The sequence below is a fragment of the Triturus cristatus genome, chromosome 6, assembly GCF_964204655.1.
Source record: "Triturus cristatus chromosome 6, aTriCri1.1, whole genome shotgun sequence".
Classification (NCBI taxonomy): domain Eukaryota; kingdom Metazoa; phylum Chordata; class Amphibia; order Caudata; family Salamandridae; genus Triturus; species Triturus cristatus.
The window spans coordinates 1,923,384,997-1,923,457,085 of record NC_140589.1 but is presented as its reverse complement, the minus strand read 5'-3'; the positions used below and the strand labels follow the sequence as shown (position 1 = coordinate 1,923,457,085).

Below are 72,089 nucleotides of genomic sequence, written 5' to 3'. Positions count from 1 at the left end.
TCTGTGTGTGCATAGATACATGTGTTGGTTTCCTTCTGCATGTGTCAATGTTGGCTTGTGTGTTTACTTGCACAAGTATGTGTGTGCATGTGTGTGTTCAATGTGCTTCCATCACAAGTGCAAATTCACCATGTTACACCCATTCCTGGGAGCAGCCCTCTTCCCAGAGGTCCCCGCCGTGTAGTATTTATATCACCCACAGCCAGGCGTCCATAAATTCCTCGATCTGATGTTCAGACCGTGCTGCTCAGTGCCCACCTCCCACAGCAGACATCCTAGCAGACACACATCACTGAGACGCATCAGCAGCTCTCGCCACACGCTCTGTGTGTCTAGGTGTCTCTATCAGTCATCGGCTGTGGTTGTTTATATAGGGGTGGCATCTTTATGTGTGGCAAGGGGGAGGCGAGCTTGTATCAGTGGTAGGGCACTCATTATATAAATAAACAAGGTTGGTATCGTACATGAGAATTGCAGTAGTAAGGCTTGCACAGTGGGGACGCAGATGGCATGCTGCAAATCCACCCTTCTCTGCCACCACCAACCTTTTGCCCTCAGAGCTCTTACAAGCCTTTTTTGTCATTTTCCTTCTTTTTAGATCTCGCCTCACCTGCTACGACATGTTACACAGTTGGCACACTAGACAGCTGTCACTCGTAACTGAGTTTAAAAAGTCGCTTTATATTGCAGTATGAGCATGGTCCCCTATAAACGCAATAAATGTGTATATTTACACCTCTCACTCGCCGCATGTACATGTGGCCTATTTATGCCAAGGTGTTTCCTCCATGTGTGCCTAGGAGTTAACGTGTAAAGGCAGCGGATGGGAAACGAGTGGTGCGTGCGCCACACCGAGACATATGTTTCCTATTATCGAGCACGCCTCTGTGCACGATAATTGCAAACAGATGTCGGGCCTGCGGGTAACCAACACCAATAGGCCGTGGGCAGAGCAATGCGCCCGCCTTCGGCCAATTGCGTGCTGTCTTTGTTAAAAAGACACACACAAAGGCCAATAGCGTGGGCCAAAACAAAAAGCACACGTGTGAGACCGGCCTCGTGGCGTGGACCCTCCCGACCAGTAAGCAACCCCTGCCATCACACCTGATCCCCCGGTATCATAGACTCCGACCACCCTGGCCCAATAAACCCGATGGCCGGCCGGGGCCCCAGCACAACCTAGACCCTACCGCGCATGCCCAGCCAAGAGAGAGAGGAAACCCCTAGCAAGACTGGGAGGCACCGTCTCTGTCCCACCTCTGATCTCCTCCCCGAGGAGGGTTTCGATCGGCCACCAGGACCCCGGTGAGCGGGCGCCTCGCATGCTGGGTGTCTGGAGTCCCTCCCAGACCAACCTGAACAGATCAAAGGGCCGAGCGGCAGGAAATCCCAACACACCGCTCCCAGGCACCAAGACCCCTCTCTGCGAGGACTCCGGACTTCAAAGAGGAGGGGGAGTATAACAAGGGGTGCTGAAGGGACAGGTGGGAGAAAAGACCTGGACCGACGAGAGCCCTGCTGACCTGGTCGTGGCTCGACTGACCCCTGAAACCAAGAACGCTACCTGTCCCACGGAACCATCTGAGCCCTGCTGACGCTGTCGCGGCTCCCTGAACTCTGAACCATCTGAGCCCTGCTGACGCTGTCGCGGCTCCCCCAACTCTGAACCATCTGAGCCCTGCTGACGCTGTCGCGGCTCCCCGAACTCTGATCCATCTGAGCCCTGCTGACGCCGTCGCGGCTCCCGAGAACCTGAAACCACCTGCGCCTGCTGAGAGACTCGCGGCGCTCCTATCCTGGAAGACCAACGGAGTTGCCGAGCAAACCCCATATCCTCCAGCTCAAGGACTAAGAGCAGTGCGAAGGATACTCCGCAGAGACACTGAACTTAAGACTGTCCCACTACCCCCATACCCCCAAACGAACCCGCCGACGTTGTGATAGTGATCCAACAGCTGTATCACGGATCATAAAGATCTCCAGAACTTATAGATAAAGTATACTGTCTTACTAAGAACTACTGTGTGGCGACCCTCTATCGAATAGTGTAAGCAGCGTGTACGATCCTAGGAACGAGCCCCTTCCAAGAAGGGCCTCCCCGCCAGTGCTCGGCCTAACTCTGGAAGAGGTGGGTCAAAGGGTGGTCAGGAACGTATTCCGAAGCCTCCCGGAGAACGCCCTTCCAACATTTGGTGGCAGACGACGGGATCCGAGCCGACACCTAGGGATCGTACAGTAAACGGCTGACGCACTACCAAACGGAGATGGAAGGAGAAACCGCCATGAGTGCCGCAGGAACCAACACAAGCCCGACATTCCGAGAGGATCAGTTGGAAGATTATACGCATCGAGAACTAAAACAGTTCTGCAAAGACCTTGGAATCGCTACCACCGGATTAAGCACCAAAGAAGATTTCCAGGAAGCGTTGAAGACCTGGGTCGAGGCGGGAGCTTACCTGCCCCAAACCGAAGGAGGCGCCCGGGAAAGAGAGCCGCCAAACGAACCACGAAGCATCCCGGTAAGGAGCAACGCGCCAGAGGGGGGGCCTATCCCCGGAAGAGCTAGCGACCCGAGAGAGAGAACTAGCCAAACTAAAAATAAAGGGAGAGCTAAAATTGGCTGAAAAAAAGTTAGCCGTAGAACAATTACGCCTACAAGGGGAACTCGAGGAAAAGAAACGCAAGCGAGAACACGAAGAAAGAAGACTTCAACTAGAACACGAACGCAGCCTAAAAGAGATCGAACTAAAGGCCAAGAGTGAGGAGTCCAGAACCACAGGAAACCAACCGACCTCCCCCGCAGTAGAACCAAAGGTCCACATCCCCAAGGATGTGGTGAAGGAATCCTACAAGAACGACATCCAGCAGTGGTTCAAGGCCTACGAAGTCGCCATGACCTTCCACCGAGTTCCACAGAAGGATTGGGGGGCTGGCTTGTGGTGCCGGTTCCTGAGCGAGGGGAGAGATACCCTGCTGGACCTGCCCTCCACAGTGCTGAATTCCTACAGCCACATGAAAGAGGCCCTATTAGCCCGATATGGACTCACCCCCGAGATGTACCAGCAACGGTTTTGAGACTGTAAAAAGATACCCAGTACCACGTGGGTGGAATACGTGAACTTTTACAGCAGGGCCTTGGACGGGTGGATCAAGGGCAGCAAGATCTCCACCTTTGAGGAACTGTTTGACCTGATAGCATGGGAACACTTGTCCGCAAATTGCTTTGTGAAGCTACGCCAGCACCTCCTGGACAGCAAGCTCACTGATCCTCGGAAACTGGCTGTTGAGGCTGACTGATGGGTGAACACCCGGGCCACCCGGGGCCCTGTGGGAGACTACGGCCACCCCAGTTAGGGATCTCCCAGCCAGAGGGGCGGAGGGAACCAAGGCAGACAAAGAGAATCCCAGGTGGGCCCCCAGCCTAGTCCCCCCAGGAACCAACCCCGGCACTTTCCAGCCCCACCTCCAGCCAGGCCGGGACTCCGAGTCAAGATCACCTGTTTCCGCTGCCAACAGACCGGACACTATGCCAGTGACCCCCAGTGTCCCATGTACCAACGACCCGCAGCGACAACCCCTCCAGCCCGTCAAATGGCTTCCGTGGCCCTAGGAGAGGAGATGGAAGACTCCGAGGAGTGGGAACTAGCAGCCATGGCCCTGGTTTCCCTGGGGGACCGAGAGATGGTTCCCGGAACCCCCCTACCCGCCAACACAAAAAAATACCGACAACAGGTGACGGTCAACAGTCACCGAGTCGAGGCTCTCCGCGACACCGGGGTGAGTGTCACGGCGGTCCACTGCCACATTGTCTCCGACGACCAGATCCTGCCCGACGCCTTCTGTCCAGTCATATTCTCTGACAACTCCGAGAGCCTCTGCCGGATGGCCCTGGTACCCTTCGAATGGGGGGGGAGTCACCGGTAAATTGAGAGTGGCCATCCGAACCTCCCAACCAGTAGACTGCCTCCTGGGCAACGACCTCGAGAGCTCCTTGTGGGGACAAGTGGAACGAAGAGTCCATCTGGAGATGATGGGCCTACCCGAATGGGTATGCGCCACCACGCGCTCCATGTCTGCCCGATCGCCTTCCCTCGAGGGAGTTGAGGCCTTATCCCTGAACCCAGTCGCCGTCCCCGAGGACCGGGACGCGCTTCCCGAGCCAGACGACCCTCTCCCGGAAGGAGAACCCGTTACCAATGACAGATCAGTGCATCCAGACCCAGAACAACTGACCGAGCTAGGGGACCTACCCGAGAGGGCCCATTGGCACTGCGAAGGGGGTCCCTCCCGAGAAGAATTCTGCAAGGAACAAGCCACCTGCCCTTCCCTCATTGGACCCCGACAGCAGGCCGAAGCCCAGGCCGCAGGTGACCAGTCCGGAACCCACTGGGTATATTGGGAAAACGGCCTCCTGTACAGCGAACAGAAGTCAGCCGAGCTGGGATCGGCCCGGGTACTGGTGGTACCCCTGCACTTCCGAGGTTTCCTCCTAGGCCTAGCCCATGATGTACCCCTGGCAGGACACTTAGGCCAAGACAAAACCTATCATCGCCTGGTTACCCACTTCTATTGGCCCAAAATGCGGGCTAATGTTGAGGCCCACTGCAAGGCCTGTCTCACGTGCCAAGCCAGCGGAAAAAGTGGTGGGAAGCGCAAGGCTCCATTACAACCCTTCCCCGTTGTTAGTACCCCCTTTGAGCGGGTGGGGATCGACATCGTGGGACCCCTGGACCCCAGGACCGCCCAGGGCCACGGGTTCATCCTCGTCCTGGTGGACCATGCCACCCGCTACCCAGAGGCCATTCCTCTCCACACCGTGACGGCCCCCGTCGTGGGCCGGGCCTTGATGGGAATCTTCTCCCGAGTAGGGTTCCCTCGCGAAGTCGTGAGTGATCGTGGCACGAACTTTATCTCAAGATACATGAGGTCCTTATGGCAACAATGTGGGGTGTCCTACAAATTCACCACCTACAAATTCACCACCCCATACCACCCCCAAGGCAATGGACTAGTCGAACGATTTAACCGGACTCTAAAGGGAATGATCATGGGCCTCGAAGAACCCCTTCGCCGGAAATGGGACGTCCTCCTCCCTTGCCTCCTGTTCGCCTACCGGGAAGTCCCCCAAAAACCCTGGGGTTCAGCCCATTCGAATTACTCTACGGACACCCCGTCCGGGGACCCCTGAGCCTAGTCAAAGAGGGCTGGGAGACGGTTCCCCGAGGAGCCCCTTCCGATGTATTCCGCTATATCCTGGCGCTCCGCAACCAGACGCGGAAGTTCCGGGAGCCCGAGAGATGAAGCGCTGGTATGACCAGAATGCCACGCTGGTCGAGTTTCAGCCGGGCCAACAGGTCTGGGTAATGGCCCCGGTGAAACCCTGTGACCTCCAAGACAAATGGACTGGACCCTTCAAAGTGGTCGAGCGGAAGAGTCAAGTCACGTATCTAGTTGACGTTCAGTCTCCTCGGAACCCCCTCCGGGTCCTCCACGTGAACCGCCTCAAACCCCACTTCGTGATGTCGTAAATTGGCTGCGATTAAATTATTGTTAGCGGAATCCATCTGGTATTTAGAGGCTATCCTGTACATTTTGTGGAATCCATTTTGTATTTCCGGCAGCCATTTTGTCTGCCATGTGCTTACCAAGAGCTGTTTCCTTCTTCACTGTTGTTTACCCTTGTGCTCTGTTTAAAGGACTGGTTATATTTAGACTCTGCTACTCTGCGCCTGCGCAGAAGAATCTAACTGTCCATACATCTGTTTTTAGTCTGTAACTATCAGGTTGTTTCTACCAGAGTCAGCAACTGCTAGCTCCTCCTTTACTGTTGACTGTGCATTTCTGTATGACCATCTATGTATGTAACTCTTCTCATGTATACTTGTACCTCCCTCTTTTTGAGCCCCTGTGTGGGTATAAAAGACCCATGGTTCTTCTACTCTGTGTGCTACATTCATTCAGCACCACAGGGTGCTGTTTGAATGTGGTTCCACTTCATGAAGGTTTATTAAACTTTGTATTTTCTATTCCAGTTTCTGTGCCAACTTCTTCTACTTGTCTGAGGACTTTGTGCAGAGAAGGGCGAACCCCTTGCACAGGTAGGCCTAGCTGAGGTCTCCTTACAACAAATTGGCGGCCCAACGTGGGGCTCATCGGTGACTCGGATGCCCAAAGGATTGGTCGCGACGAAGGATTGGAATCTCGCTCTGGACGCGATCGCTGCCCGATAAGACCCGTGTCTTGGCAACCACGGCGTTTTTCCTTTCCTTCTGATTTGACCATCCAGGTGGTGCCGGTCCTCTTCTGTTGATTCGCCGTGCAGTGACCATTTGGTCGATTTTAGAACTTGGCAGTTGGAACCTGGACACGAAGTGATTGGTAAGTGTCTGCGGCGCTTGCTGTTGGTTTTGATGCCTGGGATTGGTAAGGTAGTTTAGTAACGCTTACTGTGGCTTTTTGATTTGGAGAATTGGTGTTGGCCAACTTGTTTTGTTATCACATTTATATAAGTTGCAACCTATATAGGCAGGTAATGAGGAGAATTTTCTCTATCTGAATTGATTTGAACGGCACATCGTACTAAAGGTACCTTAAGTGCTACTTTGATTATAATACTGCATATTCTGCACTATTTTTGGCATGCCTGTTTTTAGCACATGTTGCTTTTGTAGTGGTACCAATTTGAGAGTAAGATGAAGCACAACCGCCCCCCGGAGGGGACGCCTAATAGGGATATGTATATTAAGTATGGTCTTTCTTCTATAATGTACAGCGCATTATGGAATAAATACACTCGTAAGGATCCCGAGTTGCGTTGGCCTATGTATGGGTCATTTGATTTACGAAAGATTGAGTATGTGGAACAATGTATGTTTAAGCGAAAGACTAGGCAAGAGATGTTTGATTGTGTACGAATGTGGGAGAAAAAGTGCGTGAATGAATGAATGTGTTGCTTTCTTGGATGTACCATTTCTTTTGTGTATAATTAGCCGGCTCCCCTAGAGGGGATACTTAACTAGGTTTAGGTATATAAAAGTATTTCTTCTTTGGTGACTAGTACCCCGAGGAACTAAATATGTACATAGAAAGGATCCTGGTCTGTGCACTTAGTAACATTCATAAGTGGTGAGATGCAGAGCGTTTTTCCTGGTGTTCTGCCAGCCAAATCTAGTGAATATGACTTGCAACTAGTATTTACAAATGGTTTGGTTTAAGTAAAGTCTGTGGGCTGTCTTTTGTTTCTGTCTTAAGTGTTGATCTGTGGGTTAAATGTGTGTTTAAATGTCGTGGTGTGGTAAATTGTGTTTTAGATGTTGCTAGCACTGGAAAAAGCGTGTGATTGAATGACTGTGAATATGTGAAAGAATTCTGAGAAGTGAAATTGTTAAGGAGTAAGTTTAATTTGGTCTCATCACCATCAATGCATCGTGAAAGGAAATTGAGAGGGGTTTAGCTAGAGAAAGAGCAACCCCTGTGATTTGATGACATCCTTAATGTACAAAAGTATTAATGAAAAGTAATTAGGGATCGGTTAAAAGTTTAGCTTGAGAAAATTGTGGGTATTTCGAATTTTCAAATTGTTCCTATGCAGCTTTGTGTTCTTGGTGGTTCAGTGAGCCAATGTGCTGGGTCCAGATGGTTGTAGGTTCTAATTTAAGCTGAACCTGCTAATCTGAGAATAGACAATAAAAATTATGACCCCCTGAAAAGAAATTGTATATCAAAATTAATTTTTCCATAGGGCAAATTATTGCAGTTTAGATCTTTGACAGCTTCAGGGCTGTGCGAGGCAGATTTTGACCTTGAAGCCTGTAAGGTGGGGGCTAGAAATAGGAGCGAGTAAACCAGGAGGTGAAATCACTGCTTAGAAAGCTTCTCTGACATGAAAATGTGTAATGCTTGCAGTAGGAGAGCCTTGGAAAGAGGTGGGGGCCAGGAGTGCTTGCAGTGGCTGGCTCTGCGCTGAGGGGCTATTTTTAGCTTCTCTGATATGACAGGGCAGCTGAGAAACGAAACACAAGAAGCCTTCCTTGGTTCTATTTTGTGCAAGACCAGTTAGAAAACGAAATAAGAAAAGGTGCAGTGCCCTTGGAAAATAATTTCCATGGAAGACTGTTTTTATTTTTTTAAATGTTGCATTAATCCTAGACAAAAAGTAAAATGATGCTCTTGCTTGAAATTTTAAGGGCTATATGCCTATATAAAAACGATTTTCCAATTAAGAATTAATTTTCACAGTGGAAATTGTGGCCCAAAGCTAACATGGAATATCAGTGAAGTAATTTTGCTTTTAGAAAGTTAAAATTAAGATGACCTATGTGTCAGCAGCGACACAGTCGGTTCAGCTGACAGCTGGTCATCATAAAGATGACTTACTGTCAGATGGGGGTGAGTAAAGCAAGGAAATCAGTTATTGATTTTCAGCCTGACAAATTAAGCAGGCCAGAATGTTCGACTCTGAGCTGTAGGTTCAGTAATTGCGCATCACTGCTCATTTATATATGCTATTGTAATTTGTCTATGCTTTCTGTGTTTGGTCTACTGATGGCTTGGCATACGTATTTTTACTTTATATATGTTTTGTTTTTGTGTCGTATTGACAATTCTATTTTAATACTAGTACAAGTTTTCCTATGAGGTAAGGAGATGGTCGTGACGACGTCTATCTTTGCGCAGCAGTTGGCTGGAACTTGTTCAAAATTACTAAATTCCACAGATATGATATTATCATTATCATGCTGTCAAAATGGCAGACAACACGTTATCAGTGTATGTCTAATTGGTATTGGAGATGAATAAAAAAAAGTTATGCGAGACTAAAATATGTGTCACCTGTGGTTAGCCATGACTGCCCTTCTCTTATAGACAGGCAGCCGTCGGTCATATGTTTCCAGATTGGATATTATGGAACCATTATGATTTGTAGCCCCTGCAAAAAGGTGACCTGAATTTTTCTAAATATCGCACTAGCTAAATCCTGTTCTGTTTCCTTGGAAGTGTATAAGTATGCCTTTGATTCCTTAAAGGAAATCAGGTTTCCTTTTTCATATTCTTTATATGGGGATAACAGGCCTTAAAAAACGAAATTGCGTGTTATATAATAAAATAGATAATTATAAAGACTTTTCTTTAGATACATTGTATTAGATATTAATGGGTAAACACATCATCTGAATACATTGGATTTTGCTGTATTACACCCACATCTTAACACTTGAAATGTCTGTTTTAAATAAGACTGCCACCATGATCATGTTGCAACCCTGAGAAGCGCCTTTACTGCTGATGAGCAAAACAGTTGTTGCTGTTGTTTTTTTAGGCCACAAATGGAACAGGAATGTTTACTTAGCTAAGACTTCCTCAGAGTGAAAACTCTGCATTTTAGAATGCTGTAAAGGGTTTCACCAAATGAGGTTCAGTATTTTGGGTAATGAGAAAATATCTGACAGGATTTCCTTTTCTTAAAGTTTTCTTTTTATAAGATCATTCTTGTGAATGGTGGCGCAAAAAGTTGTCATGTTTTCAAATTAAGCTTCTGTTCTTAGGGCTGTGAATGAATGCATTTAAATATGATAGGCAAAGGGATGCAGCTTGCTTTTCATATGTGGACTCATCAAAATGATTAGATTTATTAAAAAAATATATATATTTTTGATTATATTAAAAATGTTATTTAACATAGGTGCATTAAATTCATTTTTTTCTATTCATAATGCCTAATCATGATGCTGTGACCTCCTAGCATCCAAACTGAATTTAAGCCGTGCTATACAGCAATAGGGGGTCACTTACATGTGAAATGTCACTTTACCCAGGCGTACAAAACTTATTTTTATAAGGGTATACATTATATATTTCTGATGCCACATCTCTGGAATATGTAGAGGACATTCTGGGGATGACTATTATGCAAAAACATTGTAGGATATTCATTTTTAAGTGCCCTAAACATCAAAGTCGAAATTGAGTAAAATTCACTATTAAAATGAGGTTTCTCCAGTCAGAGCAGCTTTTAAACTGCCTTAGGATCCAGTAAATGCACATATTTAAGCATAGACTTAATAGCTGACATCTATACTGCTAGACAAGCACTCGGCACACTGCTTACAAATATACATATGTACACAAACTGGCAGAAGTTATTAAGCTTACCTTTGAATTGCTGATAGGCAGGATTACAGTGGGTTTGCTGTCGTGCTTTCAGTCTTCATGGTCACTTTGAATTTGTACGACTGCATGACAACCTTGTATACAAGATGGAACAGCTGCATAGGTTAAAGGCCGAACTCCTACATTTAGAAGCCTGGCAGGGCTCAGCGCAATATGTGTTTTAACATTTCGACCTTTGAAAGACGAAATGGCAGGGCAGGGAAAGAAAGAGGTTTTGCTTACCTTTTTTTTTTGGCAAAAGCAAGTTTTTGTGCACTCAATGACTATAGTATAATGGTATATGTGACCTCTCTTTAAAAGACAATGTCTCAGCCATATATATAGCACTAATGCTTTTAGGGCTGAATTCAGGAAGCAATGGGATTTCGTTTGAATTCATACGGCCTCATGTCACACTACTACATTTGCTAAGGGAATATGTTCTTTAGCTAGCTCAATGTGCTATTTAGCTCCTCAGTTTGTTTATGCCCAGTTGCTATACATTGGGGTTGACAGTGTTGACATAATGAAACCTATTATAGGTTTCCTACTGTCAAAAGTGGGGGAGGAGGCTAGCTCCTCTACAAATAAAGGGTAGGCAAATGTATGTGTTCTCTCTCTTTTTCCCTAAACTGTCTGTGAAATAGCCATGAGACATTTAATTGGCTATTCAGTAATACGGTTTTAAACATTATTAGCATTAATAAAATGAATAAATGTATTTTGCTATGTTACTACCCATCCTCTCTGATGGAATTATGAGAGGATGAGTAGTCTAGATTGCTGTTCCCTTATTTGATCTTTAAGGGGAACTAGCTGTGGGTGGTTTTTATTCTAAAATTCTCAGGTGATAACACCACTATTGTTTGATATTCTCATGCTACTTACAGTTTTTGCAAGGGCATTGCTAGTTTTTATTAGCTAGTCTGTGTAAATAAACTGACAGTCCTTACTAGAACTGATGTTGCATAGTTTGGATTGTGAAAAAGTAGAATGCAGGGAAGATGCCCATGTGATCCTTAGCAAACATTTTTGAGGAAAATATTGTTTTATAGGAGTCTGTTAGTCACAAGATGTTCCGCTGGAGAACATGTACCCATTATGTTGAAGTTTTTAGTTCTTTATGTAATAGGAATCCTTGTTAAATTAGCAGTGTTAGATTTTCCTGTTGCTCCTATAACATGAGAGCATGGTCCTAAGTATACAATGTAGGTGCTTTTATTAAGAAAAATCATTTTAGAAGTGTCTGCAGTCCTGTACAAGTAATGCAAAGTCTATGAGTAAAAGTGTATAACATTTCCTTTTTCTTGAGGGTCTTCAGATGATTAAGATTTGGAGTATGTCTGTATTGTTTTTCTCTTTTCCTCAGAATTTAATAAATGAACACAAACTTCCTTGACTGCTTGGGATTGGGTGACGTATTACTCTTGTCAGTTCACCAAAGAGTTCCTTTTATACTTGCCAATAGGTACAGGCTGGTGTTTTATTTACTCTCACATAGATGAAAGTGGTTCCAGGGTGCCTTGTTAATATATGGGGCGTCCCTAGACTAGGAAGTATTCTGAGACTATCCTCTCTGTTGATAGATTATTTCTGTGCCTTGTCTAAAGACCTTTTTTTCTGTCCACCAATAGATATTTGCTGCTTTACAACCATTGCCAGAGGGGGACGGACATCAGATCCAGCTTGAGGAGTCAGCACCAGTCCAGCTTGAAGTCAAAGTGAAGGTAACCAGGACCTCAGTGAAGGTAGAAGGCCGGAAGCACTGGGATGTGAAGTGTGTACCCCTGCCACTGTCTTGGGCGAAAGACGGGGTCACAAATCAGAAAGGAGAAATCGTGGATCAAGCTTTTGATGCCCAGCCGAGAGTCACAGACCGACCAGGAAGGCGAGACAGTTTTTGCTTGAGGTAACCCCCTTTGAAACAAAGGTTGCTTCAGAGATCCTAGCATCAGGCCTCTGAATCCTGGTCCCAAAGTGGCTGCAAGTATGCACCTTTGTTGGTCAAGAGATGCCTGAGCACACTGAATGCAATCTATGGCCCCAACGAAAGAGCAGTGTGCCAGCAGAGCAATACAGGAATTAGGGAAGGACTTGAGTTCAGGGTACAGGTGCTGTGTCTCTGGTGCCTGTTAGATTGAAATGAAGAAAACTGGTGCACTGCCTGAGACACTGGACAGGATCGCTGAGCGCATTTCCCATGGTAGGTGATTGCCCTATCCTGAAAGAAGAAACTTTTCCCTTGAAACTAGGCCATGATTCCTGAGTTGCGAGTTGTGCAGCTCCACCGTGGGAACAACAAGAGCCTGCCTGTGAGGCTCAAACGTACACAGGGAGAAGACTCCCCTCTGGCTGGTTGTACAGCGGCTTTAATTTCCCAAGGACTTCTTCTTTTTTGTTAGATATGTACCCCATTGATCGTCCCATTTTTGAGGAGGAGCAGCCCTTTGCAGCTCTTCATCTTAATTCTCATGGTCCTGTGTAGTCCTCCTGGTCCTCTGGATCCAGGATCATTTTTGTAATAATATGTCTGACTGCTTTCATAATTGTATTAGGAATAATGTTTATTCTATGAGAGAAAAGTTCATCTGAGCAGTAGAGAGATGATGCATTTCCTTAATAATAATAGATACTCTAGCCCTCATAAAGGAAACACTGGAAAAGTCTAGCGAAAATGTTTTTATTAGATATGTACTGTTGGCCAATTTGAAGTTGAGATTGATGATAACTGAAATGCATAGGAGCCTTGAACATGTTTTTACTGGATGGTTCTAGGATTTGCTTAGGACTAGAAAGCTAATAGTTCTGTTTCTGATAATAGTAATTACTCTCTCCTGCTATCTGTATGACCCAATTCTCTGTTCCCTTTGTACTCCTGCTTATACCTTATACATACCCGCTTAACAATATTTAGAATGAGAAATGCCCACCTAGCAATGAATTAGGATATTGATAAATTTATGAAAAATGAAGACATTTTTATTTTTTTACAAAATTAATGTGCATATTTTTTTGTTTTCCTACTGGATTATGGGAGATGTCTTCAGCTAACGCTAAAAGGGTCATCTGTCGTAAATTAGCTGCGATTAAATTAGCGTTAGCGGAATCCATCTGGTATTTAGAGGCTATCCTGTACATTTTGTGGAATCCATTTTGTATTTCCGGCAGCCATTTTGTCTGCCATGTGCTTACCAAGAGCTGTTTCCTTCTTCACTGTTGTTTACCCTTGTGCTCTGTTTAAAGGACTGGTTATACTTAGACTCTGCTACTCTGCGCCTGCGCAGAAGAATCTAACTGTCCATACATCTGTTTTTAGTCTGTAACTATCAGGTTGTTTCTACCAGAGTCAGCAACTGCTAGCTCCTCCTTTACTGTTGACTGTGCATTTCTGTATGACCATCTATGTATGTAACTCTTCTCATGTATACTTGTACCGCCCTCTTTTTGAGCCCCTGTGTGGGTATAAAAGACCCATGGTTCTTCTACTCTGTGTGCTACATTCATTCAGCACCACAGGGTGCTGTTTGAATGTGGTTCCACTTCATGAAGGTTTATTAAACTTTGTATTTTCTATTCCAGTTTCTGTGCCAACTTATTCTACTTGTCTGAGGACTCTGTGCAGAGAAGGGCGAACCCCTTGCACTGGTAGGCCTAGCTGAGGTCTCCTTACAACAGTGAGGACGGAGTTGAGTTTGCTCCTGGCCACCGACGATGGGTCAGAAGAAGACACAGAGCCCCTTCCGGACCCCCTATGTGCTAAGGGGAAGGATGGCTCCGTAGAGGGAGTGAGCCTGTCGTCCACCCTCACCCCCCAACAGTCCGACGACTGCCGCCAGCTATTGAGACAATTCACAGACCTCTTCTCCCTCACCCCGAGGGTCACCGACTGGTGTGTCCACGACGTAGACACCGGAGACAGCCCGCCGGTAAGACACCGAGCCTACCGAGTCCCTGACCGGGTCCAGACCTGCATCCAGACCGAAGTAGCCAAGATGTTAGCCCTAGGGGTGATTGAACCCTCCGACAGCCCATGGGCCATCCCTGTAGTACTGGTCCCGAAAGCAGCCGCCCCTGGTGTCGCCCCCGATCTAAGATTCTGTGTAGACTACCAGGGACTCAATGCGGTCACCCGAGCTGACGCTCACCCTATCCCCCGCACAGACGAGCTCATCGACCGCCTCGGGGCTGCTCGCTACCTCAGCACCTTCGACCTGACCTGCGGGTGCTGGCAAATTGCGCTCACCGAGGGAGCCAAGGAACGGTCCGCCTTCTCCACCCCGGATGGGCACTACCGCTTCAGAGTCATGCCTTTTGGAATGAAAAATGCCCCGGCCGCCTTCCAGCGGCTGGTGAACCGGGTCCTGGCCGGGCTAGAGGGGTTCAGCGCAGCGTACCTAGACGACATCGCAGTATTCAGCTCCCAATGGACCGAACACCTCCGGCAAGTACTGGTGGCCCTGCGCCAGGCCGGCCTAACCATCAAAGCCAGCAAGTGTCAAATTGGACAGGGATCAGTGATCTATCTGGGACACCAGGTGGGAAGCGGGCAGGTCACCCCCCTCCAGCCGAAAATCGACGCCATCTTGTCCTGGGAACCCCCTACGACCCAAACAGAAGTCTGGGCCTTCCTAGGCCTCACCGGCTACTACCGGAGGTTTATTAAAAACTATGGCAGCATCGCAGGCCCCCTCACAGAATTGACCTCCAAAAAGCACCCGAAGAAAGTACAGTGGACTCCCCCGTGCCAAGAAGCGTTCGACGCCTTGAAAACCGCTATATGTACTGCTCCGGTACTCAAAGCCCCCGACTACTCGCAGGAATTTGTGGTCCAGACAGACGCTTCGGAGCACGGCATCGGGGCAGTCCTCTCACAGTTCAATGACAAAGACATAGATCACCCCATAGCCTTCATCAGCCGAAGGTTACTACCTCGGGAGCAACGGTGGAGCACCATTGAAAGAGAAACCTTTGCCGTAGTCTGGGCCCTCAAGAAGCTACGGCCCTACTTGTTCGGAACCCACTTACGGGTTCAAACGGACCATCGACACTTACGGTGGCTGATGCAAATGAGGGGAGAAAACCCCAAGCTGCTACGATGGTCAATCTCCCTCCAGGGGATGGACTTCACTGTGGAACATAGCCCCGGGACTGACCACGCCAACGCTGACGGCCTGTCCCGATTCTTCCGCTTCAGCGAGGAGAACCCCCAAGTGGATGGGTAGTTCTCTCCGCCTTTCAGCTGGGGGGGGGGGGCACGTGTGAGACCGGCCTCGTGGCGTGGACCCTCCCGACCAGTAAGCAACCCCTGCCATCACATCTGATCCCCCAGTATCACAGACTCTGACCACCCTGGCCCAATTTCAATTTCAATTTATAATCTTTATTCGGTTCTTAAAAAGACACCATAAAAGCACAAATACAATATAAATATGTGCAAGTTAAAAAACACAGCAAATGATAATCAAGTTAAAAGAACAAAAATATAAATATTTAAAATTTCTGTACTCAAGTAGAGGGCCAGGGGATTTATAAAATTTTGAATGTTCAGATCACGTTTGGGGTCCAATATCTCTGGTATTCCTCAGTCTGGTTGCAATTCGAATAAAGTTTATCGTGCAAAACAGGGTATAAGCGTCCTCCGCTTCCTGTAAGAATCTCAGAGCCAATTTTGCATGTTTGAATTTTAGCTCTTTCAGGATTCCCACCAGGAACTTGCGTCTTGGCATTGTATAAAAAGGACACAGTAAAACAAAATGAAGGGTATCCTGCGGAGATCTAAGATCGCAGCCGCAGGTACCCTTCTCCTCTATTGTGTGGGTGAACCCAGATGGCACTGCAAGGATATGGTGTAACATGTTAAATCTGAAACGGGTCATGAGGTAGCGATCCTGCGCATTGTACATGACCCTCAGATAGGGTTCCATCCCTTGCTTCGCAGTGAGGTCGTTGTACAAATGATTAGTGGCTTTGTGCTTCTCCTTTTCAGCCCTTGACGTTTTCAAATATGTAAGAAAAAGTTTTTTAACCAGGGTCTTACTCTCCCGGGGCAGAGAGTGTGGGGCTAAAAAGTATTGTGGGCAGCCAATCTCTGTTAACGACTTCTTAACAAATTTCAGCCAGGGGATTTCATGTCCTTTGTCTCTTTTGAGGCAGTCCTCGATAATCTGTCTCGTAAGGGCCGCCTCAGGGTTGGTCCATACTTTCACCCATGCCAGGAGGGGTTTGGATTTGATTTTATCCTCTAAAAATGGTTCTCCTACCTCTTCATGTATGATGTGGGCCGAAACGCTCTGTGGGACTTTTAATATTCTTCGTAAGAATTTATTTTCTTCAGTCTGGAGCGGCTGTACTTTTTTGCCCAAAAAGCCCCACACTTCTGCCCCGTAGCTTACTTTCGCACAACAAATGGATCTGTATAAGGTCATAATTTGTTCGGGGGACCATTTCCCTAATCTTTGCCCATACCCCATGATTGCCCCAACTGCACTTGCCAGTTTGGTAGAGTGCTTCTCAGTCAGGGGTTTGAACGATAAGGCGTGATCAAATAGCACCCCCAAGTACGTAAAGGACTTGACCTGATCTATTTTGTGTGACCCGATGTTGTAGGAAAAAGTTCCTTTTGTGGATTTCCCCGATGACATAATGTAGGACTTTTCTAGATTTGTTGCCAGGTCCAGTTTCTCCATGAATTTGACAAACCCGTCAATTAATTTTTGCAGTCCCAATGGTGTTCTAGAGAGCAGGACCGCGTCATCGGCGTAGAGTAGTACGGGCACTGCTCGATGACCAATTTGGGGTGAGTCAACTTTGAGCTTGAGGAGGTCCTTTTCCAAAGCGTTGATATAAATAGAGAAAAGGAAGGGCGCAAGGATGCATCCCTGTCTGACTCCACTATTACAGGTGAAGGGATCGGTCTTATTGCCTTCCTGACTGTACCTTACACTTGCAGAGGTGTTCCGATGTAGGTTTTGTAGAGTGTCGACTAGGGATTGGTCCACACCTAGCTCCTTTAGCATGGCCCAGAGCTTTCTCCTGTTTACGCGGTCAAAGGCCGCAGAAAGGTCCATAAACCCCATGTGTATTGACCCCCTCCCGGCGATGGTATATTTTGCAATCAGGAGGTATAGATTTAGGCATTGATCGGTGGTAGATCTGCCTTTCCTGAAGCCGTATTGAATTTCTGAGAGGATTTGTTGCTCCTCTGCCCAATCTTGCAATCTCGATAGGATGACTCGCCCCAGGACCTTAGCTGACACATCAATGAGGGAAATAGGTCGATAGCATTGGGGGTCATCACGGTTGCCTTTTTTGTAAATGGGGACTATGGTCGCCGTTGACCAGGACTGGGGGAGGCCTGCCTCCCCTGCCTCATTTAACACCCTCATAAGTAACGGAGCCCATAGTTCGGGTCTACTTAGGAATAGATCTGGTGGAATTCCGTCCGGGCCCGCGGCTTTGTTTTTGCTGAGCCCGGTGATTCCTAATTCGACCTCCTTCAAGGTAAACTTTAGCTTTACAGGCCGGTGGGCCTCCGCTAACTCCTCCTGGGGTTCCTTGTTTGAATGGTTGTATAAGCCCTGGAAGTGTTTCTGCCATTGTTCCGGCAGAATGGTATTCATGATTTTGGGAGCCCCTTGGTCCTGGAAGAGGGGGGCATTAATCACTTTCCAAAAGGCAATAGAATCTTTTCTTTCTGCGGCGTCCCTTAAGTCTTCCCAGGCCTGATTTTGTATGCTTTGCTTGCGAGCCTTCAGAGCTTTTTTATATTCAGCTCTGTTCCGTGCCACCTTCATTTTGTCCCTTGGTTGGGCATGAAGGCTATCCTTCAGGTTTTTCAGCGCCTTTGTACAATTTGAATCAAACCAACGGGGGTTTAGGGGCATTTTGTTTTTAGCTCCTGGGGTGTGTAAGGAGTTATTTACAACCTGTGCGATTTCTTCAAATGCCTTCACCACCTCAGCTCCGGTTACACAGAGGTCGAGACATTTATCAATTGCTGCTGGGGCTTCGAATAATAGTTTTTTGTGAAAACTGTCCGCATCAATTTTGGCCCATTTAATTCTTCTGCCCTGGTCGACTACTCTTTCCGTAATGGGAGGTTTCTTTTGGGGTGGGAAAACGAAACCCTCCATTTTAATGATTACCGGATTGTGGTCACTGAAACTACTGGCCTCTATGATGATTGTACTGATGCTTCTTTTTAGATTGGGAGAGACTAGTGCAAAGTCAATGTAAGAGTGACAACCTCTTCCTTTAAATGTTGGAGTTAATTCTCCTTTCTCGTTGAGTATGGCAAGATCTAGGATTTGGATTAGGTTGTACCTTTTCATAAGTCTTTCTAAACCCCAGCCCTCATTTGAATGGGTGAAGTGAGGGCCTTTCATAATCGTGCATCTAGACCAGTCGTTGTTGAATGGCATTAGTTTCTCACAGAGGTGACAATTAAAATCTCCCATTAGTATTATATCCGTGATATTTGGTGTCATAGTTAAAGAGCTCAAACAGTTTTCTAATTCATTTATGGCTATTCCCTTCTCCGTTATAGCCGGTGCATTGTACCAGTTCATAAGCAGAAATGTTAGACTTGGTGAGGTGAACCTTAATACTTGGAGGTTGGTTGTGACCCATTTAGTGTTGGACCAGGTGCCCTTGATGTCTAAATTGACATAGACCGCGAGCCCCCCACTTGCTCTCCCCGAGATGGCTTTTTTTGCAGGGACAAAAAAGCTTTTGTAGCCTTCCAGGCTGTAAGCGTGCGGTTCAGTGGCCCAGGTCTCTTGCAGGCACAAAATGTGAAATTTACTTATGTAGCTGCGCCAGTCCTGAGATGCGAACTTGGCCGCTAGCCCTGCAATATTCCAGGTGGCTATTAGTAGGTTGTCATGAATCGTGACCTTGGGTGTTCTTTTTCCCTTGCCTAGCAGAAGCTTTGATTGGCTATCCGTTGCCGGTGCAACAACCCGGCTTAGTTGCGGCCTGTAGGGGGTAGCGATTCTTCTGTGGGTGAGATGGGAATTGTCTAATGAGGGATTTATCCACTCGCCTCTACCCCGGTTAGTGTTCGCTGGTGTGTTGCTGCCTCCTATGGTTTGCACAGGATCCGGAACGTCAATTTGGCCCTGGTCGCCTCCATCTTTTATCCCTGTAGATGGTAGAGTTGGCTCCTTCCTATGTTTAATTTTTGAAGATGAGCGGTCCAGTCTCAGTCAGTCCACCCCTTCAAGTGTACTGAACCTGTTCCAGTGAGCGTACTGTGTAATGGAGGAATCATAAATTGGGAATACAGAATTTGGCCTTTGCCATTGCAATGGGCCGGGTTGAGAACCCAAATGCGATATTCTGTCAGGGCCAATATTCGGCCTGGGCCTTTGGGGTGCGAAGGGGTAAAAGTAGGATAGGCGAACCGGGTGGATTTGTGATCGAATGTGACTCGGGGGGGCATTACAGATGAAATTCACGGCCGCCCTGTCTCTAAAGTTGACTGTAATGATATCCCCTGCGATGGTCTTAATACCTTTGCCAATCCACTCACCCCTTCTCACTGCAAGGATTTCCCCGTGGATGTTAGGGGGCAAGGGTCGATGTGTTTGCAGCCACTGTATGCATTTATTTTTTAGTTCAGTCTGTGATTCCCGTTGGCCCTCCTTTAAAGGGGGAATTCCTGTTAGGACGACTACGAGGGGCAGAGCCTCAGGCGGAAGATTGATTGTCTTGAAGCATGTTGGAGTGTTCTTATCGTCAGAGGTTGTCGCGATGGCACGCCGTGGAGACTTAGGAACCGCCTTGTGGGTTAGGGCCTTATTTTTTTCCATCGTTTGTAAAGATGCGGATGGAGGTTTATTATTGCCCATGGGTATTTGATTTTTATTTTTGCCTGCTTGCGGGGTAGAGACAACCTTTTGTTTTTCCTGGGCTCCTTTCTGCGGGACACTGGTATTATTTAGTTTGTCCCCCCCATTGATTACTAGAGAGGCCTTATCTCTTGGTGGGCTACTTAATGTAGGGTCCTTTCGGTTTGTCAAATCCCGTTCCTGCACAGGATAGATTTTCGGGCTGATCCCCTTGTTATTGACCAGTGAGGTCAGTCTATCAATTTTTGATATGAGGGGTTTTAGCAGCACCGAGATAGAGTGCTCCAGGTCTAATTTAAGATCCGCCACCATGTTGGTTATCCAGCATGGTATTCCCGGTGTGGATGGGTTTATGGGCGTGATCAAATTGTGGTTACTGGGTTTGACATGACCTTTTTTCCTCCCTTGTTTGTGGACTTCCTTATTCGGCATTGTTTCCGCGGAGGATATGTCGTTATCATGAGTATTTATTTGAGTGCTTGTTTGTGAACCATGTCTAGCCCTACTGATTTCGGCGGGTGGCTGGGCGCAAGGAAGGTCAACAAAAGATGGTGGGGTAATGGGCCGGCTAGTATCCATCTCCTCTGCCAAGTCTTTGGAAGCTTCTGACAGGTTAATCAATGAATCCTGGGTGTCTTGAATGATAGTTACCGGAGGTAAGGACATTCTTCTCTCGGTGTTGGCTATGGCATCGGAAACCTCTGACTCTGACCACCCTGGCCCAATAAACCCGATGGCCGGCCGGGGCCCCAGCACAACCTAGACACTACCGCGCATGCCCAGCCAAGAGAGAGAGGAACCCCCCAAGCAAGACCGGGAGGCGCAGTCTCTGTCACACCTCTGATCTCCTCCCCGTGGAGGGTTTCGATCGGCCACCAAACCCCCGGTGAGCGGGCGCCTCGCATGCTGGGTGTCTGGAGTCCCTCCCAGACCAACCTGAACAGATCAAAGGGCCGAGTGGCAGGAAATCCCAACACACCGCCCCCAGGCACCAAGACCCCTCTCTGCGAGGACTCCGGACTTCAAAGAGGAGGGGGAGTATAACAAGGGGTGCTGAAGGGACAGGCGGGAGAGAAGACCTGGACCGACGAGCCCTGCTGACCTGGTCGCGGCTCGACCGACCCATGAAACCAAGAACGCTACCTGTCCCAACGGAACCATCTGAGCCCTGCTGACGCTGTCGCGGCTCCCCGAACTCTGAACCATCTGAGCGCCGCTGATGCTGTCGCGGCTCCCCAAACTCTGAACCATCTGAGCCCGGCTGACGCTGTCGCGGCTCCCCGAACTCTGATCCATCTGAGCCCTGCTGATGCTGTCGCAGCTCCCCGAACTCTGGACCATCTGAGCCCTGCTGACGCTGTCGCGGCTCCCCGAACTCTGAACCATCTGAGCCCTGCTGACGCCGTCGCGGCTCCCGAGAACCTGAAACCACCTGCGCCTGCTGAGAGACTCGCGGCGCTCCTATCCTGGAAGACCGACGAAGTTGCCGAGCAAACCCCATATCCTCCAGCTCAAGGACTAAGAGCCGTGCGAAGGATACTCTGCAGAGACACTAAACTTAAGACTGTCCCGCTACCCCCATACCCCCAAACGAACCCACCGACATTGTGATACTGATCCAACAGCTGTATCACGGATCATAAAGATCTCCAGAACTTATAGATAAAGTATACTGTCTTACTAAGAACTACTGTGTGGTGTCCCTCTATCGAATAGTGTAAGCAGCGTGTACGATCCTAGGATCGAGCCCCTTCCAAGAAGGGCCTCCCCGCCAGTGCTCGGCCTGCTCGGAAGAGGTGGGTCAAAGGGTGGTCAGGAACGTATTCTGAAGCCTCTCGGAGAACGCACTTCCAACAACACGCATGAGCGTGTGCGATTCTTAGGTTAGTTTTCGAAAGCCCCTACATGAAGTCTTCACCAGAACAGCGCATGCGTGCTGTTACAGGCTCGACCTAAATACCATCTTTAGTAAAAGATGGGTTATTAAATTCTAAGTTCAGAGAGCCTAAACTTTATTTTTCGATCTTATACTATGGGAAGATATGCTTGTAAAATGTTACAGAGCATTCCCCATTCTGTCCTATGGGGCAAGATAGCCTATCAATAGTGAAAAACGAAATTGGCAGTATTTCACTATCAGGACATGTTGTACACATCAGTACATGTCCTACCTTTCACATACACTGCATCCTGCGCAGGGGGGTACCTTGGGCCTACCATAAGAGTGTCCTATATGTAAGAAAAGGGAAGGTTAGGGCCTGGCAAGTGGGTGCACTTGCCAAGTCGACATGGCAGTTAGCAAACTGCACACAAGCCATGCAGTGGCAGGCCTGAGACATCTTTTTAGGGCAACTCATGTGGGTGCTACAATCAGTGCTGCATGCCCACTAGTATTTGATTTACCAGCCCCGGCACACCCAGAGCACTTTACTAGGGACTGACCAGTAAATCAAAATATGCCAATCAGGGAGAACCAATCATAATAATTTACAAAGAGAGCATATACACTTTTGCACTGATAAGCAGTGGTAAAGTGCCCAGAGTCCTAAAAACAACAACAGGTCAGGAAAAAATAGGAGGAAGAAGCAAAATGTTTGGGGATAACCCTGCAAAAAGGACCACGACCAACAGCCCTCAAGACCTGGCTGTTCGAATAAGCCTACCTACAGGACCTGCAAGCGCCTGGATAACCTATTGGGCGATTAGCCGTGCTTTATAAATCCTGCTCGACTGAAGCCTTGATCACTGTGGAATTAACAGTTAGCCTTCCATAAACAAGTAAAGCGAAGCAACCAGTTTTTTTATAGCCTCTATCCAAGTATCGATGTCTTCAGGATGGTGAAACACTGACCTATCAATTGTCCCTTCTGTCCATTCAAGGACTGAGGATTTATTTTTGTATACTTCCCACTGTGGCTCTTCGGTCACCAAATGGGCCCATACAGTTCAGTAGTATTATGTTTGTTATCCTTGTTACTCAATCAGACTCCCGCCCTACTCCTGAACCCAAGGACATCATCTGCAGCACCTCACAAGGATCCTCCATTAGCCCCCCTTCTCCTACACTTACATGACACCCCGAGCCAACATTGTCAGTTCACACGGGCTGAAGGTCATCTACACCGAATAGACCCACCTCACTAAACCCAGAGACAACTTTCATAGGTGCACGGCCAACATCACCGACTGGATGAAGCACAACTGCCTAAAATTGAACATGGGCAAGACAGAAGTCCTCATCTTCAGTAACCACGCATCTCCTTGAAGCAACGCATGGTGGTCAACAGAACCTGGCTTCTTCCCCTTCCCAACCGACCATGCCCGTGACTCCAGCATTGTCCTGGACAACAAGCTCTCGATGAAGAAGCAAATCAACATGATCTCTGCCATCTGTTTCCTCACAATGCGCATGCGCCACAAGATCTTTAGATGGCTCACCGCCAGATACATGCATTCCGCCTTCATCTTCCTAGCTTAAACTCCTAGAGTCTAAGGCACAAGGAACGGAGGTCGCTCTTACTCTCAACTGGCTGCAAAGACCTGGAATGAACTCCCCCTGCACCCGAGATCTGCCTCATCACTGAATCTGGAAAGGACTCAAGACGTGGCTGTTCAACTGATCGGCCCCTCCAGACAACAACTCCTCACCCAGCGCCTTGAGAACCTCACTGATGATTTGCCGCGCTGAATACCCATTGAATGATTGAGTCTGTAGATTCATATAGATTTGTCTCAGTGGGGACTTTCTGATGCGGATTTAACTCTCCCTTGTCAATAAATGCCTTGCTAAATTCAGTCAGGGCTTCAGGGTTGACTTTTGATGCCGAGTTAGCTCTCAATTTATGAATGCATGGTCACATTCAACACATTTATAGAGTTTCTCTAATGTGTGAACATTCTGATATACTACATTTTGTGATCAATCCCTTGTCACATTCCATTCATTGATAAGGTTTCTCCCTAGTGTGGATTTGTTTATGCTGCATTAACTTAATAAAGTCTTCCACAGGAAGAATAAACTCTGTACATACATTGGATTTCCTGCATGTAGATTTTCAGATGTTGCTTCAGTTTTCACTTTATTATGAATGTTTTGTGGTATTCAGAACATACATATGTTTTCTCCCCTGTGTGAACTTCCTGATCTTGTATTACATTTTGTTTTGTAATAGATCCCTTGTTACATTCTATAAATACATGTGGTTTCTCCCCAGTGTGGATGCTGATATTCCTTTAATTCTCCCTTTATAATAAGTACCTTGTCACGTGCGGTGCAGTTGAATGGTCACCCTCCATTTGGAATAAAAATGCTATGTCACATTTTGTACAATTATATGGCTTCTTTCATGTGTGAACATTCTGATGCATTTTTAAACTTTGCTTTGTAATAACTGCTAAGTCACATTCAGTCCAGCCATATCGTTTCTCACCAGTGTGGAATTTCTGATGTAGTATTTATCTTTGCCTAGTAATAAATGTCTTTTTGCATTATGTACATTCATAGGGTTTCTCTCCTACATGGACTATCTGATGTTGCATAAGATGCTACTTTCTAATAAATGCCTTCTCACATTCAGTCCAGTTGAATGGTCTCTCTCCGGTGGAGATCTTCTATTGTTGCTTCAGCTCTCCATTGATTAAAAAGGATCAGTCACTTTCTGTACATTGATATGGTTTCTCCCCAGTTTGGACCTTTTGATGTCGCTTCAACTGTTGATTTGTTATAAATGCTTTGCCACATTCTGTGCATTGGTATGGTTTCTCCCCAGTGTGGAATTTCAGATGTTGTTTTAGGTGTCCAATTGTTATAAATGCTTTGTCACATTCTGTACATATATATGGTTTCTCCCCAGTGTGGATTTTCTGATGTTGTTGTAGCTCTCCAAGTGTTATAAATGCTTTGTCACAATCTGTACATTTATATGGTTTCTCCCCAGTGTGGATTTTCTGATGTCGCTTTAGCGCTCCATTTGTTACAAATGCTTTGTAACATTCTGTACATTTATATGGTTTCTCCCCAGTGTGGAATTTCAGATGTTGTTTTAGGTATCGAATTGTTATAAATGCTTTGTCACATTCTGTACATATATATGGTTTCTCCCCAGTGTGGATTTTCTGATGTTGTTGTAGCTCTCCATTAGTTATAAATGCTTTGTCACATTCTGTACATTTATATGGTTTCTCCCCAGTGTGGATTTTCTGATGTCGCTTTAGCGCTCCATTTGTTACAAATGCTTTGTCACATTCTGTACATTGGTATGGTTTCTCCCCAGTGTGGAATTTCAGATGTTGTTTTAGGTGTCCAATTGTTATAAATGCTTTGTCACATTCTGTACATTTATATGGTTTCTCCCCAGTGTGGAATTTCAGATGTTGTTTTAGCAGTCCAATTGCTATAAATGCTTTGTCACATTCTGTACATTTATATGGTTTCTCCCCAGTGTGCAATTTCAGATGTTGTTGTAGGTTTCTATTATATATAAATGCTTTGTCACATTCTGTACATTTATATGGTCTCTCCCCCGTGTGGATTTTGTGGTGTCGTTTAAGACCTTTACTTGTTTTGAATGATTTGTCACACTCTGTACATTGATATGGTTTCTCCCCAGTGTGGATTTTTTTATGTCCCTTTAGCGCTCCATTTGTTTTAAATGATTTGTCACATTCAGTACATTTATAGGGTTTCTCCCCAGTGTGGATTGTGTGATGTCGCTTTAGATGTAAAATTGTTATAAATGCTTTTTCACATTCTGTACATTGATATGCTTTCTCCCCAGTGTGGATTTTCTGATGTAGCTTTAGCCCTCCATTTGTTATAAATGCTTTTTCACATTCTGTACATTGATATGCTTTCTCCCCAGTGTGGATTTTCTGATGTAGCTTTAGCCCTCCATTTGTTATAAATGCTTTTTCACATTCTGTACATTGATATGCTTTCTCCCCAGTGTGGATTTTCTCATGTCGCTTTAGCTCTCCATTTGTTTTAAATGATTTGTCACATTCTGTACATTTATATGGTTTCTCCCCAGTGTGGATTTTCTCATGTCGCTTTAGCGCTCCATTTGTTTTAAATGATTTGTCACATTCTGTACATTGATATAGTTTCTCCCCAGTGTAGATTTTCTGATGTCGCTTTAGGTCTCCATTTGTTACAAATGCTTTGTCACATTCTGTACATTTATATGGTTTCTCCCCCGTGTGGATTTTGTGGTGTCGTTTAAGACCTTTACTTGTTTTGAATGATTTGTCACATTCTGTACATATATATGGTTTCTCCCCAGTGTGGATTTTCTGATGTTGTTGTAGGTCTCTATTAGTTATAAATGCTTTGTCACATTCTGTACATTTATATGGTTTCTCCCCAGTGTGGATTTTCTGATGTTGTTTTAGGTCTCCATTAGTTATAAATGCTTTGTCACATTCTGTACATTGGTATGGTTTCTCCCCAGTGTGGAATTTCAGATGTTGTTTTAGGTGTCCAATTGTTATAAATGATTTGTCACATTCTGTACATTTATATGGTTTCTCCCCAGTGTGGAATTTCTGATGTTGCTTTAGGTCTCCATTTGTTACAAATGCTTTGTCACATTCTGTACATTTATATGGTTTCTCCCCAGTTTGGACCATCTGATGTCGCTTCAACTGTCGATTTGTTATAAATGCTTTGCCACATTCTGTGCATGTATATGGTTTCTCCTCTATGTGGACACTCTGATGCTGCATTAGGTCTTTAATTGCAAAGAAACTTTTCCACAGTCAGTCCATCAATATGGTTCTTCTCCAGTATGATATTCTGATGTTGCACTTGATTTCTCTCCCTAATAAATGTGTTGTCATTTTCTATATATTCATACGGTTTCTCTTCTGTGTGTTCTTTCTGATCCAGGTTAGTTCTTTCTTCGTAGTGAGAACCTTATCAGACTTGTTTCAGTATGTCAGTGTGTTATTTTGTCAATGTATATCAGGTGATCTCTAAGAGCCAAGTACAGACCACACTGGGCAGTTTGGATTTTCTGCTGTAGAAAAAGACTTTGGCGAGGCAGTAGCCTTCAAGTTAAGAAATTGCGAGGTGTACTGTTTTTACATCACTTCCTACACAAGAGATGTTTAATGCCTTCTCCTTTTTTGTTCATTACTTTATTTATTTCACCTGTTGGAAAATAAAAAATAAAAAAACACTGGATAAGCTTAAATGGTGGGTCCATCACGAAAATCCATTGGCATTTAATGAGACATTTAATTGACCACATAGACAAGTGTGCTGAAGAAATTCTAGATTACACTTTCAATGTAAAGATGCAATAGGCAGAGCAAGGGCATACGATCCTTCCTTGACGCCCTCCTATCGCGGAGTGTGGACTCAAGGATTAACCAAGACTCCAGTTGAGTCTTTTGTGTAGCACCACAGTTCTTCTGACAGCGGTTCTGTGTAGATCCATAAGAGTCGGATTTGATGGGGCTAGAGACTCAGCACTTACGTCCAAATTGGCCTTTGATATAAGGGAAACTTCAAAGAGTGGTTTTGAAGTGCACCAGTATCTCTTTCAATCCCAGCACTCACTCCAGACTACCAAAGAGAGTTATCATTCCTTTGTATGTGGTCAGTCTACTACCCTGTGATGGGTAAGAGTGGGCCCCCTTCCTCCCATCTGCCCAGAAAGACCCATCGGGATGCAGATGGATGCAGATAAGTGCTAAATCACACCCAACCCTTGCAGTGTCTGTGACTCTCCAGAAGGAATACAAAAAGGGGTCGGTCACCTAGCCCAGACGTGTACTAGAGACACAAAGAGCAGTACAAGCAGAAAAAAGTCCACTTTCTGAAAGTAGCCTTTCTAAAATAGTAATGTTAAATCCGACTTTACCAGTAAAGAGGATTTCTCATTACCATTGCAAAGATATAAAACATGAAAAGGCTACTCCTTTCCAATCAGGAATTACAGCTTAAAGGTATTCTAAGGAATGCCCAGTTCTAGCCAATGACAGGAGTAGGCCTTACAGCAGTAAAAAAGTACTTTAGCTGTTTGTCACTACCAGAACATGTAAAACATAGAAGTATAGCATCCTGCCCTTTGGGTTACCAAGGGGCGACTTATATGTAATAAAAGGGGAGTTTTAGGCTTGGCAAGTAGCTTTAAATGCCAAGTTGATGTGGCAGTAAACTTCACACACAGGCACTGCAGTGGCAGGCCTGAGACATGATTTCAGGCTGCATATGTGGGTGGCACGGTCAGTGCTACATCCCACTAGTAGCAAATAATTAGCAGGCCCTGGGCACATGTAGTACACTTTACTAGGGACATAAGGAAATTAAATATACCAACTGAGTAGGAGCCCATGTTACCATGTTTAGGGGAGAGAGCACAAACATGTTAGCACTGACTAGCAGTGGTAACAGGTGCAGAATCCTAAAGCCAGCAAAAACGATTCAGAAAAAGCAGCGTCAGTCAGCTTGATCAGGTACAATCACAGAGATCCTCATCCAGAAAGAATTGTTATATTCAAGGTTTCCCGTTCTTTTTGCCAAGGGAAACCGGCAGACCTAGCTAGGAAAAACCGCTGCACCAAGCAATCCGGTGCTCCGGTTCCGTGATCGGTAAAGAGTGAAAAAAGACCTCAGTGGGAGGTGAAGAACTAGAAGGTTTGGCACAATGGTGGTGTTGCTGCGCTAATGACAGTGGTGAATTCTCTGTTAATAGGTGGAAATTAAGGCACAATATCGGTGATGGGTACTAAATAGGGAAGAACAGGTAAAATCACATATATACTTTATATATTTACAGAAATCCAAATTTCGACGGTATTTGTAATATGCAATCACGCATGCTGAGCACTTCATGGAGTGTGAACATTGTATGCGTGCAGACATTTCACAGTTGTAATTCTTAGTTAGTGAACACATATTTCATGAGAGTAGATCTAATATATACAGTCCAAATGTCACAGCAAAAATGAATTAAATAAAGCTGTTGGAGCAAGCATAGTAGGGTGTCAGATGACATACAGGTGTATTCAGGCCACAATGGTTATATCACAGACAGTTGTTTAGCAAAGGGTAGTGACATATCCTCTCCATTCCTCGGCAGAATTAAGCCCTTCATTTATTGAATTCACCTTGTCTATCCAGCGGCATTCATTCCGTTGGAGTATCTGAAGGATGTCACCTCCTCTTTCTGGAAGAGTGGCGATCTCAATTACTTGCCACTTTATTTCATCAGCAGTACGACCTTTTACATTGTAATGAGACACAAGTGGTGCGTTTTCCACTGATCTGCGTATACGGCTGCGATGTTGGCCAATGCGAGCCTTGACCGGTTGCTGTTTTTGTCCAATATGGGGGAGGCCACATGGACACCATATGCAATAAACAACATTCTTTGTATTGCAGTTAGAGAATGATTGTAAATCGTGTTTTACACTACCATGTTCAAATGTGTTGGTTTTGAACATGAAATTGCAGGATACACAGTTCCCACATTTGTGGTGTCCTTTCCTTTTGGGTAGGCCCCATGCAGTAGTCAGTGTGTTTGTCCTCTTGGTGATTAAGTCTGTTGATGACCTGACTAGATGATCTTTTAGATTTTTTCCTCGTTTGTAGGCAAACAGAGGTGAGTCTATTGTAAGATCAATACTCTGGTTAATATTCCAATTTTTGGTTATCAGGTTGCAGACTTGATTGGTGTGTGTGCCAAAGGTGGTGACACATACAATCTTGTTAAGATTGGGTTTCTCATTTGTCTTAAGAAGATCTTCCCTGGGGCAGTGCCAGGCGCGTTTGAGAGACTTATATACAAGTCTATTGGGGTACCCTCTTGTGACTAGTTTGGTCCTTAGTATCTCCGCCTCTCGCATGTAGTCTGTTTTAAGGGTACAATTGCGGCGTATCCTAAGGAATTGGCCGAAGGGCAGTCCATCCCTTAGTGCAGGTGGATGTTGACTTTGGTATGAAAGGAGGGTGTTCTTTTCAGTGGGTTTCCTATGGAGAGAAGTGTATAGTCTCCCTTTGTCATGATTGATGTTTAAATCAAGGAATGCGATGGTGGATTTATGTACTGAGGATGTAAATGTGAGATGGGTCTGGATGGTGTTGAGGTACGTGAGAAAATTGCCAAAGTCTGTCTCACTTCTCGTCCAAATCAGAAAGATGTCATCAACTGTCTGTGATATAACAATTGTGGCCTGAATACACCTGTATGTCATCTGACACCCGACTATGCTTGCTCCAACAGCTTTATTTAATTCATTTTTGCTGTGACATTTGAACTGTATATATTAGATCTATTTTCATGAAATACGTGTTCACTAAGAATTACAACTGTGAAATGTCTGCACGCATACAATGTTCAAACTCCATGAAGTGCTCAGCATGGTTGATTGCATATGTCAAATACCGGTGAAATTTGGATTTTTGTAAATATATAAAGTATATATGTGATTGTACCTGTTCTTCCCTATTTAGTAACCATCACCGATATTGTCCCTTAATTTCCACCTATTAACAGAGAATTCACCACTGTCATTAGCGCAGCAACACCACCATTGTGCCACACCTTCTAGTTCTTTACCTCCCACTGAGGTCTTTTTTCACTCTTTACCGATCACGGAACCGTAGCACCGGGTTGCTCAGTGCTGCGGTTTTCCTTAACTAGGTCTGTCTGTTTCCCTTGGCAAAAAGAGCAGGAAACCTTGTATATAACAATCTTCTCTGGATTAGGATATCTGTCATTGTACCCGATCAAGCTGACTGACGCTGCTTTTTAGGTCTCGCCTGGCGTAGGCTGCGCAGACATGCACAGTCTCGCTGGCGAGATTTAATGATTTAGGGTAGATCACCTCTCTGATCAACTTAGCGCTTGGACGCCTGTGGGCAGCAATCGCGCTTAATAAATACATTTACAATTACAATTACGATTTCACTAGCGGGGTTGCAGCCCCGCCCCTCTTTTCCATTGGCTGGCGTCACCGTTTATGCTAAATGGTGGCCAGCCATTAGAAAAGAGCTTCCACTGACGTACACCTTTCTCTTTTAGAGCCGTCCCAGTTGGACTGGCTCGCTTTCCTTACGTTTGTGGTAAAAGGTTTCTTATCTTTATGGGGCCAAACACATGGCCCCATAAAGATAAGAAACCTTTTTACAGGCGAGGCCTGTTTTTTCCGCCACCGCGTGCACATCTTCTGTCCCTCCCCTTTTCTGTAATGTAACGGTCTGGTCCGGGTCGAGTTCACAAAAAAGGAGGTAATGGGGAAAAAAATAATAATCGGGGGAATGTATTTTCTTTACCCATTACCTAACATTGGAATAAGGGCACTATTAGGCAGGAGACAGTTACAAAAAAGCCATATCTGCCTTTAAAAATATAGTCTCCTGTCTAAATCGAACATGTTAGCCAAATGTAACCATACTCACGCTCTACGATGGCTGCCCTTGTTGCTCTTCGTAAAAGTAAAACCACAAATGAAACTGTAAATAAATGGCAGCCGCTTGCAAGTACGGGACTTTTAAAAGAGGTACTGAATTTTATCCTACAAATTTGCTTAAAAGATTATTGATACGGGTGTTTCAATTCAGTGAAGGTATGTGAACAACCCATTCTACAATTACCGGAATACCCCTTCCCATCTCTTCTCTACTCTATAGGGGTAAATAACTTCTCCCTAGCGAGAGCCCATGGTCACGGCCTTTAAATTGTTGAATCTTCCCAATGTAAAATGTCCCCCACTATCACTTTGCTTGTGCGAACCAGTCGTAATGGAAGTACATCCCATATGGGAGGTCGAGGCTTGACTCGCATGAGATAACACAGTGTTAGGACAGTGAGTAAAGTCATTTGGTTTTGCCGCAGAAAGGTGGCGGTTACCGGGATCCTTTGTGCGGAGAAATTGAGAGAAAAACTGCAGCGAGAGCTCGAGGCCGAACACGTGGTAAGCAAGTTGTTATTACTAGGGTCTCATGGTCCAGTAAGAATGTGGGAGTAATTTGACTGGGGCGAACTGCCCCTTTTACCGGTGACCAGAAATTCCAAATGTCCCATTTCCATTCATTTTATTGTTTTAAATACATCGTAGTTGTTTACGTTTTTCACACCAAGACAAACGTACTTAAAGCAATTTCAATTGGGGAGGGGATATGGTCCGTCGGCTAGACTGCCGACTTTGGTGCTGGAAACCAGGGTTCGAGCCTCAGGGTCACGTCCACACCCTGTGATTCTGGGCAAATCACTTAATCTCCCCATGCCTGAATGTGTAATGTTGATTTGCATATTTATATAGCGCAAACCCGACCCGAAGGTATTGGAGCGCTTTTCATGAGCACCGTATTTACATTACACATTCAGGCACGGAGAGATTAAGTGATTTGCCCAGAATTACAGGATGTGGGCGCGACCTCGAGGCTCGAACTCTAGTTTCCTGCACCAAAGTCGGCAGTGTAAGTAAATCAGTTTAATGTAAATACGGTGCTTGTGTAAAGCGGTCCAATACCTTCGGGTCGACTTCGCGCTATATAAATCTACAAAAAAAAGCAAAATACATGGTGTTATTTTATGAGTAATCCTATGATGTGGTCAACTCGACAAAATATTATAATCTAACAAGCATTTGCAATGCAGCAAGTCTCGCATTTGTATAGCCAGAGCATTTGGTGTTTACAAATGACAGTGCGGTGAAAATCTGGGTCTGAGTGTTGTTATGAATTGGTAATTAGGGTGTGTGTGTGTGGGGTGTATGTGGAAAGCTTGCTGACGGTGAGGGATGTTTTAAGGGAAAACGAAGTAGCGCAAAAGCACTTTTATGTATACAGCGGAAGGGCTGGAAGCAATTTTCTGCCTGCCCTCTTCTCCCCCACAAGGCTAACAAAAAACAAGCATTGAAAATGCAATAGGTCTCGCCTTTTAAGTTAAAGCCACTTGCTTCGCTATACAATACCATTAGCAAAGCAAATGGCTTTATCTTAATCAAAGGCGAGACCTATTGCATTTTCAATGCTTGTTCTGAATCTACACGCAGAGCGCTGTCCCGCTTTTCTAATCTTCTACTGAGGTAAGAAATAGCACATCCAGGCCGCTTAGCCCTTGCACTCAGCTCTTTTTTTAGCATACTGACCCCTAGATCATTATTATTTGAATTTCCAGAGAAACTCCCAGTGCATAGTCACTGTTAATCCACAAAGGGATTCTACAACGCTACGGCTGTGGCGTAACATTAATTGAGCCCCTCTGGCCTATCTACATACCCTATTGGATTGACAGCCTGTCCTCACATTGAGGTAAGAACCTCGGTGAAACTCGTATTTGATTATACACAGCGCATTGTCCAATTATCAGTAATTGCAACATTCTTCTTTGCTTCTTTTCTCACAATCATAGTACCCAGACGGGTCCTCAAGTGAGTAAACCCTTTTCCTCTATTCTTCACGTGTGGCACATCATTTTCACAAGGCTGCGCAATCATATATTCAGGTACCTTTTATCCAACTGCCTTTATTTTCCTTTTTTCGCATTTGTGTCGGTCTATGAGCCTTATGCTCTTTTTATTTCATTCCCATTTAGATCTCCCTTCGTCAGTAGTCCTGAAGAGACCCCACATTGTTTTGAGGGTCGAAACGTCGTCGACAAACAGAAGCGAACCATTTTCCCAGCACATATCACTGTACATAGCAGCTGTTCACATGGAATTATTTTGCTAATAGTCGACTTGTACAAACTGTGTAAACCTTGTATATAATATTCACATTGTCACTTAGGTTTAGGTTCCCTTTGTCACTTGGGACACTATGCACACATTTTGTTTTGATGTATAATGTTTACTCCTAACTGTATTGTTTAAAAAGTCCATAAAATATACAACACTGGCATCGGTGTGTTAGTGGTGCCTTCGCGCTTTGCCATTATCTAACTCTCTATATTACGATTGTGCTTATGTATCATAACCTCATACTATATCATTCCAAAGGAACCACTGTTTTTCCTATATAACACAACAAAGAGCATCACAATAACGGCGGGAAATATAATCAATTGCTGCAAGGGAGTCCTTTATACTATCAGAGAGCCCGTGATAGGACCCGGACAATAATCTGAGCATCTTTCACATAGTTTAACTCCAGAGATCAGAGGCTCTGACCAGATCTACACAAGGTACAGGAGGTTTACAACCACAATAAACACACATTGGCAAAATCAAGAAGTCTCACCTTTTAGCCATATAGGCTTTCCCAATGCTGCACAACATCAAGAAAGAACAAGCATTTGCAATGCAGTAGGTCTCGCATTTTTTAGAGTTGGAGCTATTAGTGTAAATATAAATAATTTTTACTTATGCATTTAGTGGTGGATGGATGTCATGGCAATTGTGTGTTTTACAATTAATTTATAAGCAAGCGTATTGATTGTGTTTCTGGTGTATGGGGCTTACTGGGATACAGTTTAAAGCAATCCTGGATTTGTTTTAGAAAATGAATACTATGCAGTTATTAACCCGTCCCCTCTCTTGTGGGAGGGGGGCAGTAGCCTAATCCTGATTGGGTAGGGCTACCCATCTTCAAGATGGCGAGAGGGGTGGGGTTGGCAGGCTGGCACATCCCCTGTCCTTATTTGGGGTTTCCGGACAAGCTTCCCGCCAGAGTGGGGGGTTGCAGTGGCCTGGGGAAGCTCACAGAGGCGGCATGCCTTTGAAGCTTCCCCATGCCCATCCTGGGGGAGGAGATTTAGCACCTCGCCCAGGATGTGAATTGTTGCAGGCCAAGGAGAGCAGGGGCTCTCCTACCCAGGGGTCCAGCAACATGTCTGCTGTGTGGCAGCCTAGGCAGCCTCAGAACAGACGTGGATTGTAGGTTAGGTTTTAGGGGGCATCTCTGGGGTACTTGGTACATTAAATCCCACACTGGCATCAGTGTGGGTTTAATGTGCTGAGAAGTTTGATATCAAACTTCTCAGTCTTGAGTGCTGCCTTTATGGTGCTGTGGAGTTCGTGTTTGACGAGCTCTCAGCACCATGTACTCTTAAAGGGCAGCACTGCACACAGTGCCCAGGAATGGACCTGGGTACTGTAGGGGCACAGGGCTCCTGCTCCTGTGCCCACACCATTGGCATAGGGCACCCAGCTAGAGGGGTGGCTGGTGTATGCCATGGCAGTGTAGGTGATGGGCAGGGCACACAGGGATGTGTGCCATGTCTACTCTTTGTTTTGTCCTGCACCCAGACACCCAGCCTGCAAGGGCAGTGTGTGTGTGTGTGTGTGTAAGGGTACAGGGCCTCTAAGGGTGGCACAATGAGTGCTGCAGCCGTTAGAGGCCTTCCCTGGTCACAAGGCCCTGGGTACCTAGGGTACCATTTACCAGGGGCTGACATGTGACCAGGGTTTGCCAATTTGGGTTTTGTGTTTTTAGGGAAGGAACATAGGCCCTGGGCACATGATTGGCAGGAGTCCAGGGCACACTCAGTCAAAGTACATTCAGCAAAAAGTGGGGGCATACCATGCAAGAAAGATGGCACTTTCTCACACTGCCTGTCTGGTTTCTGTGAGTGACAGGACTGGGGAATTCCAGAGGGGCAGGGCTAGGTAGCCTGGTGGTGAATAGAGAGATGGGTGGGAGGAGTGCACCTGGACTCTGAATAGGACTGTGCTTTTCCACCACAATGCTGGCTCCACCTCCTGTGGAGCGGCTGATGTCTCTGCCCTGCACCTTGAATGGAAAGTCAGAGACCTGTCAACAAAGTGCTCATGAACTGGTTCTGGCTGGGCAAAGGCCCCTCTACCCCAGAAGAACAAAGGAATTAGGGGTATAAGTATTGGGACCCTGCTCCCAAGAAATTAGATCCTGCTTGACAAGAAGAACCTCTGCCTGAGGAGAAGGAACTGGGAAAGCTGTAGGAGGAGTACTGTCCCTGACCTGGGGGACTGGCCTGCAGTGATTGCCTTGCTGCTGGAGAGGAGAAAGACTACAAAGAAACTTTGCTTCAACTTGTGCTGAAAGATCTCCAAGGGCTTGTGAGTGAGCTTGCCCCCTGGACGAAGTCCCAGGACCAGTGGACTTCATCCGCCTCGCAATCCGCTGCTGGAAACGTTGTTTTCAACATTTGCCGAGGCTGGGAGCTGGGTACGCTTCGTACCGCCAAATCGCATCTAGCAACGCACTGTACCCCGCCGGTCCGCTTCGAACAACGCGTACTACGATCCGTAGATCGCACAGTGACTAGCTGACTTCACCGCGTACATCGCTGCGCTTCATCGAACCATCTTGGTGGGTACAACCAGCACCCTGCACTGAAGTCAAGGCTGCCGTTCGTATCGAAGGAGGGAGTACGCACCGTACGCACGCTCCGCATTGCAGCCAAAGACTGAGAGCCGCTCCCGCAGTACGGCTCGTACGCCACAATGAACAGAAGCACCGTACAACGTCCCGTACCCTCCCCTCAAGCAACGCAACTCAGGCCCCCATCGAGCCGTAAGCTCGCACCGTGAAAAGAGGACATCGCAGCGTACCACGCTTTTCTTTCACCGCAGCGTCCGTGACGAACTCTTCAAAGTTAAGGTACTGTGTACGTTCACACTGTAGGGTGTACGCTTCGCACCGAAGCGTCCGTAACGCTTATAGACTCATTCTGTAGGCCAATTCATCCCCGTACGGGCCGAACTAAGAAGAACGAAGCGCACAGACCTTTTAAAGTACGCTGTATCCAAGAACTGCTTATTGCTAATAGTATTGTGGGCCTTTATCATTATTTGGTCTTGGGCTAAACCTGATATAAAAATACTTATTTTTTGATAATCCCAGTGTGGAGTCCATTTGTGGGGTTGTCACTGAGTTACTGTATGTGGTCACAAATGCTTAACCTATAACGCTCGGAGATAGGCCTTGTCTGCTCACGCCAAGCTACAGAGAGGGTGAGCAGGGGTTATTGTAGGAGTGTACCCCCTTACCCGGACTAGAGGAGAGGGTCCCTGCTTGACACAAGTACCTACCTGTGCCAACCAGAGATCCCCAATTCTAACACTATGCTTCCACAAGAAAAGTAGGCATCTTTTTGATGCTAATAATCAGCTAATAATCATATCCAAAATTAAACTCACTTTTATAAAAAAAATTAAAAAATGCTCTAGCTTGGAAGGCATGTGTTATTGATGTATTGAATGACTAGATTATTGCCACAAATAGAAAAGTACCCGACTACTGGAACTGGAAGGGATTTAGCGTATGACAACTCTACAGAGGGTTCATTTTACAAAGTTGAGTTTTTAACAAACCAGGTAGGTTTAAGAGCCCACTTCAGAGAATGGAGCATACTTCAGAGGTCAAAAGGTTCGAACACCAGTGGGGCTGACTAAGACCATTGTTTCAAAGGTCGTGCAAATTTGGCTGTGATAGTAGTGCTTATATATCAAAAGGGGAGGGGGGCGTGGGGGGAGTAGAAGCGTTCTGGGGGCCCCACTCAGCTTCCGGATATATATCTCTAAATCAAAAAGGAGTGGAGCCAATAGGCCTCAAAGGATCTGGCACCAATATGTAGAAGACCCTCAAAAGCAATTATCAGCCATTGGTATGTTTGTTGCCATTGGCGTAATCTTGGCTGATAGCATCATCATCTGGTCTTTTGTTGGCCTCCACCAGGAGGAGACCCTCTAAAACTGGTTAGGATCTAGTTTGTGCAGAATAGAAAATGTAAAATTACCTCTTTATCATGTGGTGCAATTTATTCACAGAAATTATAGGGTAAGATTAAAAAAGGTGGATGTGAAATATGGGATGTGCAAGGTGTCCTTCACATCACTTTCTCAACATGTTTCAGCCTGCATGCACCCTTGCCGGTTCGATGGCTTTCGTCAGGAACTTATTGGGGAGAAGAACGAATCCCCCTTTAAATGTCTTAGTCACATCAAGTTGAGTACTATCCCCTGGGCTTGGTGATACCACTGGTTCTATTCATTCCTGTATCAACATTCAGTAATGGGGAAACCGCACAGGAAGCTAGCGTCTGCGTCACAAGAGTGCAGCCAACGCCTCTCTCCAACAACCCTATGGGGAACTCCTAAAAATCTTAAAAAGCAGAGGAGAAATGCTTCCTTCGTACCCCAAAAAATGTGATACCGCAGGGTGCAATATTTATTGGATGTAATATTACAACACTAGAGTGATATTGGGATGTATGAACGGGATAACGTATAAATAGCACACGTTTACCACAATTCTGAATTCCTCAGTCTTGGAGCGCGGGCAACGTGTCAATTCAAAGTCTAAAATAGGAATTCAACTGTTTGAGAATAACACTTATTTTACAAAAGATAATTACATTCTATGCACATTATACAAAATAGATATGTGATTAAACTCAGCATCTGTTTTCTTTTAGCTAACCAAAATTACAGATGTCCGTGACTCATTCAATGTTTACTCACAAGGTTCCTTCCCTGCTTTAACTCTCTGGCCGAGACTCATTCAATGTTTACTCACGCTCCTCCTTGAAGCTGCACGCGTAGCTCTCAATGGGTTTGCACAACTCTGCTGTTATCCCAGCTGAAGCGGCGGTGCTGCTCAAATTAAATAAGCAGTTGCAATGCAATGGGAAAACGCCTTTACAATGAGGTAAATAAATCTCATGCATTTGCCTCGCACTTTTTTAGCACACATTTTTTACCACGATTATACATTTACATCGCATACCAATACCACAAATTTAAGGTAAGTTAGGGGAGTGGGCGGTCTAAATATAAAAACAATGCGGGGTATTGGAATGCGATGAAAATGCATAATCGCGGTAAAAAAATGCACGCAATATATTTATCAGCATTGTACCGTTGTACAACCCTATGCACTAGGTAACACATTTGCGAGAGTTTAAGCTATTAGCATTGTAAATGACAGTGCCTTTTATTTATCTGTTTTGATAATTAACACATAAATAAAAGGCACTGTCATTTAAAATGCCAATAGCTAAAATTCTTGTAAAATGCGAGACCTATTTCATTTCAAATAAGCGGCCGCCATTATCCCGGACTGCTTGGAAAGTGAAAGAGCGCATGGTGCAGTGAATGTTGCAGGAAAGCATGTCGTGCCGTTAGTATGAGCAACTCATTAAAGTAGTGTTTACAGACTAAATAAGACATACCATGTAACAACAGAAGTAAAAGGGTAAGTCCACACGGGAGGTTACAAACGAAGACAAGGCGGTACTAAGGAGAGACAAACAAGCCTGTTACCAAATCATAAGTCAGCATGTACGAAGAACATTGACACAAGCCAATGACAAATATGGGTAGACAGTGGGCAGGGTTTCGAGTCTATTCTCGAATACAGCATGCCTCACAGACCAGCACATGCACTGCCCAAGCTCGACCTAAAAAGTCAGTCCTCACAGTGGTGTGTGTCTTGTTTTGTCAGTGTTTACTACCACTGGGAGGAGCTACCAGTGTAAGTGAAAAATAAAACACACACACTAAAAATACTTAGATTTTGAAATGTACTGGTTTATGCAAAGAAAAGGAATCCGAAAATGACCCAGTGCAGGTTTGCATTTCTGCGCATGTTTAGAATGTGTCATGTGGAAGGTCAGTGAAGGCCCTCGAGGGAGTGAAATGCTGGAGAATGATGTCAACAAGCAGCATCTCAGTCTGGAAGAATGAGTGACGTGCCTTGGAATTCCTGCCATGGACGCACGAGTCTCATGACAACGAACAGATGCCCCTCTGACCCACATATGAATGTGAGGTGAGGCTACCAGCAGCGCAACATGAGACAGACAGGGAACCCATTACTGGAAGCTCCGTGTAAACACAGATCTGAGTGACGCTGCAGAAATGCGCCACAGCAGACGCTCAACCTCCAACAAGATATCCCCACCCCAGTTCTTTTAATACTTGATTTTTAATAAAATACTGCCCTAAGCGTCAGATGCGTGCCATGTTTCCCACACGTAAACCAAGCCAAACATAACATTTAAACGAGAAGCAACACAGAGAGTAGCCTGTCCACATGTTGACAGAGTGCACACTATAAGTCTCCCTGCTACAATTAGGTTAATACAAAAAAATGAGACAATTGTTGCCTCGGACCAAGTAATAGCGCAGAAAATAAAAGCAGAAAAATAAACTGCAGAGATGAACCCTGGAGACCAGAGATACTTAGTTATTTATCCTCCATTATAGCTATAAACCAAAAAAGGAAGCACAGCGGAGATGAATTCCATCTTTACATGCAAGGCCGAGCCAGCAGTGACTGCATGCGACCTCCTCTGAATTCATGCAACTGACAGGCAAGAGAAACTACACCCACCCTCCCTTCAAGCAAACTCACACAAGAAAAAGAAAATGAAGCTGTAGCAGACATCTATTTTATGTGAAAGAGGGACAGTAAATCTTATTTTGTTATGTTATATTTAATTTATACAGCGCACGACTACTCAAAGAGTGTCCCGGCACACAGATAAAAAACTAAAGAGCAGCGTTTTTAGTTTTGTCTTAAAAAGCAATGGATCCTGGGTGCCCTGGAGGGCCAGGGGCAACATGTTCCAGGCCAGACCAGCTTTCTGAACAAAGGAGCTCCCACCGAGCCTTTGGAGATTGAACCTGGGGGTCTGAATCTGCAGCTGAGCGAACGAGCGCAACTGTTTCCCTGGTTTATAGAACACAAATCTCTTCTGAAGATAAATAGGGCCTAAGCCGTAGAGGGCCTGATGAGCGATGGACAGCATTTTGAATTTCAGACTAGATTCAACTGGGAGCCAATGCAAGGTGCGCAGGTGGGTGCGTACACTATGCCTAGAGGACAGACCCAATAGCAGTCTGGCTGCCGAGTTTTGGAGTACTTGCAATTTCTTGGCAAGAAAACCCCGACTACCAACCAGAAGGGCATTGGCATAGTCCAAGCGGGACAAGATCAGGGCACGGACCGCAGTTTCTTTGGCACTTCTAGGCAGAAGGGGAAGAAACTTCCTCAGGATTTTCGAAGTGCCAAAGCAGGTCCCTGCCAACTTCTTCACTTGTGTCGAAAAGTTCAAATTTGTCATCGAAACAGACGCCGAGATTTTTTACGGCACTTTTTCCCGCAATGGGCCGGGGAAAACCGAGAGGCCAAAGCCTCTCTCTGAAATCAGCAGATAAAGAGCCATACAAGAGCACCTCAGATTTTCCTTCGTTACACTGCAGCTGTGCATTCGCAATTCAGTGAAAGACAGAAGACAGACAGTGTTGCGCAGCCACGACAGAGTCATCCTCCTTACTCCAGGAAAACAAAAGAGTATCATCAGCGTATGCCATCACTTTGGCCACTAATGACTCCGCGAGATAGACCAGCGGAGTCACATAGATGTTAAAAAGAAGGGGGCTAAGTGATGACCCCTGCGGAACGCCGGTTGTCACCTGCATAGGCACGGAGGCACACGGGGGGAGCCAGGCCTGCTGCGACCGGCCTTCCAAGAAGGACCTGATCCACTGCAGAGCCGATCCAGAAATACCTATTTCTGATAGACGATCAAGGAGCAGGGAGTGGGGCACAGTGTCAAATGCCGCCGAGAGGTCTAACATAACCATGGCTGCTCTCCCGCCGGCATCGAGACACTCCCGGATCGCCTCTGTCACCTCTAACAATGCTGACTCCGTACTATCCGAGGCACGAAAACCGGATTGCGCCGGATGAAGCAGGCCTGAAGCCTCTACATAGAAGGTAAGTTGAGACATGACCACCTTCTCGCAGACCTTAGCCAAGCTTGGCAAAAGAAAGATAGGGCGGTAGTTATCAGGTAACAGAGGGTCAAGCAACTGCTTTTTGAGAAGGGGAAGAATCAGCACCGGCTTCCACGACATTGGAACGAACGCCTCGGAAGCGACATGTTAACCATTAGATTCACCTCTGGATTAATAGTTTCCGCCACTTCGGACAGAAGCCTGGCCGCACACGGGTCACTAGGTGAGCCCGACTTTAGTGCCTTAAGGATTCTGAGAGAGATGGTCAGATCGACAGGCCTAAACATGGAAAGAAATGGAGGCAGATTCTGACATCAGCTTTCCTAACGGGGCGACTATAAGCTTCCTGGAAGTAGTCGAAAAAGTACTTTGTATACTAATTATTTTGTCCCTGAAAAATTACGCCACGGTGTTACACCAGGTCTCCGAGGCTGGCGCCACATTAGCCTGGGCGCTGAGGGCCAAGAAACTCTGCACGATTGCAAACATTTCTTTCAAATTGTTATTGGCCCAGTCAATGTGTGTGGAGTAATGCTGGCCTTTGGCCACTGCAATAGCTGCATAGTAGAGTTTTTGTTTGGCTCTAAGAGCGTGTTTGGCAATGGAACAATAACCACTGGAGCACCATGCTCTCTCCAATACTTTACAAGCATGTTTCAGAGTCTTCAACTCAGGGGTAAACCAAGGCTTGGAGGGGGTCTCTCTCCTCAGCTTTGGCTGACATGGTGCAGATAGAGCACAAACCGAGTCAGAGATCCAATCTGCAAACCTAGACACATTTTCCTCCAGGTCCCCTTGAAGGGACGGCCGCAAGGCTGCCAGAAAGCTACTAAGCTGCCCAGGGTCCATGTTCCTAGAGGTCGAGGGGGGGGGGGGGATGGCAGCTGGCCAGTCGCGAATAACGCTTAATATCCCATGAGAAAAATATGGGAAAGTGGTCCGACCAGGAGACCGGCAATGGCCTCACAACTGAAATGGGGAAATTTGAGCAGATGGTATCCAAAGTGTGCACTACTTGATGGGTAGGATACCTGACCCATTGGGAGAGCTGGGCCAAGTGAAGGGAGTCCAGAAAAGTCGCAGAGTCCGTCATCTGCGTGTGGTCAAGGTGGAGATTGACATCCCCAAGGAGCACATAGTTCGAAAAACGCAATGCTCGCTCTGTTAGCGCGTCCCCGCAAGTTTCCAGAAAGACACTGGCTGGTCAAGGCGGCCGATATATCAGGGACCCCCCCCCCCCCCAAGAGTGAAATGAGCAGAAAGTTGTAGGCTAAAATCCAGGACCTCACAGTCACCCCTGAGAGTGGATGTTTCACTATGAAGGGTCCAGCATTCCCTGTACAGAATAGCCAAACCACCACCTCTGCCAACTGGGCTATCCACCCGATGAACTTTAAAGCCAACAGGTGTGGCCAAGGCCACGATGGGGTTTGAAAAGGCATCAAGCCAGGTCTCAGTAATGAACAGAGACCAATTCTGCAACATCTACATAGTGCTTCCTCAGTGATCTGGCATTGATAAGGCAGGCACTGATGCTCCCAAGCCTGAATGAATCAGCAGACATGTTATTCAGAGAGAGCTCCGGCATAAATATGTACCCACAATCCACGCAGACAGAATCACTTGTAAGACCTACCGAGTTGCCGCTATGTGACGGGCATGATAGAGGTCTGAGGGATTTTAAGAACTCACTCGATAACTGGTTGTTATTTCTGGTCCCTGATTCAAGTCGGGCAGTATGACTCGCCCTGAGTGCTGACGGGCTTGCCTTAGGCACGCCTTTGGTGCGCCATCAGCGCGCCCACTGCGCGTTAGAATGGAGGCCATTTAAAAAGGGTATGGCTGATACCGGCATGCAGCGTGCAACGACTGGAACGCTGACCACGATCAGTGCAAGTCACGTCCAAGATTGCCACTAACCGGCAGTAGCCTCCCAAAAGTGCAAATAAAGTTGCGTGGAGTATAACACACTTCAAGTGAAGTTAAAAAGAGGTAACATACAAAAGTAAAAAAAATTCTGTGGTTAAAAAATAGCAGCTATATTCTTGCAGTATTTATAGAGAACATTCCCCCCAATTCCCCATGCCCTAACAAGCTGAGTAAAATCTTTCACAATAATCAGATTCAAATAGGTGAGCAAGTTAACCTTTCCAAATCAAACATTTTGATAAAATTAAAATAAAACGCAATCACTGTATTTGTATTCTAAATTTATATAGTGCTGCTCTGTCGGAGGAGCAGAAGAGAGAAAGGAGGGACAAAGAGGCAGGACTGGACACTTGCAAGCAGGGATGTGAAGGACGCTCACATAGACAAATGAAAAGCAATGTCAAGAAAGGGGATGGACTTTATGTCCACAGACCGATTACAGTACAACCTAAAAAATGCATTGAGAGAGAAAGCGTGTCCTGCCTGCAACATCAGGCAGAAGAAAACCAATTAAGAAAATAGTGCTCCCAGGCTCTAATTAAAGCAAACATGTAACAACCGAAGTAAAAGGGCCAGTCGCCATGGGCGGTTGCAAATGAAGACAAGGGAGGGACTAACAAGCCTATTAACCAATCAGAAGCCATATTTATGAAGGACAGTGACATAAGCCAATGACAAATATGGGCGGGGCTTCAATTACTTACTCCAATATTGCATGCCTCTTAGAGCAACGCATGCTCGACCTAAAAACATTAAACATTTCAATGGGACTCATGAAATATGGCTTTCATCGCCATGACCATTCCTCATAATTCTGGTGAGATTTCCGGTTTAATCAACATTCCGTTAATCAAAACCTTAAAACTCTAGTCTCAATCAGCACAACTTGCGGGAAACAGATTGAAGAATTTCTCCATTCTAAATAAGGGGTGGGTATTTAACAAAGGAAACCTGGTCTAACTTTTTCGTTCCAGCAATAACATTTAGTATTTATTCTTCATTACAGATAAACAGACAGTCTATGATTTTACTTACAATTTTCAGTAAACAAGTTTTCCCTGGGGGTGGGGAGGGCGGCCTACTTAAAGTAAACATACTCAAAATAAACGTGACTTAACTAAAAAGGTCACAATGTGATGCCTCCATTATTAAAACAATGGAGTGTGTACACAACCAGCCAGGTGATTGACAACCGTCCAACGACACAAACAGCAGAGAATGCATGCGAGGCCCGACAAGAACACACCCCTGATCCTCACAGCCAACCTACTGCCACGTTCAATGTACAGTACTCAGGCAATATATATCTTGGGTGGAAGGAACTCCATTAAAAAAGGCTGACATCAAAATATGTGGTCGGAGTGAGAGTAGGGTACACCCAATATGTGTTGCCGAGTAGGAGGAGGGTACACCCAATATGTGCTCCGAGTGGGAGGAGGGTACACCCAATATGTGCTCCGAGTGGGAGTAGGTTGCACCCAATATGTGCTCCGAGTGGGAGTAGGTTGCACCCAATATGTGCTCCGAGTAGGGTACACCCAATATGTACTAAGAGTGGGAGCAGGTTGCAACCAATATGTGCTCCGAGTGGGAGTAGGGTAAAACCAATATGTGCTCCGAGTGGGAGTAGGGTAAAACCAATATGAGAGGATGTAACGTTACGGATAGAGCGACCGACCTCGAAGATGGGGAACCGGGTTCGAGTCTCGGCAATGACGCTCCTGTGATCCTGGGCAAATCACTTAATCTCCCCGTGCCTACCAAGAAATGAATGTGTCCTTCTGTAACAAAACTTGTACTGATGTAAAGACCACTGATACCCGATGTCTCAGGTCTAGTTCGCACTATCTAAAACTCCCCCCCAAAAAAAACAGGTACTCCAAGTGGGAGTAGGGTATATCCAGTATGTGCTCAGAGTGGGAGTAGCGTACACCAATATGTGCTCCGAGTGAGAGTAAGGTACATCCAATATGTGCTCCGAGTTGGAGTAGGGTATATCCAATATATGCTCAGAGTGGGAGTAGGGTACATCCAATATGTGCTCCGAGTGGGAGTAGAGTACATCCAATATGTGCTCCGAGTGAGAGTAGCGTACACCAATATGTGCTCCGAGTGGGAGTAGGGTACATCCAATATGTGCTCCGAGTTGGAGTAGGGTACATCCAATATGTGCTCCGAGTTGGAGTAGGGTACATCCAATATGTGCTCCGAGTGGGAGTAGGGTACATCCAATATGTGCTCCGAGTTGGAGTAGGGTACATCCAATATGTGCTCAGAGTGGGAGTAGGGTACATCCAATATGTGCTCCGAGTGAGAGTAGGGTACATCCAATATGTGCTCAGAGTGGGAGTAGGGTACATCCAATATGTGCTCCGAGTGGGAGTAGGGTACTCTGAGCTGGAGTAGGGTCACCCATCACCCACAGGTCTCTCACAACCTACAGTGTTAAGCACACTGACAGTCACGCGAGTTGCTTGATTATCAAATGAACGCTGCTCTGATGCTTAATGACAAAACCAACCCCAACATTAAAGCCATGTTGTTCAACATTTCATTTACGATTAACATCAAACAATCCAATGTACCTTGCTCTTTATTTTTGCTGTACTTTCACTGCACAGTATTTCTATAGGTGCTGTGCATTTCTAAGCTAAGGTCTATGTAAACACACCAATGTATTATAATCCAGGGGCACTGCCCCTAACTTCAACACGTGGTATACCCGGGCCCACACTCTTAGGGGGCTCTGGGGGCCACTTTTCCATTTCAGCCCAAGTTCCCAAGGAGTGACAGTCTGAACAGTGATTTTTTTTTTCTTAAATTGTTCATAGCCATCTATGTAAGATTGGGAATGTTACTGTTTAATAATACACTTGGACTGTACTCAGAGCTAGGCGCGCTGCTAGCACCGGATTAGAAACAAGGTCCTGGATAGCAGGGTTAAAAACAAGCATTTGCAATGCAATCGGTCTCTACTTTGGGACCTCATATGTAGTTAGCTATGCAGCACATTAGCCTGGGCGCTGAAACATCTACTGTTCTTTAACATGGAGGGAAAGTAAGCACCAAACTGCGTGGCACGCCAGGTATGGGAACACATGGAGAGAAATATTGCCTTTTAGAGGGAAATGGCATAGTCCAAAAGCTCAGTTTTTAATATAAAATCAGGGCCTTCGGTGGTCATATCACTGAAAATACAGAATTTGAAAAAATTATTATTGTCTACGGATGCTCGTGGAAGACAAGTTCTATGGGCTGGAATCTAGAGAATGCTAAAGGGATTCTGGTATTTTACTGACCTCTGCTGGTCGTTTTCTATCAAGAAAGGTAAATAGAGGCAGGATGGACACAGACACCAGATGGTGCCAATATATCAAGGCCTGGAGTCCCAATGTCCTGCCTGCTGAGTCCGAAGTACATTGCTCAGCCACACTTCTTCCACCGCATTCCTGTAGGCCGCTATTTACTGAACTACAGTTCAGACTGGGCGGTTGTTTATTAGATAAGATTTACAAGCCCTGATTCTATTTGTAGCCTGCATCTAAGCATCATGCATTTTCTTCTTTAGGTTGCTCAGACTCCTGCCTCTAGAATTGCCCCCTTGCTGCTCATAAAGCTCGTAGAGCCTTCCTTCATTGGGTCTTGTTGCGTTAGATGTCTCGAACTTCACATGACCCTAGTGATTCCTAATTGTGAGAAGCATTATCTAAGATGTTTATTTACTTTTGGTCCTGATGAAGATTGGCGGATAATTGGAGGATGTCCACCAAAACATTTTTATTGTCCACAGTGGCTTGGCAGAAGAATGCTACAGACACTTTCTCCGGTTTGTTGAAGACCCTCATGCTGCTACTAGGCCTGGTTTTTAATGAATGGACTATTTGCGTATTATTGATTGTGGGGTTCTTTTTGATGATTTAATTAATCTGTACATTGTAATGATGTGTTTTGATTATCAATTAAAGATAATCTATTTTTCAGTGTATCTTCTGGATTTTAATACAATAGTCTAAGCAACATTTTTTACAGCTTGAAAATGATTTGCATGGCTCCCACTTGGGCCGCACAGAGTGTTCACTGTTTTACTGCATACATTTTGACCAGGCATTCCAAAAAAGTTTGAATTAATTTAGTTGTTCTTTTTTGTAATATTAATGATCCAGCAATGAGCATAGAAACAGGTATTAATTTACAAAACTCACCTGATAATCCCAATGAGGATGAATATACAAGTAAAACCATGCTGGGATCTTGTGGTAATTTAATATTCAATTTGTTCACACAGTATTCAAAAACTGTATTCCAGAGGAGATTTAATCTAGGATAGTGGAATATAATATGGGGCCAATGCCCGCGCCACCAGCGTCACAGCTGGAACAATCTGGTGGATATTCAGGAATTATCTTCAGGTTATTTGAATCGTCCATCGATACCTTGCTAATATGAAAACAAACCATATATCCAGATGTTATCATTTGAATTAACATGGGAAATGGATGTTTTGTGGCCCTGACGGGTGAGGTGGATGATAGTTTTTTTTATATTGTGCAGATTCAAACTGCACTATTAAAACAAATTAAAAATAAATAAATAAAAAGTACGCTTTATATGGAAACTTACTCTGACCCAACTATAAAATGGCGAGCAAGTGTGTGTGTGAGAGAGTGTGTCCCAAGATTGCAGCTCGCCGCCTGGCAGTGCCGGGGTCAGCGACAGCTTGGACCAGTCTACAATACCCTTGAAGTGAAACGTCCCTTCCAGCGGGAATAGAACACAGCGGCACACCAACTCCTTAGAATCCCGTTTGTTTATTCAAAGACTATGTATGTCGGCTAGTGCCGTAGGCTTTGTCAAGTTGGCAAACAAGCTCCCATTGTGCAGACATAAAGGGTAAAGTTCATGAACAAAGGAGTTGTAATTTCAAATTTCATTTTGAAACAATATCTATATTTTATTTACTTCTTTCCTTTAAACTTTTTGACTTTCCCCAAAGAGTGGATTTAATGGAATGCCTAATTTGCACAATTATAGGTACCAGGCATAGACATAGAAGACATAATACTGGCTGCATTTCGACACCTTTGTAACCCGGTCCATTCAATTCATTCTAGCACAACGACTTGAGCTACCTCGTGGCCGGACATTTTCATCTGAAGCACAATGGGGAAAATACCCTTTTGAAATATACTGGCATAGACCGAGTTGTAAAGGGGGCGTGGCCAAGAAGCTGATGAGGACGGACGCGTGAGTTGGGAGCTCCGCGCCGCCCCATCGATTATCATGACTTGGGAGCCGGTAGAGGACAACAGACCGTACATAGCTCCCACCGGAGTCGAGAGCTGCCTACAGAGATATTTGCCGTGATTGGACCTCCATTGCTGACCGGGTGTTCAATCGGGGAAACAAGACCTGTTGGAGTGAATCAAGATGGCGCTGCTGATGGCCAATAGAAGAGGCTGGAAGACGGCTTTGCACGGCGGCCGCAGCGCTTGAAGAGTCTTGGCCACGGGAGGTGGGAACTCCGCGGCACTGGCCCTGGTGTGATCTTCTGAGGGATGGCTGATGCGGGACCCGCGGTGCTGCGGGACTGGCGTCTCCTGCCTGGTGCTGGGGGTGCACGGCAGTGCAGCGCTCCACCGCTGGGAGTGACTGATTGGCCGATTACGGATCCAATTTCCAGAGGCGCGAGGGGGATCACACATCTCCTCTAAAGCGGTGCTTTCTGCTGAGGGAGAGACCCGCGAGGGGGGTCCCTATCTTGGAAACTCCGGTGAGTGGCCCACCCGCGAGTGGGAGCACATCTGAAGGCACCTTGGCAGCACTGAAGACAGTGGAGCGAGTGCAGTACCGACGGCTCCAGCTGGCGGAGGGTGCCTGGGGGATGCGGTAGGGGCCTGACAGTAGTACTGCAGTGGCCGTGAGGACTGGCCTTGTGGGGGAGGAGCCCCTTGTGCATGAGAAGGACAGCGGGTGGTCATGTGTGCAGAGATGTGAGGAATGGCGAAGTGAAGAGAGTATTGGAGTGTCTCCCTCTAGGAGAGCAGGGGGTCGCCCTGGCTGGGAGCGTTGCGAAGGACCCGAGATACACATCCGTGCTTTATGTAGGGCGTGTGGCCCACGGACGAGGATGCCATTCAGTGCACTCTGTGAGTGGCAGGTCCGTGACTGGGAACAAGGAAGAGGGCTCCCCTGGTGGCATTAAAGGTAATGAAACACGGATGTGGGAGTGCAGCAGTTGCGGTACCAGCTGACAGAGGGTGCCCCAGGGGGACCGGCTGGGCCCAGACGGCAGTGGCAAACCGGTTGTGAGGACTGACCCAGCGGTAGAGGAGCCCCCAGAACATGAGAAGGTTGGTGAGGAGACATGTGGGCGGTGACACGGCCAGGGATGGCGAGGTGAAGAGGGGACTGGCGCCTCTCCCCTAGGAAGTTCAGGGCATCGTCTTTGCTAGGAGCGCTGTGGAGGATCCTGGCTGCTGTTCCCACAGCGTTTGGGGCGCTGGCTATCGCTGCTGGGGGCACGTTGAGGAGGATTCTTGAAGGTGGCTGGGGCGGTTCTCTGGGGCTGCTGACAGCATTAAAGCGCTAATGGCGAGCGCTCTGTAGACAGTTCATAGAAGTATTAATTGGAGCTTGCAAGCCTGGAACCGACCGGTGCAGCAGAACGGAGACCTGGTACAGGACTAGTGCCTGCTGAGTGGAGACCTTCCTACTCTGAGTGTCTGGAGATGAGGAGTGGAAGGCTGGGGGGAAGCATTTTTTTCTGCTTGGGAAGCTGAAATTGTGGAGGGGGGCTACTGGACAGACAAGAGAGCGGGGGAGCGGTCAGGAAGTCGCTGGAGAGTGGGGACCACTATTACAGCAGGTGTTGACAGGTGCCTATGCCCAGCCCCTATGCAGTGACGGGAACCTCAGAGGACTGAGCAGCAGTCAGAGACCTGCAGCGCCGTGACCAATGGTAAAACCATGAGGGAAGCAGGGGGGGGGGAGCACCCCAGGAGCTAGGGGAGGAGGCAGCGGAACAACGGAAGCAAGGCGGTGTGGAGCCGCAATCCGAAGGGATGATGCAGCAGCAGGTCGATCAAATACTCAAAGCCATCACTAACACTAGGGACACCCTCCAGCAGGACATAGCTCATGTGGCACAGGGGTTGGACCTCCTTAGAGCGGACCACGCAAAGCTGACTGACCATGTGAAGCAGACCGAAACCACATTGGAGGTCCTGGAACCTGCCCAAAAAGCGCTGGAGGCACGGATGGGGGACGTCGATCACCGGTTACAGGTTCTGGAGCGGAGAGCCGAGGATGCTGACGGGTGGAACAAAAGGAATAATGTGAGGGTGAAGGGGCTGCCGGAAGGAGTGGAAGGGGCTAATATGTTAGAATATCTGGAAAATTGGTTGCGGACTGAAGTTGCCCCCGAGGGTCTGTCACCATTCTACACCTTGGAAAGAGCACACAGAGTACCGGCTCACCCGTCAGCGCCCGGTCAACCGCCCAGACCAGTGGTGGCACGACTGCTCCACTACAAGGACAGGACCTGTTACTGAACAGGGCTTGCTCCTCGGGCCCCTACAGGGTAGATAATAACTTGACACTGCTCCCGGATTATACGTACGATGTGCAACGCCGACGGGCTTCGTTTATGGAGGTCAAGAAAGCACTCCGTGATGAAGGCATTCAGTACTCTCTGATGTTCCCTGCATGCCTAAGGGTGACCATGGACGGTAAAGCATTTTTGCATGATAATCCTGAGGAAGCTTGGACATGGTTGGAGCCTTATAGAGCAGGATCGGGCGCTGCAGGGTGCGGCACAGAGTCGCTGGCAGAGGCACCACGTTCACGCAGGTCGCGGCATGATGGCCAATGCCATCAGGGTGCGCAGAGGCCCACGGTGACTCAAACAGAGAGGGAAAGATCCGTGGTGTTGCAGGCGGTCACAGAAATATCGCAGGACAGAGGAGCAGCATCGATGATGGCGACGGAATCAGAAAAGGTCTTGTCGGGGTCTGACTCAGATGACACGGACACGGGAAGTGCAATTGCCACATGGGACAGCGGATGGGCTAGTCGATGCGTAAAGTTGTAAGACTTTTCAGAGAGATCTCTTGGGAGGAACAATACATGGTTGGTCCTCTCTTGACCCATGGGTGTGGAGGTCAGTAGTGATGACAAGGACTAAAGGGCTTTTGGAAAGTGTGGCTCCCTCAAACCGGACCACCTCTTTAGAGGCTAAGGGTTCTTTTCTAATGGGGTATGGCACTCGATACTGGACGTATTGTGGACAAGACCCTCTCAGCTCTTGGTCGCCTCCCACATTTTTGTTAGTCGGGTGGTTCCCTGGCAGCTACCAGAGGGGCCATTAATTTGTTAGTTTGGATGGGTGCTAGAATCTTAGGACCTGTTCTGGGGGGGGGGGGGGGGGGAGGGGAGGAGGTTGGAGTTTTTTGAGGTGGGAGTTTGTTCAGGGATGTAAGGGCCACCGGTGTGTCTACAAGGAGCTAACAGACATTTATGCAGCTTGGAACACAACATGGGGACGGTATCGGACTTGAAATGCATTACATGGAATGTACGGGAGATACATACGATGAGGCGCCATAAGGTACATGCTTTTTTGGTGCATAGGGGAGCACAAATAGCTTTCCTCTAGGAAACCTACATTAACTGCACAGAAGGGTTGGCGTTGCAGTGTAGGTGGAGCGGGCAGCTTTATTATACAACATACTCAGCTTTTGCTAGAGGGACGCTAATATGGATTAGTAGATGACACAGCAGTTAGTGGATCCAGATGGGAGGTTTGTGGTGGTGGTTGGACGTCTGAATGGGGTGGAAGTGACGTTGTGCAGTGTATATGCCCCCAATGTGGACCAGGCGGCATTCTTTGCTCACTTGTCTGTGAGGTTGGTGCTCTATTTGATCGGTTCGGTAATGATGGGTATTGACTTTAACTCTATAGCAGACACCAATATGAACAGGTCCCATCCCCCTTTGCCAGAAGCACCCATACATAGACTTTCTGAAGTCAGACGGGATTGGCAGGATAGATGGGGACTGGTAGACACATGGCGTGCGAAGTACCCAGGGGACCGCGACTATTCTATCTTCTCGGCATTACATGACCTGCATGTACGGCTTGATGCGATATTGTGCACCCCAGACATTCATGTAAAAGAGGGGGGCAGTGAATGTCTTGCGAGAACACATTCAGATCATAACCCGTTATTGCTGAAAATGCACTGGGTCCAGGAGAGACCTGTGATCCCGATCTGGTGGCTGAGGCCAGAGGCACTGGAAGATCCGGTCTTCCATGTCGAGGTTGAGATGGGCATCACTCACTACTTCCTCGAGAATGAGGGTACTGCATCGACGTTGGCAATGGAGTGGGATGCTTTTAATGTAGTGGCGCGGGGATTGTGCATTACTAAAATGGTGGGAGTGCGGAAGACATTATTACATGATCTAGAGATGGTGGAGAAACATTTGTGAAGGGCAGAGAGGGCCTGCCCTGAGAACCCTGGAGTGCAAGGCGATGCCTCCGACGCTAGAATGGCACTGGCAGCGCAAATAGAGTGGTTGCGCGGCTTTGATCATAGATCATACCTGGCGAGGGCACATGCGGAATGGGATAAAGTGAGTACGCTGCTGGCATGGTTGGCCAACCCGGCCCCTAGGGGCACACCCATATTGGAGTTGGCCACAGCGACGGGAACATCTGTGTATACCCAGCAAGGGATAAACGGGTTGTTCATGGAGTACTATACGGATTTATACCGGAGCAAATTGCAGGTCTCTGGAGAGGGTATGGGGGATTTCTTGGAAGATATAGAGTTGCCACGAATAGAAGAGGAGCAGGCAGATGTGTTAGGACAGGAGATCTCCTTGGGGGAAATAAGATCGGCGGTTAAACACATGGCACGTAATAAAACGCCGGGTGCGGATGGGCTGCCTATCGAGTTTTATGCGCAATATATTGATTTATTGGCCCCCTAAGCTGTTGGCTGTTTTTAGGGAAGCACAGAAGATGGGTAGGCTGCCAGCCTCCACTAGAGAGGCAGTTATTATCCCTCTATTGAAGTCACGGAAGGACCCAATGGGTAGGTCGGCCTACAGACCATTATCCATGTTGACTATTGATTATAAAATATTGAGCAGGATCCTCACAACTCGGCTTCTCCCGCACATGGTGCAGCTGGTCCACTATGATCAGGCCGGATTCATCCCTACTCGAAATACATCCACTAATGTGAGAAGTTTACTCCGCATACTGGGGGTAGGTCACGGCATGACCCCTGCCGCGGCAGTCCTTTCAATGGATAGTGAAAAGGCATTTGACAGCCTGGAATGGCCCTACCTGTTCCAAATTATGCGCGCCTTTGGTTTTGGGGAGGCATACGTGGGGTGGACAGAGATTCTTTATAGATCGGCAACGGCTCGGGTACAGACGGGGATGATGGTCTCTTCCTCCTGCTTAGTGGGATGGGGAACGTGACAGGGATGCCCACTTTCTCCGTTACTGTTCGCATTGGCCATTGAGCCCTTGGCGGCACATGCCAGATTGGGACAACACTACCTTGGTTAAGATTTGCGAGGGGATATGCAAAATATATCATTATATGCGGACGATTTACTTATGTTTTTGGCCAATACGGCAGATGCATTGGACGGCGCAACAACATTGCTCTGCGCATTTGGTAGGGTCTCGGGGTGAGCTGGACGAAGACTTGTTTGTGTGCGGTGAATCCATCGGAGGTGGGTCCGGCTCAGGTGGCAGGTATTAGGTGGGAGCCTCGATGTCTGCCTTATCTTGGAACTAATATTTATCATACATCTGATGATTTGTTGGAGGGTAATATAGGTAGAGATGTGCGGGGACTTCGGGCAGTCTAGCGTTTTGGGGTAATCTGCCACTTTCGCTAGCTGGGCGGGTGGCACTACTGAAGATGGTGGCGCTCCCTCGATTGCTGTACTATTTTCGGACGTTGCTGATTTGGGTCCCGGGATCAATTTTCAGACCACTCCGGATGATGATCAGTGGATTTTTTGAGGGGCTCTGGTCGACGGCGGGTAGCATTGGCTACATTGATGCACCCGAGAGCTGATGGGGGCTTGGCTGTGCCCGATTTCGAATTATACTATTTGGCAGCCCAACTGCAATGGCTTACTCAGGCGGTGGCTCAGGAGTTCAGGGGTCCAGATGGTCCTGAGGGCCAATGGATACCACGCCATGTATTGTTCTTTGTGGTACTTCAGCAGCGGCTGCACCTTGGGACACTATCTATTGAGGAGCGGACTCTGAGACTGTGTTGGAATCGGAGCCAGCGCAGGGCTGGCATTGCCTGCCCTTACGCCCCAGAGATACCTTTGGGCATGTGTACCGCCCTCCTGCATGGAGGGGACTGGAACGCGTTGGCCGAGTGGGAGAGGATGGGTGTACAAGTATTGGGAGATTTATACGAAGATGGGGCCCTGTTACCATATCAGGCGAAAACATGGGCTCAGTTGATTAGGAGGGCGTGGAACTGTACCAGGAATGTTAGATTCCAGTTGGTCCATTTTTTTATATTACACAGCGCGTATTTAACCCCTGCTAAGATTAATCAATACTTCAAGACAGACTCGGCCCAAAGCCCGCCTTGCAATCTGGTAGGGGCGGAGTTACACCACATGTTATGGGAATGTCCGCAAGTGGGAATGTACTGGGAAGAGGTGGTTGGCCTGCTTTGCGGAGTAACCGACCGACAAGTGGAATGTGAAATAGGCACTTGCTTATTGCATTGGTTTCCCCATACAACTAGAATGAAGGTAACAAGTAAGTTCTTGGACCTAGGTTTGTTGTTAGCCAAGAGGGATATTACAGCACATTGGAAGTCGAGGCAGGGACCTAACTTTGAGCGTTGGAAAGCAGAATTGATTAAGTGGGCAACGAGTGAAAGTATAGCCCGGCTACAACATGCTAAGCGGTCTAATAATGATAAGGCATTGGAGACAGCTAGGGCATGGGAGGCCATAGTAGCGGCACTGCAAGTACCCGAGGCAGACTCTGATACTAGTTCGATCCTAGAAGTGCAGACTGAAGTACCGCAAACCTCTGGAACAACCTGAAATCCCTAGACATAACCCTGTAATGCACCAGTGAAAATGACACAAATGAAGGTGAGATTGTTTTGTCCCGCAACTACAGTGATACAGATTCCAGAAAGAGTTATCTCTTAGTTTTTCAGCTCCTAGGAGACAGCGCACGCCGGTGGAACGAGGTGGGATGGGGGGGGGGGGAAATGGCATGTTGTTTGTTATAGTACAATGGTCTCATAGCAATTTTACTCAGTATTTGTTAACAGGACCAGACTAGCATGGAACACGGTTATAATATAAGGATACGGTACAGATGGGAATAGCTTTAATAGTATGAACAAGTATAAAGGTGTTGTTGCAATGGGAAGGTACCCGAGGCAACTGAGCCGGCAAGCATAAGTGATGGGGTACATTGAGAATTCATTAAGATGTAATGTTTGCCTTTTGGTTTGTGAAAATAATAAAAACAGTTTACAAAAAAATAATAGACCGAGTTGTAAAAAAGTTGAGATGGGGGGGGGGGATCATGAGAAACAACTGCAACTCCTTGAATTCCATTCCATTATTGAACTCAGTACAAAATTCCCATATGGTCACAACAGCGACGAGGAGTTAGCAGTACGCAATTGTTTCAGAGACCCCCTACATGTCCAAGAAAGGGCAACACAAGCGCTCTTTTTCAGTGAAACCACACATTTGCCCAACTCGATGCTGTACTCCCTTATCGAAAAGCAGGTGGAGCCAAGGTCGATCTCTCAAGAGTACTCTGAAGCTTGTTTTCTGTTGATCACACAAGATTTAGTGACAGCCACGCTGTCAAACTACACCTAATAAAGTGTAGAGCTTAGGGGTTATTTCTTTTGTTTGAGCCCGTGGCTGAATCATACTTTTCAGACTTCTAATCAGCACTGAACGCATTAACATAAGTTACACAAATGACTGTCTTAAGACAGAGTGACCATTTCAAGGAGGGTCACTGGATCCACATTAGACGGTAAGAATGCTTTATTAGCATGTGCCTTGAAGTTCAATGTCCGCAGGCTTTGAATGTTGCAGAACTTCACAGGCACAGTCATTTGATCTCTTCCAAGGTATGCGAATGCTTCCTCTCTCTGGCTCCCAGTTGCTACCATCTATTCTTATAACTGAGCCAGGGGCGCCGCACTCTGAGCCAGGGGCGCCGCACTCTGAGCCAGGGGCGCCGCACTCTGAGCCAGGGGCGCCGCACTCTGAGCCAGGGGCGCCGCACTCTGAGCCAGGGGCGCCGCACTCTGAGCCAGGGGCGCCGCACCAGATTATCCCTGTAGAACGTCCACCCGCCGCTATGTCACTAGGGACACTTTCCAGTCTTGGATTTTGCGTGACTGCCTAATTGAATCTGGGTGTTGTCGTCTTACTTTGCATCCATTGTGCTAATTAGACTAACATACCTAAAATGAATGATTTATAGATGAGAAGTTCAGGACTGGAGACAGAGTCCATAATAATCTAGAGTGAAGGGATCACTCTATATTCATGTGATAGTCTGAAAATGAAACATGTTGGATTAAACAGCTTCCAAATTCAAATTGAAATGACTCATAGCATAATAACTGCATTGAGAGGTGGGAAGCATCCCATGGTCAACTTTCGAGAACATGTTTAGAATGCCAAAGCCTGCACCAGGGGGGTCAGGGACACGGACAACACCAAAGGCAACAGAGGCACAGAAATGGGTCGGTGGAACATAGACATACAACTACAAGGGAAGTGGCACAGCTAAACTAGCAACATTAAGAGACACTCTGTGCATCACCACCATAGATATGGAATAGACCGCGACAAGAGCGCAAGGATCAGCAAACAAAGACAGTGCTGACGATGCAGGCTGAAAAACAAGACAGCAAATGAACACAAGCGATGTGATATAAACACAGACGCACAGTCTATTCCTTTAACACAAAGGCATAGATCTATGGGTCTTAATCTGGGGCCTTTAACAACAATTTATGGGAGCCTTGACAGGTGAGAAATGAAATAATATTAGAAACATTGTAAAATTGAAAAACATACAACTCTGTGCAAATGTGAGGGAACATGAAATGAGAGGCTAAAATGTAAGTTGTCTCCTTAGCCTGATTAGTGGGAGCAGCACAAGGACAGCAAGCAGAATCCTGCTGGCATGGGTGGTCTCAAGTGAAGCACTGGTATGCGTCAACAAAAGGACAACATGCAGCATGAGTAAGCCTCCCTGTTTTCTGTTTTTACTTATTTTTACAGATAAATAGATCTATTTACTGACACACTGCTGCTGCTATTGACACACTGCACTTTACCTAGGCTGCTGGAGGCTAGCTCCGCTTTTTAGATAGTTTTAAAATTGTTTTGTATGCTCGTGTACATTTTAATTAATCTGTGTGATTAGAGTGCTAATTTATTAATCCACCACTCGTGATTATACTTTTTGATTGCTTACCTGCTAACCCTCAAATTTACAGGCTAGCTGGGCTATTCTCGCCGGAATACTTCCGCCCGCCATCTTGTGAGGGCTAGACACGCGGACACCACGATTGGGTGCTTTGCGGTCTAGTCCTTGGCTCGTATCCCCTGCCACTTCCTATTTACTCTTCCTAGAATGCAGGCGCGCAGCGAATGCGCGCAGCGGGGCGCCAGAGGAAAGCCCGTCTATGCCCGTCCGGACCCAGACGGGCCTAGGGCCTGCCATTATGCCCGTTGTTCCATCTTTGCAGGGTAGTTTCATCAGGTATGCCACGATTGATCTCCTGTCATTGCGACCCCCAAAATCGGATACATGTGGGTTCATTGTGAACCTTTTGTAAGTTGTAAGGTGTGTAGCCCAGGGCCTGGGGCCCATAAGGCTAGAAAAAAGTTAGAATTTGGTCTGTTGAACTGTAGGTCACTTCCCTGTCACTCCACAGAAATTAACTCATTAATCCTGGACTATGATCTTGATGTCTTATTTTTAACGGAGACATGGATCACGTCCACATCCGGCCCAGATATGGTCCGAGCCCTCCCGCCGGGATTTGTGATTTTCCATCTCGACAGACCCATAGGGCGGGGAGGGGGTATGGCTATTCTGTACAGGGATACGCTCAGTTGTAAAGCGCAGGAGGCCGGGGTCAAGGACTGCGAAAGCTGTCAATTCTCCCTCTGGCTGTCCCCCATGGTCGCCATTTCAGGTCTCCTTGTCTATCGCCCCCCTGGGGCAGTGGCCGGTTTCATTGATTCACTAATGGAATCTGTTACCTACCTAGCTTCCTCTACTACGAATTTTGTCGTGTTAGGAGACCTGAACCTCCATTTTGAGGATTCAATGGACTTGCCTGCTACTGACCTGCAGTGTGACCTGGGCGCTATGCAGATGAGACAAATTAATTTAGGTGCGACCCATGAAAAGGGTCATCTGCTTGACCCAATTATCTCAAATATGGAGCAACTAACCGCCCTACCTCCCCTTGCCCTACCGTGGACAGACCATTTTTTGGTCTTAGTCAGCTGGGCTCCTGCGGTTTGGGATCTCCCCACACCCAGGACATTTAGGACGGATAGAGCTTGGTCGAGGCTCCCTATGGATAAATGGGCGGCCCACTTGGAGTCAACATGCCCCCAAGGGGGGTCTGACCCGGTGGATGCGGATGCCAGCCTGGAGAGCTGGTTGAGTAGCTCCCTAGACGCCATTCTCCCAAAGAAAAAGATGCTCATCAGGGATAAGAGAGCGGGCTCGGCCCCATGGTACTCTCCTGAGCTGAGGGCACTGAGAAAGAGCTGCAAAAGGCTAGAACGGGGGTGGAGGAAGGATTGGGGGATAACAAGTAGGAACAATTATCGCTCAGCCATGAGATCGTACAAGAACGCGATAAGGGAGGCTAAGATCAAATACTTTGATGAAAGAATTTGTAAAGCCACTTGTTCCTCGAGAGAGTCCTTCAAAGTGATGAAGGAGTTGCTAAAAACCCCCGACCCACCGGTTATTCATGACAATCCCCAAGGGAAATGCCTGGAGCTGGCTACTTCAATTCCAAAATTGAGACCATCCTACGCTCACTCCCTCAGCTAACTGCAGTGGCAGAGCCAACTGCTCAGCAAAGGGTAGGAGCAGCTGAGCTGGACCTTTTTGGCCCTGTGACTGCGGAGGAAGTGTTGAATGTGCTTGGGAAACTGAAGAGTGGCTCTCCCAAGGACCCTGTCCCGATGCGATATTTAAAACAGGTTGCGCCGACCATCGTGGCCCCAGTGACCGAGCTGATTAACCTGTCGCTTTCGCAAGGGGTGGTGCCACCTGGATGGAAAGGAGCGGTCGTGAAGGCCCTCCTGAAGAAGCCGAGCCTTGACCCCACTGACCTGGCTAATTTTAGGCCAATTTCCCTGCTCCCAGGCGTGAGCAAGGTGGCTGAAAGACTGGTCAACTACCAACTCTCGAATTTCTTGGAGGCCAATGGCCGGTTACGGGATTCCCAGACGGGATTCCGTCCTGGACAGGGCACAGACACCGCCCTTCTGGCCGTGGTGGAGGAAGCCAGGTGCATTCTGGATGCAGGAGGGTCAGTGGCAATGATCCTCCTGGACCTGAGTGCGGCTTTTGATACCGTGAATCATCAGGTACTACTCCAGTGGCCGGAAGGGTTGGGTGTCACAGGGATGGCTTGCCTCCTTTTTAGGAGGACGGTCATTTGAAGTTTGGGAAGGAAACGAGAAGTCGCCCCCCTTTGCCCTCCAGTGTGGGGTTCCCCTGGGCTCGTCGTTGAGCCCTACATTATTTAATGTATATATGGCCCCCCTGGAGGATGTGGTGTCTCCGTTTGGCTTTAACATCATCAGCTATGCGGATGATACGCAGATGGTGGTGGGTCTCTCTCAGTTAGAGAAGCAACCAGCGGTGCTTCACTCCTGCCTGGAGGAAGTGTTTGGGTGGATGTGTAATTCATCCCTTAAACTGAATGGCTCAAAGACCGAGCTTATGATCTTAGGTCAATCTTCCTTCTCCCTGTCCCCCAGTAGCTGGCCCGACTGCATGGGAGCTCCTCCCAGCCCGAAGAAGGAGATTAAGAGCCTGGGGGTGTGGCTGGAGCAGGACTTGACGTTCAGAACACACGCCAAAAAGACCGCGGGTGCATGTTTTGGTATGCTCCGGTCAGCCCGCAGGATTCTGTCACTCCTCCCTGAGACCTCCCGTAAGCTGCTTATACAGGGGCTCATCATTTCGAGGCTGGACTACAGCAATGCACTCTTCTTGGGCGCGCCGGAATCCACATTTAAGAAGTTGCAGCAGGTGCAAAATGCAGCGGCCAGACTGCTGATCAATGTTCCCAGAAGGCAGTCCGTCAAACCGGCACTGAAGGCGCTGCACTGGCTCCCGGTGCGGGAAAGAGTAACCTTTAAAGCACTCTGCATGGCACAGAACAGTCCGCAGGGGAAGGGTCCAGCGATCCTGAGGAACATGATCCAACCCTATAAAGCTGCAAGGGCTCTCCGCTCGGATCATAAATTCCTCCTCCAGTCTTCTAGAGTAAGGCGAGCCCGCACCGGAGGGAGAAGGTTCTCATGAACACGGCTTCCGCTTGGAACTCGCTTCCACTCGTGTTGCGGGCAGAGATCAGCACTCTGCGCTCCCGCAAACTATTAAAAACTCATCTGTTCCCAGCCTAATGTGTCATGTGTTGGGCGGTGGTTGATCTATGGATAGCGCTGGGATGCTCAAGGGTAACCATGCGCGATATAAAACTCCAAATAATAATAATAAAACATTCACTTTCGCGTCTGTATTTATTTTTAAGTGTGGATAAAAACGGAAATTGGTTGATTTTTGAGTAATTCTAAATACTGTCTACCATGACTGCCTGGCCAATAAATGTGTGGATTGATAGGAAATGGGGTTAAAAAAAAAAAAAAAAGGACTTTTAGTAAAGAGGCTTTAACAACAGTAGATATGCACAAGGTTGAAACTGAAATGTGCATATTTTTCTATAGGTGCACTGATTTATCTTCTGCGGGTGTTCACAGCACTGAAACCTGGCAAACATGCAAGCATGAGTGCATATTTATAGGTTAAATAAATGTGGAAAAATACTAACTTCAGCTTCTTTTTCCACATAATCCAAAATAAATATGGATAAATACAGACGGAAATGACGAAAAAATAAATACCATAAAACCGGGAGCCCTAATTAGGAGCAAGGAAACAGAGTGGTCTGCTAGTCCAGCATACAGCTTTGCCTTTTAGAAATAAAAACAGATTTTGAAAAGTTCCAACCTTCCCATTACAAATGTGATTTTTATATATTTTTGGTGTGTTTATTAAGTCAAACATTTCATAATTTTGCATTGTTTTTTGTATATTTCTCTCCGTATTTTGCGCATAGTTTTGAGGTTCAAAGCATAGAAATAGCTTCGGTGGGGGCCCCGGTTTTCAGCAGTGATTCAGCGGGGGCCACAGAAGTCAAAGGGTTAAGAATTGACCCCTGAGAATAAGAATGAAACAAAGAGACAAAGTGTGTGACACTGGCAGTGTCAGGAAGGATTGCAATGCAGGAAGGGGGCAGCCACAGATATACAGCCACATGTTGGGGGTCACTCTAGAGACCTGTCACTAAGTGAGAGGCACAAAGATTGAACCAATGCCCCACACGCAGGAACAAAGGTGATGGACAAAGTGCCAAGGCGAGCCCCAGAGGTGGAAAGAGAGTGGAGGCAAGTGAGCATGGAAATAAGACACAACATTAACAAATGGAGCACAATTGTGCCAAAGACACAAGAGCAGCAAATAATACGTGTGTGCGAGCATGCAAGACTTGGAACAAGTGCCCCTAGTGATTAACAACCAACTAAAACCGCCCCCTCCTCAGCACAGCAATCAGACTCGAAGGCCCGAAATCTGCACAGACCCTGGCTTGTAAAGCCTGCCTGTGAACGGGTCCCTCAAACTCCTTGTGTTAGTGGGGGCACTTTTTAAGTGTGAAAGAGTCCCTCACACATTGAAATGAAAGTACTGCATGATGGGGGTGCAAGAGTGATAGAAGGGGTGGCACTGCCATGCTCGCGGGCACAGCTGGTATACTTTATACACTCAGTGTCCATGGATGCATACGTCACTTGTGCCCTCATGCCAGACCAATGAGGGGGGGGGGCGTGCTCTCATGCCAGACCAATGAAGAGGGGGGGTGCTCTCATGCCAGACCAATGAAAGGGGGGGTGCTCTCATGCCAGACCAATGCGCCCCCCCCTTTCATTGATCTGGCATGAGAGCAGAGGGGGGGGCTCCCCCTCTGCTCTCATGCCAGACCAATGAAAGGGGGGGGGCGCGTGAATAGGGCGTGATGCCGCTCACTGGAAGGAAAGCGGACTGGCACAAGGGGTCACACGGTCAGATTGAATGCAAGATGCGAGGAATGATCCTGGCACGCCTGTGAGAGGGGGGCAGTCTCAAAGGGTCAGTTGTTGTGTACCCAGTGCCCGCATCCATAAATGAAAACATTACACTTCGGCTTGAAACAAACAGCGGAAAATTGCATGAAGCACAACCAGTGCAGCACAGGGTGAAAGTAATCCGAGGGGGTGTGTCTGCCACCCCACAACTCACCTGCATCAGATCACACGGCGCGCTCACCTCACACAGCACCACAACTCACCTGCAGCAGATCACACGGCGCGCTCACCTCACACAGCACCACAACTCACCTGCCGCAGATCACACGGCGCGCTCAACTCACACAACACCACAACTCACCTGCAGCAGATCACACGGCGCGCTCACCTCACACAGCACCACAACTCACCTGCCGCAGATCACACGCTCAACTCACACAACACCACAACTCACCTGCAGCAGATCACACGGCGCGCTCACCTCACACAGCACCACAACTCACCTGCATCAGATCACACGGCGCGCTCACCTCACCCAGCACCACAACTCACCTGCATCAGATCACAAGGCGCGCTCACCTCACACAGCACCACAACTCACCTGCAACAGATCACACGGCGCGCTCACCTCACACAGCACCACAACTCACCTGCAGCAGATCACACGGCGCGCTCACCTCACACAGCACCACAACTCACCTGCAGCAGATCACACGGCGCGCTCACCTCACACAGCACCACAACTCACCTGCAGCAGATCACACGGCGCGCTCACCTCACACAGCACCTCCGAATGAAAATAACTCGCCTGCCGGAGTCTGGCATTCAGGACTTATGTGGTCGCCCTGCCATTGCCAGTGACGTCAGAAGGGCGTCATCCAGGGGGAGTGGTCAGATTGGGGGCAGTCCTAAAACACCCTGTCTGTTATGCCCCTTCGTTCGTCGCCCATCCCCCAAGGGAGGGGATGTGTCTGGACCGGGCCCCCCTCTTCTACAGAGGGAAGGAGGGGGGAGTTGGAGGGCTGGGGATGCAGGAGGTGCGGGGGGGGAGGTATGAAATGAGATTCCATGCCCCCCCCATGGGCAGCGATGCATCAGCACCTGGACTGTGCCAGCTCGAGGACTGGTGCTCCCCCACCAGGGAAGGGCCTGTGGGTGGGGTGACCAGATCTTGAGAAGCGAAAACCGGGACCTTTTGCAAAAACAGAAGAAGGACTACAATTTTACATCAACAATGCTTCGCAGAATGACAACTCTTATCAACATTGGAACCCAGAAGAAGCGCTAAGAAAATAAATAAAATGTAATTTCTAAAACCAGCAGCGTACCTGTTCATTAAATTGCTTCCTTTTAACAGCTGCTAACTAGCACAGCTTTAGAACACCCAATCTCACTTCTCACTGGTTTCAGGCGACCCCCTCTAAAATGCGGAACATGAGCCAAAACTGCAAAAATCTTCCAGGACAGCTGGTTAAAAGCCGGGACTGTCTGGGTAAATCCGTGATGCCTGGTCACTCCACCTGTGGGGCTGGCTCTCCATCCGCGGGCCCCGTGGGAAGGGCCCCCTCCCAGCCCCTGCACCCCTTCTTCTGTCGCCTTTCTTAGTGTGTGTGTGTGGATACAGGCTCAATGTAGTGCTAGAAGGTGGGGTTTTGTAGCGCTCAGAGGTTGCAGGCTGCGGCACATAGTGCCAATATCGGCAAACACTCCTCCTCCCCCATACAGCAATCTCCTAGAGCAATAACCAGACAAGACACCTTCTTTGTGGAGAAAATTGCTGCAGGTTTATTAGCATTACAAATATGCCAACATTGGTGGGTTATCTTACGGGCGATCCCAAGGCAGGCAGCCCCTCGCCGCCTGCCACCTGATGAGGCAAATTACACCGTGGCCCTGCCCAACAGTGTTTGCCATATTTTTGGGGAGTGGAGACCCCTCCCACCTGTGGGCCAGCTGCCCACCCCTTTGCTCACGCCCCATAAGGGGGCGGAACCTGCCAGGCAACCCCCGGTTGCTCAGGTCCACAACCGCCCGTAGGACTAACGGGGCGCCGTCGCTCCTCCAGGGTCCAACACGAGGACCTCCCTGGGGATATTTGGCCTTTGCACCCTTGTTGTGCTCCTGCAGAGGGTACCCCTCTGTACCTTACAGCCTCTGGATCGCCCTGTAACTCCGCCACAGCTCTGGGTGTGGCCACCTTCACCCCAGAGCCCCCCACCAAGATAGCCTTCATTACTTACACCCTGCTGTCTCTAAGGCCTCCCCCAGATCAAGTAAGAACAGGTCCTTACCCACTCTGGACAGGTGTACCCCATCTTTATCAAAACACCCTGTGGCCTTAGTGTGCAGTAACCCATGATGGATGAAGCCAAACCCCCTTTGCTCAGTGAATATCCTCATGGCGCTGTCAACCTTCCTGCGAGAGACCTCCATGGCTTCCCTTCATTGTGCGCCCTGCCACACTCGCCGGGGCGTTATCCCAGACCACCATATCTCACAGGTCCCCAGCTGGTTGCTCCTTACACATGGTGCCCGTCAGTGCTTGAAGCAGTGCCCTTCTCCCCAGAGATGCCAGATTATTCCCTCCCAGGAGTATGACCAGCACATTAGGACGACAAATCTCCCCCAAGACTCTGCTGTAGCTATTTCAGCAAGCAGGGCCAGCGCATGCCCGGGTATCCTAGCCAAATTATGTCTACTCTTCAGTGAATTTACGCTTGGCGCGGTTAACTCTTTTGCGCGAGGCTTCCAGGCCTCCCTTGACCGGGCTCCTTGCTTCACTAAGCAAGTGGTTATCCTTGACCCCTATAACTCGCATGCCCCTCAATAGTTGCCATCTTACGCAGGGAGGACTTAATTTCTTACATCAGTGCCTTCCTACCCAGGGAAGGCAACTCATTGCCTCTTAACTGTATGTCCCACTGTAGGAGGGGAGACACCCCCCCCCCGGGTCTGTGCCGCAGCTATCTTCAGCAAGCTGTTCAAGCGCCAGCCTGGGCCCCCAAACCGAATTAACTCAGTGGTGGAAACAACACCTGTCTCAGATGCCTGCATTCCGCCCCTCATGCCACCCTGAAGACGCACAAAAGGCCATATGCCCACCCCTTGATCCTGGCAAAATAAAACAATGCTGGGTTGCTTAACACCATTAATTGAGCACTGCACACCTTCATTCAGCAGATACACAGGCCTCTCCCCGGCCCAGCAAACAAATCCAAGGCCACTTTTAGCAGGTGAAGCCCCATCTTCTTCAAAACACCCTGTTGCCTAGGCAAGCAAATGCCTAACGCACATGCCCCCACTTGTTGCCTAACTTCCACCTGGAGGACTTCATCACTTGCAACAGATCCCTCGTCCCCAAGAGAGACAAGTGAGTACACAGGGCAAGCGTTCTTGGCTAGTGGAGCCCTGTGGAAAGTCATATGCATAACGTGCCTGCCCTTTCTTTTCCTATTTCCCGCACGTCCAACCGTCTGCAAGCGATCAAAGATGTTGAGTCACCCTGCTATTGTCCCCACCCTGCCGTGAGTGACCCAGTGCCAAATGTCTCCTATTGTAACTCGGAAGCAGACATGAGGATGGTGAGAACGGGAGGACAGTTAGCGACAAATGCCGCCCCCCCCCTCGTATGACTGCAGACTTTTATGGAGTTGTGTAGCCGTCCCGGTGTAGCCACCCTGGAGTGGAATACCCAGCCCCCGGATTGGGATGTTGCTGGCAGCAGGAGAGGATATGTAGGAGCTCTAATACACTTTCTCAACCAGAGTCCTCCAACAAATGAACCCCACACCCGAGGTCCCTACCGTCCTCTACGGGTAACCACTCCTACCCATCTGGCTGGGCCAGCAATGGGGCAGGCAGTCTATAACCAGGAGGAAGCGGAAGCGTCCTGTGGTACCCACTGCTGTCCGAGTCTAATTCTATGCGCCGCAAGCCCCTACTGCGCCTGCGCCCCTAGATAGGACCTTGACCTTACTTCCTGTAAGTTTATAGGGGACCAATTATTTGACCATCAATAACTTAGTTGCCGCCTTGAGTGTGGTCTGTTGTCTTTCCAATTACTTGTTGGTACCAAATACTGCCCGACACCTACCACGCTCTACTGAAGATCTATCATGCCCCCTGGCTTACCTCCTGGCCTGCCCCATGCAAGATCCATTTGTGGTAGCAGACAACCCCTGAAGGGCAGTATCCTCTCACACTGCACCCAAACACTTTCCCCTGTCAGATGCTAGACATGTAAAGCGCTGTTCCTTGAATTTTCACCCTGTACTTAACTCATTGAGCCTATCCTCCGGCCACTCCCCTGGGTGGCATACAGACGGGAGACCGTTGCAATATGTTCCCACATGGTACAGCCCCATCATATTAGATGTCTGCTTCCTAACCGGCCAAGCTGGGCTGGCTATGTGGGACGGGATGATAGTAACTGAAGCCACTTGTACCCTGGCCTCGGGCCTGTCATAATGTATACCAGGGCTCAGTCAGTGGGCGGTGAGAACAGGCGGACAGTCTGAACAGAATCCCATCCCAGTCTAACTCTGGACTATGACCGGTGCACCCTTCCTGGTGGGATTACCAAGCACCCACCTTAGAAGAATTGCTGGAGTGCCGGAGAGGAAAAGGGGTAGCTGCCCTGCACCTTGTCAGCAAGAGTCCTCCCCCCAGTGTACCTCACACCTTGAGGCCCTGTCCCCCTATAAGGGCCAACACTCTTAGACCCCCTGGCAGGACCAGCTATGGGCAATCAGTCTCATAACAAGAGTGAAGCGTCCCATGGGACCCCTGGTGTGCTGAGGGACCTTCCCGTTACCTGGCCTCTAGGTTTGCCCCTCCCCCAGTTGTTGATACCTCTGTATCGAAACCATGTTGTGGCGTAGTCCAGTACCCCTGGGGAATAATCATTTGTGGCGCGCCAAGCCTGTCAGTGCCCTGCCCCCCTGTAGCACGGATCAACTCCCAGAAATCGCAGGCAGATCCCACGCAAGAAACTTAATAGTGACACCGAAGATCAATGCACTCTCCAAATGCCTTTGGAGCGAACTCACCTGCCAGCTTATTCCTAGCTTAAACAAGGTACAGCCCCCTAAACCTTGCACCAAGACCAGCTCCTATCTTACCAAGTCTTTCCTCTCCTTGCCACATGGTGAGGTAAGCTTGCCCACAGGGTTGGCATCTGCTATGCCAAACATAACATGGGAGTGTTCAAACACCCTGTCCCCGACGGATAGCATAGCACTGATCAACAGTATTGCACCCCACTCGATGAATAAAGGTCTTACCCATAATAGACATGTCCTAACCACCATGTCTACCCAAAGGTGAGAAAGATGACCCCATACTCGCCGGGCCCCGCCCTAGCCGACCCGTTTTCATCTGCCAGACGTAGCAGCAGTGTCCAATACCGAGAGGGGGCAGCAAGAATCACTCCCAGTGGCCCAAGGGTCTTGATGGCAGAGCCGCGGAGATCCACTCAATGCCCTAAATACAAACCCTACTTCTACTGCGTTGTCCCCTAAGTCAACCGACACCAGGTCTGTATGCCTGTGTGACAATTAAGACAGGTCGAGCCCCCCAAGCTTTAAGAATTGTTAGGCTGGCAGGTATTAGTTGTGTTGGATTATAAACAACACATTTTCTGCTCATTTTAAATGAGCAGCTGTCCTAAGTGCCGGTGCCCGTTAGCATGTCAATGTGCATGAATTCAATATCCGTAATCCACACGCCTAAACCTGCGCCCGACCCATTGTTAGGTCATCTAACACGGTCCCGAATGCGACAGCTTTCCCCTCACTATCGCGATTCCACTAGTTTGCCCCTGGGCGGACCCGAGTCCCCTCCCCCAGGTGGCCTGCACCCTGTGTACCATTTAAAAACCCACATAATCTTTTGGTATGCCTGCACGCCTCCCCCTAATGTGCGCCCTGTCCATACCTGCTCCAGTTCCCTGTAATGCCCTCCTTGTGTAGTGCGCAAATCTTGCTCCTGTGTGTCCTGTATTGAAAAACACGTTGAACTCATTCCAGGCATTCCTGTCTCCTGGGACCCGGCTTCCCTGTCCGGAGTGCACTGTGTGCCCCTTAACCATGTAAAACACACAAGATGATGGACGGAATGTTGCACATTGGCAAAACATTCACCCCCAGTCACAGATCTGGGTTTAATCCATCGTTATTTTGCTCACCACGCCACCTCAGTTCAGACATGGCCATATGCAAATCAGTGTTGACCCTGTGCCTCATGGGAACAGTCCAGCCTGAACTGCCGAGCCATGTCTTCCCTGCCCCTTAACCATGTACCTGATCTTTGGCCTAGCGCAGGCTTGGTGTCTGGGCGTCGTCGTCTATCCAGTCACCAATAAGTGTGGAAAGGAAAACCAGCAAGCATTAGCACAGACCCCCGCGCCTGTTAATTGAACCAGAACTGATGATGGCCATCCCCTTGCCTCCTTACTAATGTTGCACCCACGCAGCCCCCAGAAGCGCCACGCTCAAGGCTCCAGGCCTAGCTGGATGCACTTCCTAGAGGGGCGCGCAGTATGCTGAGCTGCAGCACCAGCATCCTGCCACAAAAGAAACTTGACTGTCCAGGGCGGAGGTACCGTAGGCAATGTCCCCGCCGTGTGCCTTTGCAAAGATGGCCAGTAATGCACACTGGACGGCAGGGGTTGGGCGAGTCAATGCCCTCGAAGTCTAATAACATCACTGTGGTGCTGCGCCCAGGCCCATCCTGCCTCCCATAGCTCCCAACATTCCCAGCACCGCCGCAGCCCACCGTTCCACACAAATGGCCTTGGCTTAAACTGGAGCCTTCGCAGGCCGGGGAGCGCAGTCTGCCCCCAGATTACCAGCACTCAGGCAGCCCCCGGGATTGGGTATCGGACAGTAGCAGTACGTGATTGTGCGTGGCGCTGCAGGGACTCGAACTGGGATGCCCAGCTCTTGAGTCAGCAGCTCTGCCCACTAGGGCACATGCTCTCCAAGGAATATGAACTTCAGAAGCAAGTCAGAGTATGTGAATCACTGCAACACCGCCTGCTTCCTAAGGGGCCCGTTACGTAGCATATAATGCAAGTCATCGACTGCCCTGGATTGCTACTCTCGACGCCATGCCCAATCCCAACAAATAAGTTCTGTGCATGCTTGTCTAACCTCGCGGCCGTCTTCCCAACCGGCACTTGTGGCCTGTGTCTGAACCTGACCCGCCAGCTCCGGACCCCCGTCCCAGCCTGGGAAGGTGGGCAAGCGCCCTGATGCACTCGCTCCCTTAACATTTAAGGCCCCTGCCTCCGTCCCGGGGCCGACAATATGCCGCTTCGTGCCCGCATGCGTGGGAGGAGGGGAGGGCCACAGCAGGAGCCCTCGAAAACTTCCGAGGTTGAGGGGCGAGGCTTCGATCAGTCCCCCGCAGAAGGGGCAACGTGAGTACTTAGGGCCCAGTACAGTACTTGGATGTCCACAGCAGCGGGTGCGTGAACCAGCCTGGGGAGTCAGGCACTTAAGGCGAGGAGGCCGCAACGCGCCTGGGAGACCGCAACCCAGGGCCTGTTCCCACGCCTCCAGACCCGAATCACCCCCCGAACCTACATACCCCACACAGGACAGGCCCTAAACCCGTTCGGTGTCTGCTCCCCGCCTTGGCAGCATTCAGCGAAGGGTGTGCACCTCGGCCTCGTCCGACGCCACCAGCGACCCTGGAGAGAAGCAACTCCCCACATGCCGCAACAATCCTGGGGTGGTAGCAAGGCGGAAGCCCGGCAGAGTTGCGTGACCCCCTTCTTCTCACAATCGCAACCGGACTTATCTCATCCCTGTAGCCTGCTGTGTAGGCCAGACCACACGGACAGGGCCCAGTAGGCCCCGACTGCCCCCCCACACCGGGTGGGGAGAGGTAATTGACGCACTACCCCTAAGTGGGAGCGCAGGATCGCTGATCAACAGCAGGCACCGCCATATTCCGACCCCCTGAATCAGCTGGGGGCAGATGGGGGGAGAAGGGCCCGGGGGAGTTCCTGTGTACAACCCGAGGGAACTGACCAGACCCGCCACCCCTTAAGGCGGCTCGCAGGTATGCCCGGGCCGCCCTGCCCTGTGTGCAATCCTGCTGGGGAAACCGGGCGAGGGGGGACCCGAACAAATGCACTCACCGTGCAAAAATTGCTGGCAGCTCCCAAGGGGCACGTCCAAACGGTGTCAGGGTAGTGGGCAAAGAGGGCGCCCAGAGGGCGCGGAGAGGTATATGTACCTCATCCCCTACCCCCCCTCTCCCCGGAAGTGACGTGCCACACCTGGACCCCTGAGGTGTTGCAGGGATTCTGCTCATGCACAGAAATATGCGCAGGAAACCAGGACCTCAGTGAATTGTGGTGTACCAAAAACTCACCTCAGTACCCAGAACCCCTATCCGACCAGCATCAGTGTCCCATTCGTTATCCGTATTATCTCGGAGGTCCCAATGTGTAGACAACCCAGAACAAGCGACTTAGAGTATTCTCAGAAATGGTGGGAATCAGAAATACCTGTTCGCTATTATACATATATCAATCCACAATAAAGTAATCAGAGACACGGTAAAGTTTACAAGGTTTATTTTATAAACTACGTGTCCTAAGATGCAGTACTTTGGCTAACATAAGCAGACAAATGATTATAATTAAAACCATCAGCATTGTTACAATACCATAGAATATGAAAGGAGAAATCATAGTATAAATGACAGTGGAATACAGCCACCTTCCTTTCGTTAGTAAACTAGTATTATTAGACTAGTAGAAGGTCTCTAGGCTTGAATGGGGAACCCCATACCGTAACGATCAGCTTTATGTGGATCACATCACAGGATCAGCTTTGCTCTGCGCCTGGAAATGTTCTTCTTCAGAATGTGTTTCAAACGCATGCAAACTGTAATATTAAAGGCTCTCGACATTCAGGTATTTGCAGCTCTGTGCATATTATGACTAGAGAGTGGGCCGATCAACCTGGATTCAAAAACATACTTTGTCTGGCTCCTCAAAGTGTTTTGCACACAATGTTCAGACCAAGGTCA

At 47.8% G+C, this 72,089-nt stretch overlaps 1 protein-coding gene across 2 annotated transcripts; it reads right to left on the bottom strand.

The window, feature by feature from the left end:
* Nucleotides 1-24,050: 24,050 nt before the first annotated feature.
* LOC146822486 (uncharacterized) lies at nucleotides 24,051-63,903 on the bottom strand. Of its 2 annotated transcripts, none has more exons than XM_085613595.1 (2): nucleotides 63,793-63,903; nucleotides 24,051-27,150 (listed from the first exon to the last, which is right to left on the bottom strand). In XM_085613595.1, exon 2 carries the CDS (start codon nucleotides 26,721-26,723, stop codon nucleotides 24,648-24,650), a length of 2,076 nt encoding a protein of 691 aa, XP_085469721.1. In that variant the 5' UTR covers nucleotides 26,724-27,150; nucleotides 63,793-63,903; the 3' UTR covers nucleotides 24,051-24,647. The 2 variants fall into 2 exon arrangements, with proteins under 2 accessions (XP_085469721.1, XP_085469723.1); XM_085613597.1 differs by having other exon boundaries at nucleotides 63,820-63,903.
* Between the last annotated feature and the right edge of the window lie 8,186 nt (nucleotides 63,904-72,089).

Bases quoted from the DNA above. Each gene is read 5' to 3' on its own strand.
- LOC146822486 (XM_085613595.1), bottom strand. From the start codon at position 26,723: ATGCAGCATCAGAGTGTCCACATAGAGGAGAAACCATATACATGCACA.